This window comes from Talpa occidentalis, unplaced genomic scaffold (assembly GCF_014898055.3).
Source record: "Talpa occidentalis isolate TD23 unplaced genomic scaffold, MPIMG_talOcc4v2.1 talOcc4.13, whole genome shotgun sequence".
Lineage (NCBI taxonomy): Eukaryota > Metazoa > Chordata > Mammalia > Eulipotyphla > Talpidae > Talpa > Talpa occidentalis.
In genome coordinates this window covers 86155879-86227967 of record NW_023601322.1, presented here as the reverse complement: position 1 = coordinate 86227967, position 72089 = coordinate 86155879, and the positions used below count along the sequence as shown (strand labels likewise).

The 72089-nt window shown below is 37.9% G+C and overlaps 1 long non-coding RNA gene across 1 annotated transcript; it reads right to left on the bottom strand.

The window, feature by feature from the left end:
* Positions 1–26370: 26370 nt before the first annotated feature.
* LOC119242752 (uncharacterized) lies at positions 26371–46833 on the bottom strand. The gene is made up of 4 exons (XR_005124559.1): positions 46801–46833; positions 37294–37442; positions 27554–27648; positions 26371–26464 (listed from the first exon to the last, which is right to left on the bottom strand). It is a non-coding gene; the product is annotated as an uncharacterized LOC119242752 (long non-coding RNA).
* Positions 46834–72089: the final 25256 nt, after the last annotated feature.

Here is a 72089-nt window from a genome sequence, read left to right as displayed (position 1 = left end):
GCAGAACAGGCAGATTGACTGAAATACACTGCTGAGGGGAGCAGCGGGTGAGACAGGAGAGGTCTGCTGTGCCATGTTGGTTGCTCCCTGGCCGGAGATCGAACTCGTGCCGCAGTGGCTGTGGATAGCTTCATAGATTGCGTCTTAACCCCTTGCACCACCAGGGAGGCCTGCTGAGGGTTGTTTTAAATGTTTGCCCAGCTTGGTTTCTGAAGTGGAAAGAATATGAATGTGTCTGTTTATATTAATGACAACTGAGTAGCAAGGAAAAAATAAGTCTGCAGTCAACACCAAGAGGCAACAGTGGAGATAAAGCCCAGACAGGTCTCATTTATGCTTCTTAATCTATTTCTCCTAAACATTAGAAGATTATGCATGTGTGTCCAAGAGCATAAAGTTCGTAGGTATCTGGTCCTATTATGAACTCAGTTTGCTTGCTTTTAATTTGTTTCACCACATATGTGTATAAGGCTGAACATTTGTAAGAAAAATCTAGTCCTCATTTTTCTTTCGAGTGGTATTTGAATAGCAGGTTCATGTTTTCTGAACTTTAATCAATACAGAATGCAAGATGTTTTGTCTACCCTCCTTATTTGGGGGGCATCTTAAAGTCATAACTATAAATTGTGTACTTCAAATCTTTTATTGGTAAAGATGTCCTCCTTTGTTTCTGAGAATGTCAATGATCAAAGAAACACCACAGCCTGATCCCAAAAAGAGCCTGTGGACCAGGGCATAGAATTTGTTTCATGTCTCCAGAAGTCACAGCGCTCATAATTGAAAGCTGAGTAGATGGATTTCTCCACTGTTCTTGGTCATAGACCCTCAGAGAACAGTTTTGAATATATTCTCAAATTCCTGAACAACTTCAGTGATAATTCCTTAGCCCCATTGTAGAAGATAAAAATTAATTAAACCCCCTAATAATTTATCTATTTTTTTATTTTTGTGTTTTTTAAATTTTATTTTTTACATCATTGTTCATTTTTTTTTAATCATTTTGTGAGTATCCTTTATTTTTATTTTTTTTTAATTAATAAATTTTATTTTTATATTCCCCATACAATTGCAATCCCTCCATTCTGACCCCAATCCCTCCCCTCCCGCCCCCCACCCCCCAAAAGTGTCTCTGGTTCATAGTTTTTGTTGATTTTGATTTTCACTTTCTTATAGTTATTCATTTTCCTGGTCCCTTATTTAAGTTTTCTAGATCCCTGCTATGAGTGAGACCATCCGGTATTTTTCTTTTTCTTTTTGGCTTATTTCACTGATCATGATCCCTTCCAGCGTCATCCATGTTGCTGCAAATTGCATGTGTTTATCTTTTTTGAATGCTGAGTAATATTCCATGGTATATATGTACCACATCTTCTTGATCCAGTCATCTATTTTTGGGCATTTGGGCTGTTTCCAAAGCTTAGCTATTGTAAACAGTGCTGCTATAAACATAGGGGTGCAGGTGTTCTTTGGAATTGATGTTTCTGTGTTCTTTGGGTAAATACCTAGGAGTGGAATTGCTGGATCCTGTGGAAGCTCTATGTTTAGTAGGTCCAGAAATCTCCACACAGCTCTCCATAGTGGTTGGACCAGTTTGCACTCCCACCAACAGTGCAGAAGAGTTCCTTTTTCTCCACACCCTCGCCAACATTTGTTGTTGCTAGTTTTTTTAATATGTGCCATTCTCACTGGTGTAAGATGGTATCTCATGGTAGTTTTGATTTGCATTTCCCTGATTGCAAGTGATGTTGAACATTTTTTCATATGCCTGTTGGCCATTCGCATTTCCTCTTCAGAGAAGTTTCTTTTTAGTTCCTCTGTCCATTTTTTGACTGGATTATTTTCCTTGTTGTTGTTGAGTCTCATCAGCTCTTTGCAGATTTTTGTGATCAGTCCTTTATCATTAGTGTTGGGTGCAAAAATTTTCTCCCAGTTGGTGGGGTTTCTCTTTGTTTTTGTTATTGTCTCTTTTGCTGTGCAGAAGCTCTTTAGCCAACATTACACTAATACCAAAACCAAACAAGGACAACACAAAAAAAGAAAACTATAGGCCAATCTCCCTAATGAACACTGATGCAAAAATCCTCAATAAAATTTTAGCTATCAGAATCCAACAGTGTATCCATAAGGTAATTCACCACGACCAAGTAGGATTCATTCCAGGACACAAGGATGGTTTAACATCCGAAAATCAATCAACGTTATCCAACACATCAACAAAAAGAAATATAAAAACCATATGATAATATCAATAGATGCTGAGAAAGCTTTCGACAAAGTGCAACACCCATTCATGATAAAAGCCCTTGAAATTCTTGGGATACAAGGAACGTACCTCAACATCATAAAGGCCGTATATGACAAGCCAACAGCCAGTATCATTCTCAATGGTGAAAAGCTGAAAGCAATTCCATTAAGATCTGGAACAAGACAAGGATGTCCACTCTCACCACTGCTTTTCAATATAATACTGGAAGTCCTAGCCAGAGCAATAAGACAAGAGAAAGACATCCAAGGAATCCAAATAGGAAAAGAAGAAGTCAAACTATCACTCTTTGCAGATGATATGATAATATACATAGAGAACCCCAAAAACTCCACAGAAAAACTAATTCAACTCATCAATCAGTTCAGTAAAGTGGCAGGATACAAAATCAACACGCAAAAGTCAGTAGCCTCCCTATATACAAACAATAAATCTGAAGAAGAAGAAATCAAAAAAACCATCCCTTTTATTATTGAAACAAAAAAAATCAAATATTTGGGAATAAATCTAACAAAAGAGGTAAAGGACCTATACAAAGAAAACTATAAAACACTGTTAAAAGAAATAGAAGAAGACACAAAGAAATGGAAAGACATCCCCTGCTCATGGATTGGGAGAATAAACATTATTAAAATGGCCATCCTACCAAAAGCAATATACAGATTCAATGCTATTCCAATCAAAATTTCAATGTCATTCTTCAAAGAAATAGAACAATTATTGATGAAATTCATTGTTCATTTTTAAACAATATTTCCCCCCCACCCCTCAGGTGTAGTCCCCATAGAGTTTCCTTCCCCAAGGCACCCGTGCACCATCACCTCAGTCCCCTGTGCGCCTCCCTCCCTTCCTCTGATCCTGCTCCCTCCTCCTCCCCCGCATGATGTCTCTGGTTTATAATTGTCTGTTTTTGCTTTGTTGTATTTTGTATTGTTGTTATTTTTTTACACTGATGTCTTATATAGTTCCCCTATATTCCTGCTATAAATGAAACCATCCGATATTTTACTTTTTCCTTCTGGCTTGTTTCACTGAACATGATCCCTTCTAGCTCTATCCGTGTTGCTGCGAATGGCATGAGTTTATCTTTTTTGATTGCTGGGTAATATTCCATTGTGTATATGTATCACATCTTCTTGATCCAGTTATCTATTTTTGAGTATTTGGGTTGTTTCCAGGTTGTACCTATTGTAAATAGTGCTGCAGTAAATATAGGAGTACAGGTGGTCTTTTGAATCACTGTTTTTGTGTCCTTTGGGTAGATCTCTGGGAGTGGAATTGCTGGAGCATATGGTAGCTCCATTTTTAGTAGACTGAGGAACCTTCAGATGGCTTTCCATAGTGGTTGGACTAGTTTGCACTCCCACCAGCAATGTAGGAGAGTTCTTTAAAAACTCCCAAAATTTTAAAGTCAGCCCCCAAATGTTTTCCTCATGGTGTTTGTTGCAACAACAGCAAAATAGTTTGATAATTTCCCCAGAACCTTTACCAATTAAATCAATATATGTATAATTTGGGTCAAAAACAAAACAAAATACCCACATAACTGAATTCCATTTGCATACATCATGGTTATTTAAGATCTGATTTTTATTTTTCTTTTTTTAAAGATTTATTTATGCATACAAGAGCTGGGGTGTAGGCCAGAGATGTGGTGGGCAAGAGGATTCACCAGAGATAGAGTGGGGAGCAGAACAGACAGATCCACTGAAATATACTGCTCAGGGGAGCAGTAGGTGAGACAGGAGAGGTCTGCTGTCCCATGTGGGTCAAACTCATGCTAAGGAGGCTGCAGGCAGCTCATAGTGCTATGTTTTAACCCCATGCACTACCAGGGAGTTCCCCTTATTTTTCTTTAAATAGCACATTGAACCCAATTCTCCCCTTTTGCAGAGATTTAAATATACATTTTGTAAGCATATGGATAGTTATACTTCAATTTCCCTGCCTTTATTGGAAATATAATTTAGAATTAGAAGAAAGTAAAAGAAAAGTTGTACTATGTAGGCTTGTAAAATGATATTCTGTCTATTAAACTAAGAAGTAAAATAAAATTGAAAAAACAATAAATAGCACTGCACCTTGATTAGCATCTATTTATATAGTAACTGTTCGGCTACACACTCCATGAACAGGACAATCCCAATGTTCACTTTCAACAAATTGCCCCATAGTTACCTAGAGGTAGAGTAGAGGTGTCATTATCCCCCTCAAGTGAATTGTCAAACTGCATATTGGAACAAAAACAGACATACAAAGCAATGGAACTGAATAGAGAGCCCAGAAATAAAGCCACACTTACACGGACAGCTGATCTTTGATAAAGGAACAAAGAATACGCAATGGAACACGAACAGTTTGTTAAATAAGTCGTGCTGGGAAAACTGGACCACCACATGCGGAAAAACAACAACAAAAAAAAACCATGATGAGGTTTGTTCCTTGTATCCCGAGAATTTCAAGGGCCTTTATCATAAATGGGTGTTGTACTTTGTCGAATGCTTTCTCAGCATCTATGGATATTATCATATGGTTTTTATATTTCTTGTTGTTGATGTGTTGGATTACATCGATTGATTTTCGGATGTTGAACCATCCTTGTGTCCCTGGAATAAATTCTACTTGGTCGTGGTGAATTATCTTATGGATGCATTGTTGGATTCTGTTGGCAAGAATTTTGTTGAGGATTTTTGAATCAGTGTTCATTAGGGAGGTTGGCCTGTAATTTTTTTTTTTTTTGTGCCGTCTTTGTTGGGTTTTGGTATTAATGTAATGTTGGCTTCGTAGAACGTATTCGGTAGTATTCCTTCTTTTTCAATTTTTTGAAAGAGTTTGTGTAGGATAGGCACTAATTCACTGCTGAACATTTGGTAGAATTCATTTGTGAAGCCGTCTGGGCCTGGGCTTTTGTTTTTGGGGAATGCTTTGATTACTGCTTCAATTTTACTGCTTGTAATTGGTCTGTTTAGTTGTTCTATTTCTTCTTTGTCCAGCTTTGGATGATTATATCGTTCTAGGAATTTGTCTGCCTCTTCTAAGTTGTTGAATTTGTGTATAAGTTTTCATGTAATCTCTGATTATTCTTTTGATTTCTACTGAGTTTGTTGTGATTTCTCCTCTTTCATTTATAATCCTATTTATATGTGTTTTCTCACATTTTTTCTTTGTGAGCCTTGCTAGTGGTTTGCCTATTTATTTTTTCAAAGAACCAAATTTTGGTTTCATTGATCTTTTGGATTGTTTTTTTAATTTCTAATATATTATTTCTGCTTTGATTTTTATTATTTCCTTTCTTCTACTGGCTTTAGGGTTTTTTATTGTTCTTTTTCTAGTTCTTTGAGATGTGAGATTAGGTTGTTTCTTTGAGTTCTTTCTGGTTTGTTGAAGTGAGCCTGTATTGCTATATATTTTCCTCTTATTATTGCTTTTGCTGCATCCCATACATTCTGGAAAGTGGTGTCCTCCTTGTCATTTAACTCAAATTTTTTTTTAATTTCTTCTTTGATCTCCTCATTAGTCCAGTGGTCTTCCAGTAGTGTGGAATTCAATCTCCATGAAGTGGGAAGGTTCCTTGTTTTCTTTTCATGATTTATTTCTAGGTTGATACCTTTATGATCTGAGAAGGTAGTTGGAATGATTTTGATTTTCATGTATCTGTTGATGTTTGTCTTGTAGCCTAGTATATGATCAGTTCTGGAGAATGATCCATGCACACTTGAGAAAAATGTGTACTCGGATATACACAATGGGATAGTACTCAGCATTCAAAAAAAGATAAACACATGCAATTTGCAGCAACATGGATGGAGCTGGAAGGGATCATGCTCAGCGAAATAAGCCAGAAAGAAAAAAAAAAATACCTGATGGTCTCACTCACAGCAGGAATCTAGAAAACCTAAATAAGGGACCAGGAAAAAGAATAAATATAAGAAAGAAAAAAATCAAAGTCAACAAACAACTATGAACCAGAGACACACTATGGGGGATGGAAAGGAGGAGATTGGGGTCAAAATAAGGGGGTTGCAATTGTATGGGGAATATAATAATAAAATTTAAAAAAAAAAAAACAACATGAAACTAGACCACTGCCTCTCACTGTGGACAAAAATCAACTCAAAATGGATAGAAGAACTGGACATAGACCTGAAACCATAAAATATATAGAAGAAAAAATAGGTAAAACACTACAATACATACAAAAACAAGACTACAAAAACATATTTAAAGACTCATCACCCAAAGCAAAGAAAGTCAAGGAAAAGAGAAACACCTGGGATTACATCAAATGAAAAGCTTCTGTACAGCAAAAGAGACATTAACAAAAACAGAGAGACACCCCACTGATTAGGAAAAAATCTGCTCAACTGATGAGGGACTGATCACAAAGATGTACCAAGAACTCACACGACTCAACAAAAACAAAGTCAACAATCCAGTCAAGAAATGGGCAGAAGAAAGGGCCTTCCCAGTGGCGCAGGGCTTGAGTGCTGGGCTGTGAAGCTGCCCGCAGCCTCTGCAGTGCCGGTTCGATCCCCGGTGCCGGGCGAGGGTCCCACATGGTGCGCAGACCTCTCCTGCCATGCCCACTGCTCCCCTCAGCAGTGTACTTTGTCGGCCTGCCTGATCTGCTCCCCGCTCTGGCTCTGGTGAATTCTCTCACCCTCCCGCGCTTCTGACTGTACCCGGTGCTTGTATAAATAAATAAATAAATCTTTAAAAAAAATGTTTCCCGACAAGCCCCCCCCAAAAAAAAGGGGGGGCAGAAGAACTTAAAAGACACTTCTCCGAAGAGGAAATGCAAATGGCCAACAGGCATATGAAAAAATGTTCAACATCCTTCTAAACATAAACACGTCCTTCCGCCGCTCACACTATCCTTGCCTGTCTCTCTCCTGTTCTGTGACATGGGTTTGTGTGCACCGTGGACTATGTTTGCTCATGTTTACATAAAGGACCCCTTGAGTATCTGATGAAAGTGATGGTCACACACCTAAAGTGTTACATACTAATTCCAGTTTCCTAGATCCCCTTCGTTGGTTCGGAGAACACATGATGCCTCCTTGGTGATGCTGGGTGAGCCCAAGGCATCTCCCTGGCATACCTTCTTCGATAAAGGAACAACTCTCAGGTCAAGCAGGTGACCTGGTCAATGTGCTGGTAACTTCTGCAGGAAGTTAGTGGAGGAAGAGGCAGAAGCAAACTATTTTGCTGTTCAAACTCATTTTAGGAAGTCTTTTTTTTTTTTTTTTTTTTTTGGTCATGGATGTTGCTGTTTCTGCAAAACCAAGATGACTTTTATAAATAGAGTGGATTATCAGGGCATGGCCTCCCTCAGGAAAGCAGAATCACCAGGGGTCACAAAGCACACAAGTGAGGCAGCAGGCACTGTGCAAACCAAACAGCGTTTACCTTCTTACTGAACCCCTGGGGATCTGTGGCGCACCTGCTCGCAACCAGGGACTAGTTCTGAGTGAGGACACCCAGGGCTGGAATCCCCGAGAAAGTTTGCTTTTTTCTCTTACAAACTGTTTCATTGGTGTAGGTCTCACTTACTCTGAATCTAAAGTTCAGATGTGCTTCATGAACTTACTTGACTCATGCCTTTTTTAAATCACTCAGTGCTAGTGCTTATAAGCACAGCAAAATTATTAAAAGGCTATTTAAAAAAAAAACATAATTCCACTCTCCAGGTTATATAAATTGGCCATGATTTTTATGGATCCACTATGGGCCAACACAATGCCTAGCTTATTTCTAACATCATTGAAACATGCCTGTCTGTTCCTTGAAAGACAATCTTTTTTTGTCCCAAACCTAGTCAGCTTCAATGAAATTTTTATGCAGAATCCCCTGGATTTGTTTCTGATATCTGTTTCATTGCTGCTAGCTGATAAGGTCAAAATCTGGATTCTATGTGTATTTCTGTGAAATAATTTTATGAGTGGTACTCAGACCCTGTTCTGGGCATCTGCATTAGTTCATTGAATACTCAGAACAGGCTGGGGCGAAGTTAGTGTCATCTGAAATGAGGGTATGAGGAGGACCTGACCCTCCCCACAAGATTGTCTCCCCTCTTTCAACCTTGAGGGACTTTGCATGTAGAAGCTTCTCTCCAACCCCTACCTCTGTCCTTACACAATATTTGCCTGTGTATCTGTCTGTGTCTTTGTTGACTCCCCTTTACGGACATGATCCCTCGATTAACAGCCACACAAATTCAGTATAACCTCCTCATTTAACTGAACACATCTGCAAAGTCTCTGTTTCTCTAGGTCACTGTCTGAGGAGTTGGGTGAAAATGAATTTCCGGGGGAAACACTTTTAAACCCAGTAGAAACTCTTGCAATTTGATCTCATTTCAACCTTCCACCAGCTTGGGAATTGTTTTTGCATAAGGCAATGTTTGGAAGCCTTATTACCTGCATCATACTCACCTGAATGATTTGTTAAAATGCAGAGTTTTGCCCCACGCACAGAGCTTCAGGTTCTGAATTGAAATTTGAGATTGCTGCTGGTTTGGGCCCCCACTTCGGGAGCCTGCTATGAGCTGAATTGTGTCCTTTTATACGTCCTATATCGAATCCCTATCCTGTGAGTACTTCACATTGTGACTGTCTTTGAAGAGCCTTTAAATGGGTGAAATGAATTAAGGTAAAATGAAGTAATAAGGCTGAGCTCTAATCCCATGTGACTAGTGTTCTTATAAGAAAAAGACGTTAGTTATATTTTATCATTTTGATGATAGCCATCCTTTCAGTTATGGCAATTGATTGTGGTTTTGATTTGGATTTCTCTGACAATGAATGACATTCAGCGACCTTCCATGTAACTCTGTGTCCTCTTTGGAAAATGGTCCATTCTGTTCTTCTGTGTATTTTTCAGTTGAATTGCTCTTTTGCTCTTCGGTTTAAAGAATTCTTTATATATTTACAATAGTAATCCCTTCACACATACATAGTTTGCAAATATTTTCTTCCATTCTCTATATTTTTGTTTTACCATATTGATTGTTTTCCTTGCTATGCAGAAGTTCTTCACTTTGATGTAGTCCCACTTGTATATTTAGCTAGAATATAGATGAGAAATTCTGGCCATGATGTGGAGTGAGGGGAACCCTTACATGCTGTTGGTGAGCCTGTAAATTGGTGTAGTCGTTACGGAAAACTGCATGGCGGTGACTCCAAAAAATTAAAAAAATAGAACATCCATAAGTTTCCGCAACCCTAGTTGGGGGTATATTTCCGAAGGAAATGAAATCAGTATCTCAAAGATTTATCTGCATACACATATTCATTGCAGCATTATTCATACTAGCCAAGATATGGAAACGACTTCAGTGTCGGAACGGTGAGAAAATAAATTACTGTTGTTTAAACCACCCAGTCTCTGATATTTATTATGGCAGGCCTAGAAAACTAATACAGAACTGCTAGTTTAAGAAATGAAAAAAAGATTCCATTTACACAGTTCCTTATGACAGCCTGTTATCCAGATAGCATGAGTGAATTATTCCTTCAATTCCGACCCTCAGCCCCCGATTTCAATCCCATCCCTAGAATTAATCAAAATCCTTTATTTATTAGAATTTACTTTGGCCCCTTGTTTTATCCATTCAATTCTTCTTATTTCTAGAACTCCAAAGTACTTCATTATATTGACCTAGTGTAGATTTAACATGTGAATACAACAAGTTTTAATGTCTGTAGGTATTTTAATATCTAGCATGGTCATGCCTTTTTCGTCAGTCTGCTTAGAATTGTTTTAGATATTTTCCTTTTTTTTTTTTTCCCCTAAATGTGAACTGGATAACAATTTGCCTTCTGTTTTGGAAATAATCACATTTCATATATATATATTTAATTTGGGGTGAATTAACACTCTTAGTGTCTTCCTAACCAATAACGTAATACATCATTCTCTATAGTTAAAAATAATTTTATGTCATTTGGTACCTTTTATAGTGTCTTCATACATGTCTTATGCATTGTTATCTTCATGTCAATGTATTGCAGTTTTCCCTTGTGACTGCCTTTGTAAATGGGATATTCTATTATAGCATTTATGTGTCTTTTTCTATTATAGCATTCATATATATTTTTATATATGAATATGATTAAATCTTAATGATTTACATTCTTTGTAATGAGTTCAGGTGGCTCTTGAGATTGCTAGGTAGTCAGTTGCCTCATCTTAAAAGTTCTTGTCCTCTAGTTTAATATTTAACACTTGAGTATTTTCTCTTGTCAATTTGTGCTGGCTGGTTGTGTTAGTCAGGGCTCTTAAGTAAAGTGATAGCAACTGATTCTCGTTCCTTTCATCAGAAAAGGAATTTAGACAATAAATTACATGGGAGGCTAGCTGAGGACAGTGAGCAAAAACAAGGCAAAATTGTGTTCCAGTTTCTGGTAACAATCCTGGAACCAGTGCCACAAACACATTAGTGTCAAGATTGACACTGCCTATATGTATATATATACACACACACACATGCACACATATATGTATGTGTGTGTATATATATATATGTGTGTGTGTGTGTGTGTGTATGTGTGTCTATAAAATATTTATTTATACATAGAAAAACTGGGGTGTAGGCCAGAGTGCAGGAGGTGAGAGGATTCACCAGAAATGGAGTGGGGAACAGAACAGGCAGATCTACTGAAATACACTGCTGAGGGGAGCAGCAGGCAAGACAGGTATGGTCTGCTGTGCCATATGTGGGTTAGCTCCCTGGCTGGGTATCAAAATCAAACCTTCGTGGTGATAGTGCTGAGACTTAACCCCTAGGCCACCAGGGAGGCCCTTATACTGCCAGTATTGCTGAAACTTGACCCAGAACCTCTGATGCTAGAGCTGCTACCTTGCTTCTGAATTTTCTACTCCCCTTGCTTCTTTGCATTACAAACTTCTGCCGAAACCATGGCCTCTTTTCTATTGGCTCTAAGGAGGAGGGAAGCAAGAAACTGGTTTGCAGCATTAGATGCTAAGTAGCTGAAAAAACTGTCCAGTGTGTGAGCTATTAGTTATTTCAAATCAATGGTAGTTGTGGTGATAAAGAACCCTGTGATCTCCTTTCCCCTTTGTTTTATATTTTGGTTTGGACTGCATTAGAATAGCTTATTTTTCACCATGAAAAATGACACATTTTTTATTAAAATACACATTTTTATCATGAGAAGAACTTAGTCCTCAATTTCTAGCCTACATATATTTCTTTTGTTAAGAATGAATTTCAGGGCCTCCCCCGGTGGCGCAGTGGTTGAGCACTGGGCTGCGAAGCTGCCCACAGCCTCTGCAGCGCCAGTTCAATCCCCGGCCACCAGCGAGGGTCTCACATGGCGCGCAGACCTCTCCTACCGTGCTCACTGCTTCCCTCAGCAGTGTACTTCGTCAGTCAGCCTGTTCTGCTCCCCGCTCTGCCTCTGGTGAATTCTCTCATCCTCCCGCGCTTCTGGTTGTACCCAGTGCTTGTATAAATAAATAAATAAATCTTAAAAAAAAAAGAATGAATTTCAAATTTTGACAAACATGTGACTGCCATTTATTGAGAAAATTGTATGTTTGCTTGCATTTGACTTAATATTTGGCATTATGTTAATTAACTTCCTATTATTAAGTCTTCCTTCTATTTCTTAATAGACTTCCTATAATGTTGATGAGGTTACCCTCTTCATGTACTACTGGCTTCCATGTTTCCATTTGAAAATATTCCTTTTAAAATTAATATTGGGCCTCCCCTGGTGGCACAGTGGTTCAGCGCTGGGCTGTGAAGCTGCCCGCAGTCTCTACAGCACCAGTTTCATCCCCGGCCACCTGTGAGGGTCCCACATGGTGCGTAGACCTCTCCTGCCACCCTCTGCTCCCCTCAGCAGTGTGTTTCGTTAGTCTGCCTGTTCTGCTCCCCACTCTGGCTCTGGTGAATTCTCTCACCCTCCCATGCTTCTGACTGTACCCAGTGCTTGTATAAATAAATAAATAAATATTTAAAAAAATAAATAAAATAAAATTAATAATAATTTTTGAGACCAGTCAAAACTCACATATGCTTTGTCTGTCACACATATCAGCAGACCACATGTATTGCTTACATGATGTCCAAAAAATCTATGACTTTTTCCCTCTTCTCTGTGATACAATATAGTGTAACAATTATTTGAAAACTAGGAGAAATTTTTGTGTTGAAGCACTCATTTTAGAGTTTTGTTCATATGATTCAGGAATCAATTATGACTTATTTTTGTTTTCACAGAAAATATTTACTCAACTTTTAAAAAACTATCCAGAACTTCTAAATGGTCCCATTATTTCAATTTCTTCAAACTGTTTGGTTCGAGTTCTGTTTCTTAGTTATAATTTAGTAATTTTTTGTTTATCCCTTAGTCTTAATTATTCCTTTCTGTTATCCATTATATTTTTTCTATCCAAAGACTTTCCTCCTTATTAGTGCTCTTTCCTGTTTCTTTACGCATTTTAATTATTCACTTGTTAGGTTCTTTTTTCTTTCTACAGGATGTATTTTTGTTCTTTGGGTATTTTTAAGGCTGTCTGTATGTTTCCAGTTAGTTACAATTTTCTTCTGTTAACTATATCATATATGATATGACATATCATTAATTTCTAGTAATTATACAGTTTGGAGATAGATTTCTTCTTTAAGGATTTTTTGAAATGTGTTTTGCCAGATTATTTTTGCTTTACACCTTTACTAATTTAAGGTTTTTTCTATCAAAGCAAAATCACAGAGCTTATTCTATCTACACTTTGGAAAATACATGACTCTTCCCATTATATGAAAAAAAAAATCTGTTCAATTTGAAATCTAGTCAGTATTTTACAGACACTGGGGAAAAATGGATATCTTATATTTGGTTGGTATAAAGTTAATCTGGGCATTAATATACATGCATACAAATAAAATCTATCTGGAATTGAATAGTATGTAACAATTACAAAGATATATGAATACATACATATATTTGGAAATACTGTATGCTTTTACTAGACTTTTCTTGCCTTTTTTGATGCCCATTAATATCTGCTTTCTCTTGATTTTTTTGTGTATTTCCTACATTATTTTGGTATTGTGCTTTACTATTCGTTGTATAAAGATTTATTAGAATTATAATCTCATTGCTTCATTAGCAATTTCTGTCTTGAAACTTGCCTTGAAAGTAATATTATTTTTATTTTCTTATATTTGTTTGGTCTAACTCTCTCTAGCATTTTACTTTTAATCTTTTTAATCAATTTTTTTCCTTACATGTTTTTTATAAAATAAGGGGTATATTTTAAGGTTTTGAACCAGTTTGAATCTTTTTACTTTGTGTGATTATTTTTAGCATCAAGTTTCAACATTTATCTATTAAAATTTTATTTTCTGTATACATTTCTGCGTGTACACATTACACACACACACAAGCATGCATTTCCTTTCAACCAAATTGTCTCCTTCTTAATTTACTCTTGTCTTTTCAATTTATGCTTTGTTTGAGTCAGTTTTGTTAGCTGCATTGTTTTCAAACAAGGAATCATAATTTCCCCTGGTAATGCTCATTTTGGATAGTTTTCCTTAAGTTTGTGGTTACCACCCTTTTGTCCCCCAGAATGTTGTTGACACCATTGTTAAGAAGTTGGAGCTATTATGTTATACCAGTCCCAGAACATTCTTTTCAAATTTCTGGCTATTTTTCTGCCTGAAAACCTCAAAACAAAATTATTTTCCCTTAATAACAGACACAAGTTTGTTCTCATTGTGCATTTTGTATCACTTGTTTTACCTGCCACATCAAATTTTGGTTACTTCTTTTTCACTTAGCAATTTAGATTATTTATTTCAAGCAAATTTTATTCTAATCTGCCTTTGCATATTCTATTGTAATTTTTGCTTTTTGTTTATTGAGTTGTCTTCTGCTTAAATACTAATCACATCTAAGTTTGATTGACTTTGCCCTCCTCTAGGGATTTGATTCCAGAGAAATCCATCTTCTCTCTGCTCATATTTTTAGAGAAGGGATGAAAGAAGCAAAGAGGAAAGGAGATAGTGAAGGTTAAATACTTACTAATTATCAGATGTGGAAAGAAATTTGGATCCCAAGTCTGAGGCCTTCAATTTTCAAAGCAGAAATCTGAAATTAAAAATTTAACTTTGGGGCCTCCCCGGTGGCGCAGCGGTTGACCCCTGGGTTGCGATGCTGCCCACACCCTCTACGGTGCCGGTTCCATCCCCGGCAGCTGGTGAGGGTCCCACATGGCGCACAGCCCTTCCTGCCGCACCTGCTGCTCCCCTCAGCAGTGTACCTTGGTCCTTCTGCCTGTTCTGCTCCCCGCTCTGGCTCTGGTGAATTCTCTCACCCTCCCGTGCTTCTGACTGTACCCAGTGCTTGTATAAATAAATAAATAAATATTTTAAAAAATTATTTAACTTTGGAAAACCTTTTAGAAAATTTAGTTTCCTCACCCCCAGCCTCTGTTATCTACTTTATAGTTTATAATTCTTTCTAACCCAGTTAAAGGACAAAGAAGCCTGTTCCTTAGAGTTGATGTAATCCCTATATGGGGTATGTATATATTATTACTTGGCATAACCTAGAATTGTTACAGGGCAACCCCAATATAAAATGGGTTGCCTGACTATGGGTCCTCACCCACCCTTAAAGGGAATTTACCTGCAGGCACACAAAAAGGTTAACAAAAGGTTTATTTACAAGGGTGAGGGAGATGAGGAAATGAACAATTCAGGGAGAAAAAGAGGGAGATAAATTCTTAAATGCATCCTACCTGTTCTGTTGACCTGGAATCCCAAAAGACCCACCGAGACCAAGCGCTGCCGGGCCAAGAGCACGAGTCAAGAGAGGGAGCCAATAGTGTGAGACCCCACTCATATGGCTGGTTATAAGCACAAGCAGAGAAAATGGCTACTTAACTCTGCCCTCAGGTCCTCACAGCCTTCCTTGGGGGATCATGGGATTTGTAGTTCCTAGTGTCTTGATGGAGTGGGGGTGGATTTCACAAAACCTGTATGGAGTTTGCTCAGGGCATCCTTTTCCCCTAATAGAATCAGTGCTCTATAAAATCTACCATGTTGTGAAGGTGTGGGGGGAGGGAGCTGCAACCGATAAATTGACATACTGATTTCCTGAGACTAATGTGCATTCCATCCAACTGAGACAAAACCAGAAGCTGTGCTCAATTTGTGTGGTCACTTCGGCATCTCAGTCTATCACTATTACTTAATCTTCTGGCTTGTCCCGTGCAGTGTTTTCTTGCTGACCAGCTCACCTAGTATTTTTTCCATTAATGTACCCGAATCATTTCCATCAAAACTAAAGCAGCCAGACATCTGGGTACATCTTTGTAATGCAGTTTAGCTGGTAGAATTTGAGCTTGTTTCCATTCTCTAAATGTCCATGTTCATGTTGGTTCTATCTTTCTGAGCCTTATTTTAAGTTTACTTAGTGTTGAAACTCACTGTTCCCTTTCTGGGTCCCTTTCAGGGACTTGTACATCGCAGTTCCTATTGTCAGTTCTGTCAAATCCTCCAATAGAAGGGAAATGTGGTTCATTTTTTTTCTCTATCATACAGATTTTGCCCTCTCAGTTACTACATAGTGATAGGCACTGGGCACACTGTCAGTTTCATACAGCTCTATCACTGTTAATTATAGAAAATTCTATGTGTAAATGTAGCACTTATAGTATTCAGAATCTTCCCTTCATGAAATTTCCCACTCTGCTATGACAGCTAAGGACAATCAACCGTGAGTTGTTTTCACCCCTTTGAAGCCACCTACATTTTGTTGATGTCTTATCTGTATAAGGTGATTGTTGATTTTTCACATCCTGAATTCATGTAGGGTTCAGAGTAAGAAAACACCACCCGAGGAGTTGAGATATAACCATGTAACTAAGTTAGAGTGTTTTGTCATCTTAGGCCCTAATTTATGCTTTTGTATACCATATATTATTTATCTCCCAATGAAACTTCAAAAATCCAAGGACTCATTATATTTATCTGACATCCCAAATTTTATCTCGGTGAGTTAAAAAAAAAAATCCAAGATTGGTTCAGAAAAGTTGGCATTTAAACAGTATCATACTGGCTTCCATGGGATTAATAATTCATTTATTTTATCACATTTGGGGCATTGCAGTAAGTCCATTATACCTATATTTTCTGTGCAGTCAGTAAATTTTGTGGCTCTTAAAAATCCAAGAAATGAAATATAGGTTTGAAAAGCCGTAACACTATCAATACGTTAATATTTATGTAGCTCTTTTCATGACAAACATTCTAAAATGCTCTTCAGTTAAATAAAATGAAGTAAAGCATGAAGGGAATGTGGATAAATACAAGTCAAAAGGTCACTGTAAAAGACAAATCCAGTGAATCTCTTTGGCAAAGTGACTGACCAGCTTACACAGAAGATAGCACCTTTGCATAGGTGACCTCTCAGACTTGGAAAGTAGAGAATTAGAAGCAAGAGGACTCAACAATCAGGAGATTGTTACAATGGACAAGTGGAATTCAGAAAGCTTTTCTACTAGCAGTAACATTCCTATCATTCTGTAAACTCCGAGGTAGCTGTGAATTGGCTGCTTCCCTAACTCTATTAATGTGACTTCGCAGTTCTAAATATAAATAAGGGTAAATAAACTGATACAATGCAGCTCATTAAGGCATCTTTAACTTATTGTGGGGTATTATTTTCTTCACACACTGCAGAAACAAATTATTGATATAAATTATGCTAATTTCTTTCCGTGATGAGGTCATTCATGAGTGAAAGATAAATCTGGGCGACAAATGTCCCTTAATGCATACCTACTGCTTCTCTAATTGTGGGTTGTCTCCATCTAATTTGCTTTAAAAATGTATGGTTCTACAGAAAGAGATTCTTCAATTTAAGATGTTTTCAGTTCTTCTAATTTGAATAGAAATGATGAAAAAGGGAGAAGAATGAGTGGGATAATAACACAGGAGTAGTTAACGGGGACAGTCACAGAGAAAGGGGAATGAAAGAGACCAGTTCATAACATCCTAAATATTGTTACTAGAATGTTTCAGGGTACTGAAATCCTTCCAATCACTATGGAAACTTAATTCTTTCCTATCTTTAACCCCATCATCATGAAAAAAATAATTAATGATTGATTGTTGATTATTTTTCTCTGATTTGGGAAACTCTAGGAAAAAAAGTAACTTTTTTTTTAAGGAAGTATACACAGGATTTGTTTTTTTAAAGATTTTTTAATTTAGTTTTGCATAGAAGAACTGGGGTGCAGGCCAGAGGTGCGGAGGGGTGAGAGTATTTGCCAGAGACAGAATGGGGAGAAGAGCAGGGATCTACTGAAATATACTGCTGAGGGGAACAGCAGATGAGACAAGAGAGGTCTGCTGTGCCATGTGGGTAGCTCCCTGGCTGGGGATAGAACACAAACCTTAGCCATGGTAGCACTGAGACTAAATACCCAGGCCACCAGGAAGGCCTGAAGAAAGGTAACCTAAGTGTTTGCTTTGGCTACATGTTTGTTTAACTGAAGAGGAAGGAATGGTAATAAGAAACAGCCAGAGTTATTATCATACTTTATGATTGTGTCATATTTCATGAAGTATCAGTGTTCTTCTGATATCATGGCACATTATATTAAAAAGACCTTATTGGCCTAATTATCTCTCTCTTGGGGGTCAGCATTCCCAAATGAAAAGAGTATTGTTGTTAAGTCATACTTCCATAATTAAAATAGGCTTGGTTCCCAACATATTGAACTTGAAATGATTCCCATTTCATTGAGAATTCCAGTGTCTGGCCCTAATGCTTCAAAGTCTTTGCATGGCTAAGGGGATAAAACATACCAGGATCTGGCTCCTTCGTGACTTTCCAACCGCCTGCCTTTATTATTCTTCAGCTCTCATGTTATGGGCCAATAACATAATTCTGGTGTCATTCCATGAATCTACCATGCAGTTCCTCCTCATTCTCAAATGTTCCCTGTCTCGAAGGTTGCCTCCCTCTGTCCTACCTATCTAACTCTGATCCTCGATTTAAGATTTAATTGAGGCATCACCTCTTTCAGTAATATTTTATGACATTATCTTTCTTTTCTTTGAGGCTGAGATAGTGCTTTTCATTGATAGATATTCTCACAATGCCTTAATATGTTCATGTATCACTTTTCTATTAAAACCGAGTTACACAATTTGGGCTTTTGAAAGCAGAGACCTGCATTCATTCACCTTTGCATTCCGCGCCCCTGTTAGAATTTGTGGTATTTAGCAGAAGCAGAAGAATAATTTCAGTGAATGAATGATGTCACCAAGACAAGAGTTTAAACTGCATATAGTTTCTGCACAGGAAAACTCATTGTATCAGAGTTGCCTCTCCAGAAACACTCACTCCCTTCTTAGAAATAGCCACCAAGAGCTAATAGCATTGCTAGTTCTTTGTATCTCCACCCTAAAATTAAAAGTGTCTCAGTTTCTGCCCTCACGGTGTTTACATTAGAGACATTAGATAACCCCAGAGGCTTTTTGAGAATTAAATTAAGGAGCAAAACTAAACAAAATAAAATCTTGGGAACAATAAATCTATGTGAGGCATTTGAATTCAGCTGTAAGGTCTGCTAATGCTTTCAAATTTGTGGTTCCCAGGCAGCCTTTTTTTTTTTTTGCAGGGTTTTCATAATACTTGCTTATAAATCCAGAATATGGTTAAGCTTTCTTTGAGAAAGATATACTTTTTATTTTCCCCAAATTATGGACCTACTAGTTTAACATTTATCCCTTCTAAAAGGCCTTGCTTAATAAATTATAAGCCTGACTTTCTCTAGCAAGTTATTACAAAAGAAATATGTATTTCTGATATAGGTATTCCATTACTGACCCCTATTTTGTGCATTACCTACTTGAGGAATAATTATTAATATTAATGTGTTCATTTATACATTTATAACCTTGGTTTCCCACCTGCCCTGACCCCCTCCTCCTTTGATCATAAATAGGAACTGGATGTGAGTAAGACCTTGGTTCATACAGAACCTACATTAGCCTGCAGTGCTTTTCGACCTTCCCAGATATTTTGCATTCAGGTTACCTGGGATGAGTGTTAAGAGGCAGCTATTGAAACCCCACCACAAAGTGAACCCAATATATTTTTTAAGTGTGAGCCAAGGAATACACATTTGCACCAAAGAACTTTTTAAATTGTACCACTAATCTAGAAAGATTTTGTTGTATAATAATGATTTTTGTGGCATGAACTAGGAATGCCTTATTTGGACATACCTTTATCATTCATATTTGTTGGCAATTGACTATGTGCTAAACTGTTTCAACAGTAGAGGTCTGTAAAGGCAACACAGGGAATTTAGAAGCTTAGGGTTTTGTGAGTTGCCAGACTATATCCACAACTGAATCTTATAGAAAGGCTCTTGCCCTCCACCATCCCTACCCCTACACACTTATCTTCTAAAATATCAGAGGCTAGGGGCCTCCCTGGTGGCACAAGTGGTTAAGATGCAGCCTATGAAGCAGCTATCCACAGCCACTACAGCACGAGTTTGATCCCCAGCCAGGGAGCTACCCACATGGCGCTGCAGACCTCTCCTTTCTCACCCACTGCTCCCCTCAGCAGTGTGTTTCAGTCAGTCTGCCTGTTCTGCTCCCCACTTTGTCTCTGGTGAATCTTCTCATCCCCCACACCTCTGACCTGTACCCCAGTTCTTGTGTGTATAAATAAATAAATCTTTTAAAAACAAATAAAATCTCAGAGGCTGAGCATGTTCTTGTGTGCAAATGGCAAGGATGTATTACCAGACTGGAAGCATTCTTCATTGCAGAAGGGACCACATACCAGCTCTTCAAAACTAAGGCATCATGTTTGTTTCTACAGAACTCCATTTTCAAACCAGTGTTTAAATAATATGTTTCGATGATACCATAGCTCATGCAGTTGATGCCTAGCAGTCCAACTTGCGACAATTTTCTCTTTCTAGGGCTTATCGGGAAGTTAAAATTGCTCAGCACTCAACTTAAAATGGATGCTTTTCAGAGATTTGATTTATTATTTACTGGGCAAGGTCTTGGTTGGGTTTTAGTCACTTTAAAATTTTTTGCAGAATCAAGTTACAGTTCTGTCCTATGGTTTAGAATTGGGGGTTCTCACCAGCCCTTTTGTCGGCATACTGTAACAGCTCTTCCAGCGATGTTGGCCTGCCATCAGTGTCTCCCTTGGGTGCCCTAACAGCATGTATGGCTTGGCCCTCCATGTATGTACTTTTCCTGTTAGGCAACTCAATTCTACTCCTGGCAAGTTGATAAAACATTCGACTGCTCATTTAACTATCCCCCCTTGCTTCAGGAGTACGCTGGAGCCAATCATCTTGATGGTACAGCCACACAGACATTAGTAGATTCTGTTGAGAGATAGGACATTCTTGATAATGTAAAATTTATCATTGGATTAAACCAGATCACCGCATTTCATTAACACCACAGCTCTATTGATTTTATTATATTGCCCCTTTGACTTGTCATCAACTTACACTGAAGGATGTCACCAGAACACAATATGGAGCTCTGTGACATAGTCATTGTAAGGACTAAGTTGTGGTTTCACCCTAAGACAGAGGAACTTTCTCATCATGCAAGAAATATGTCTCTGCCCATCTCCAGAGTCATTGGTGTATCTTTATCTTAAGAAAACAGTAAATTACATAGCCAGTCATGTTTTCCTCTTGCTGACTGATAGAGAGTGGAAAACAAATCTGAGATCTCTTTTTACTATGTGCATTAGATTTCCTGGCATAAATGTTGCGAACTTATCTCCTGGCACCTTCATACTTATTACCCTTAGTTTTGCATGTCTCAACTTTGTTTCTGTCCCTGCAATTGAGTATCAGTTCCAGGCATATGAGAATTAAGCAGTTGGCTCCAATGAGTTAGCCCAGTGTGGTATGAACTGCTTTAGTTCTACTAGTGTGATGACATCAGTAATTGATCTACTTGCTGATATGAAATTTGACTAGTTAAACCATAATCCTAACAGGTCATATTCTTTGAAAAACCATTTCAGATTGCACTTTGAATTATCACTGAATATCAGAGATAGAAAATATCAGACCATTATGTCTCTTGCTCAAGGTCACCAGCAATTAGTGGAAGAAACAGAATTAGAAGAGAAATGGACTGGCAGTACTGCAAATATCTCAGTTATTGTAGGTCTCCCCAGGGTAGACTTATACTATTTTAACTGTTCAGAGACCAACTACTATATCTACTATATGCAAAAATCAGAGAAATAAGTTATTAGCATTACTGGCTACTTGAAAATGTCATCCTATGCTGTTTCAGTGAAGTGGACTGAAGGTGAAATTTAAGAAAAGGGCAGTAGGGGTGGTTTTAATGAAAAAATTATTACAGCCTGGCTCTAGTAATTCAATATAGGTAATATAGATAAATATAGGGAGATCTCTCCATGCTTGTTAAATGCATATTGAGGTACTTATCTTCATAACCTAGGTAAAAGACCATATATTTGCTAAAAATTAAGATGAATGAATCTAATGGGGTTTAATAATTTTATCATCTAAACAGTCTCGTTTTTTGCATCTGGGTTTGCTAGCATAGACAAAGTAATAGTTCCTACATTTTTGCAGGTATAGATTAAGATATTTTGTACACAGCAAATAGTAGTTGAGAATTTAGAATTAGGGAATTTGTTTATTGTGAGCAACCTGGAGCACTCAGTTGGGAATGACATTGCTCATTCAATACAGAAGTATTTTTGTTTCATTATCGGTTGTTGTAGTTCCTGGAAGTTTTGCTCACCTACGTAATGGCCTCAACTGCACTTTATTTCAGTAGGCAGATTATAGTTATATGCAGCTGAGGGTATGGACCTAAGGATTCTCCCTGGTGTTTGATTCTCAATCTTTGTAAATCTAGACAAAGTTACAGGTAAACTTACTGTCCTCCTTGTACAGTACAGGAACCCTGATCCCCTGACTCCTGGCCCAGTGTCAATCCCAGTGTCACAGCCATGGTCCTGCTCAATAGTCCTCTCAGCTGAAGCAATGCAAAAGGCTATATACATTCCTACTTCTAGTGCTTTCTGCCAATTGCATCTCCAATTTACTTGCTCATCAACAACGTGTCCTAACATTGATTTTAGCATTGACGATATCCGCTATACTCTTAGCTTTGGGCTTCACTGTGGACACTACAGTGGGAGCCTGTTGGGTATCCATACTCACATCCAACCTGGAAGTGTGGGAGAGTAAAGTCACATGAAAAGGACTTTTGAGCAATGGGAGTTGGAAGCTATTAAAATCTTTCTACTTCCCCCACCTTCTCTCCACTTGTTGGGTCTTTGTGGCTGTGTTCTGAGGCATGGAACAGTTGGTTGTACTTAGCAGCACCACAAAATATACCCTTATATTGACTCTTCCCCTTTCCCTGTCTGCCTCCCTTACTTGCCTCACTAGGACATACTGTCCCAATAAAATTGTGCTTATAAAATCTCAGCTCTGGTTTCTGGGGAAGCCAGGCAAAGACACTGCCTCATTCTTTGATTTATAAAGTCTTCTACACACTTGAACTTGAATTAGCTAACTGCTCCTTGAGTTTATCTGAATTTTACCCTTCTTTCAAGAGAGAGCTAGTATGCTATTTGTTCCAAGATTGTTTTCCATCATGTCCCTGGTTCCATGTGACTGATTACCCTTCAAAACCTCCATCTTGACTCAAGAAAACCGCATTCTGCTTATCTTTCCTATGACAAATACAGAGAGCTAAGTTTTGCTAATCCAGAAAAAATGTTTAGTCCTTGGATTGTCTTTGAGTCCTCAGCTCCTGATATGAATTGTTCAGTGATTATTTCCCAAGTACACATAGGGGCTTGTGAATTGCTCATTGTGATCACTCCATCATCCTTCTAAGTGAGGCAAGGCCACTTTGGATATAGCACGTTGGCAGGGGTGTGGTTGTCTGGTTACGTGTTCTGTGGTGACGAGTGAATAGTTGAGACTCATAAACCACGTCATTCTTTATGTTATGTTTTCTATTTATGCAGTCTTTGACTAGACCAACGTATTTGGAAATCAAAGATAAGGAGAACATTTAAAGGTTAAGTATTTTTATTCTAAACATACATTCTTACCAAAAGAAAAATTAGGCTCAGAAGTACTGTCAGAGCCTGTAAAACACTGTGCATGGTTGCAAAGAGAACATTCTAGGAACAAGGTAAAGTCTATATACGCAAAACCAGATTTGTCACACTGCATCAGTGGTGGGATATTTGGGAAGTTGTTTTTAAAAATATTAATATAATACATGTACAATGGACTGAGAAACCTAATTTTGTGTGTGTGTGTGTGTGAGAGAGAGAGAGAGAGAGAGAGAGAGAAATTGTCTGTTATGAGAGAGAGAAAATATTTGTTATGCACTCACAAGAACACATGCCATTTTGGCTGAGAATAAAATAATATCAAGGGTATAAAAACTGTAAAATCTATACCAGTTTTCCAAGCTCCATGAGATAAGGCTATTATCAAAGGATCTATGGTAGTAGAAATATTGATTAATATTTGAAAAGAATGAGCTGAATTTTCTCCAGTATTGGAGCAACTCCTCCATATTAAATTAAGAGCTTACCAAGGCAAACTAATTATTTCAGACTGCTGAGTTTCCATTGGATCACTTCTTGGGAGCATATTTGGCCAACAAAGGAGCCCATGTCGAGGTGAAGGAGTTCTCTTTTCCTTGGCTTATTGCTTCCCTGTTCCTCTCCCTTAGGGAGAGGACACAACTGGCCCTTTGAGACTCTGACTCAGTTTGCAGAAGAAATGATTTACCTGACTGGAGACATGGGGTGGAGCAGGGGCCAGCTTCCTTTCGCCTCTCTTCTTCATCTCTCTTGGGGAGCCAGCTGCCCTCCGGATGCACACCCTTCTCTCTGAGCTTTTGTGCCTTTGTTTCTAACTGTGAGACATCCACTTCTCCACCTGGACCCCTGCTTGTTTCCAGTAGCTAGGGAGTAGGCGGGTGAGTTTAAATGGGTGACTTGAATGTGAATCCCACTTGCCTTATTTACTGATGCCACTTGAACCAGTATTAAGAATCACATCACTCTGACCTTTCTGACTCTCCTCATGGGTTCTGAATATGGGCAGATAGGAGAGGAATCATTTATAGATGGCGTTGAACCCCAGCAGAGCTATCTGTACTTTGTCAGCAGTAGCAATAAAAGTCTAGGGGTCCCTTTGGCTCAAACCACTGGAAATACAGGGGGACTGTAACATCCCACAGATTATGAAGGAATGGCATGTTCTGAGCAAGAAATTGTAAATCATGAATAATTGTACACGTACATAGCCAAGTCATGAATCCTAATGTTAGTTCTTTTTCTGTGTGGGCAGAGGGATATTTGTTAAAAAATGCTGATGATCTTCTCAAGACAAACAAAAATGTGTTCTTTTCGTGGTTAGACATTTTCAACAGAGTTAAAACAACAAGATGAGTTGCATTGGAAGGCATAATATCCAGTGCTATCAGTGAACCCTGCAACCTTATTCTGTAGGGCGATTCAAATTCATTTTTTAGATGAAACATTCAGCATTGCCCTCCAGCTAACAGCTGGGGAGATGAAAGGGATCATTTATAAACTGGCCCCATTTGCCTCTGAAGGCACAAATTCCCTCATCCATCCCAAGCCCCACTCTCATTGACATCCACATGAAACAAACAAAAAAAAATTCCACTTAAAACAGGAGAAAATAAACATTATTTTCCTCATTTTCTTCATGGTTTTGCCATGTCTTGTAGGGCTTTCTAAAGAACTGTTTCTACTCTAGACTTTTTTTGATTTTTTTTTTTTTTTTTTTTTTTTTTGGGAAAACCACAATATTTATCAGTGCAAGGTTTTGGATGAACAGTTTGCATCAGTCCTTGGAAAAGTCTTTAAACCATATTCCAGAAGGATATGTACAATTTTAACCAAAACATCAGCAATGTCATGTTATTTATTAGGTGCTTCAACTGAGCAAGTCCTGGACTGTTGACAAACACAAACCTTGAGTGTGACTGTGTTGCTCTCTGGTCAGGAAGAAATGGCACATCTGTTGTTTTTATGTACCTTTGGACCACACGCTCACATACATGCATACACACTAAGAATTAAACTCTCCTGAGAAGCCATCATCTTAACCCTCTGGCCAGATAAACTAGTGCCCACATTCTGAGTGTTTCAACTTCAACAAATCGTCTGTGTTTGTTTCCTGGTGAAACATGTGGTCTGCTTGTATATTACTGACTGCTCCTGTCACATTGTACATTTTTCTTGGAAAGTTTGGTGTGACTTTTCTCTTTCAAGGATTTGGTTTCTTCTTGTTCCCTGCTGCCTCAAATCCCATACTTCAGCTAGGTGCTCTACTTTGCAGAGTGGAACCAAAGAGCCAAAACAATGTTAGATGAACCCCAGTTCCTCTCCCACCAGAAAACATTCTTTCAAAAAACAAACAAGGAAAGAATGAGCATTTGATCTTTCACACTTAATAGAGAAGAAAGGAAATGGTCTAGCTTCTAGCCATGTCACTGATGTGATTTTGTAACAGATCAATGGGTTGGAAATGGCTGCTGCGCCCCATATTTTGAGACTAGTTTGCTCCTGGGCTACACCCACAACTTGGGAGGGAGGGAGGAAGAAGAAAATTCGGCTTAAGAGTAAGTAGGATAGTTGAAAATGAACAGATACCAGATACAAGCTGCTTTTGGCTGAGTTAATCATTCTCTCTCTAATGGAAGAGTTTGAACCATGAAGAAAGGCCCCTTCCCTCACGAAGATGTTATGTGGTTGCGATGGCCAGCTGGGGCCCTCGGAGGCTTAGTCATGGGTCTGGCAAATGTGCAATTGTTTTGGTACGTCAATCTGAACTGCCTCGGGCGATTACACTGAATGTATCAAATGGAGGTCGGAAATAAGGCCATAGGGTCTGTCACCTTTCGAAAAGACAAGATTTGAGGCGATCATGGTTTCTAGGTGCGATGATTCTGCAGAATTGGGAATGAGGAGGGTCTCGACCGGAGCATAGATGCTGTCCATCAAGATGGAAGAGAGCAGGTGGGGGGAGGCAGTGCAGGCTGCTGCAGGCAGTGCTCCTCATTACTCATGCTTTCATCACTATTAAAATGCATTCCAGGGTCTTTCGCTGTGCAAAAATAAAAAAAATATTTTACTTAACATGCCTTGAAAATAGAATGGAATAAATAGAAGGAATGCTGATTTTCTGCCTGTAGCTCTACTAGATTTAAGATTTATTACTTTCTAAGTTAGTGTATAAAATTCTCTCAGGGTTCCCTGCATTTCAAGTCACCTTTTTCTTATGCAGAGTCTTTTGAAGTTGAGTTTAACTATAGTGGAAACACAACAGAAGAAAGAATACAGTAGCCATTAGAGTGGTTATTTCTCTGCGTCACTGTGTGTTCCTATAGCAACGCCTCCAATTTACCTGCCCCTTATTGACCAGATATATTTTTAGTGACTGCTAACAGCAGAGTAAAAAATGAAGAAAAAAGATAGATGGGGGAGGGGAATGAAAGCCACCCTTTGTTTCTTTCTTTATTTTTTTAATTGCATACTCTCTGGCTATCTGTGACCCCAGCGCTTATAATATTATAGTAAGTGTCATGGACTTTTTTTTCTTTTGCACCAGAGACCTTGGGCCCAAGATCCCAACAGCCAAGGAAGGGAATTGGGATAATCAGAGCCATATTTTTATCCAAGTATTCAGATGTTTAGCCAGAAGCATGCCTGTGACTACGTATATTTGCCAAACACAGGCTATATTTACCTGCCCTATGCTTTCAGCTATTGCACTGTCAAGAGATACGTAAATATTAATGAAGGATGCGTCTCAGGATGTTCAGTGAGTTCTCTTTATCTGTCAGAATGGTCTCAATCTGTACACACTTTCTGGACAGATAGAATGTTTATACAGTCATAGATTGACATTTATCTGACAATATTTGTATTCCTACCAAAGGACTGTCTTTATTAGGCCCAAGCATTTCAATATACCCTTTGGAATTGTGTGGAGAAATTAAATACCATTTTTCAAATGAAGATAAGGATGAAATTGGGTATGTAGCTATTGGTACTTTCAGGGTTGTTTGGATATGAAATGTAAATAGTGACTCAAATTAAATCCTAGTATAGAATTTCACCCTTGTCTTCGAAGATATGAAAGAACCCTATGAGGCCTATTACAAAAGGCCTCATTATTAAATTTTGATATTACCTGATGTATACGCATGTCAGTGCTGTCATCGCCAGTAGGTAACAAGTAATGAGATTGCTTTTCACTCTGTGCGTTGTTGCCTCCAGACAAAGCAACTTTATAAAAAAGAAATATATACCAAAATTATACTTTTTCCAAAAAATAATAACTATTTTAGAACACTAAACCTGAAATAATTAAATGAATACTCAAACACACCCCCATATACATACATCCATATACTCTGAGTTAACTAATTTCCAGTAGTGGGAGGGTCTAGCTTTCAGTGCCTGATAATCCTGTGTCTGCTAAATGCAAATAAAATTATAGCTACCCATATCATGTATAGCTATGTATAGTACAAGTTATTGTCTTCTAACTCCAGGCTTATTAAGCAATTTTGGTGTACTTGATAACATAGAGGATAATTAAAATCCTCAAATGCATCACAGCATTATTCAATAAATTTTAAATATCAGTTTAAAAGTTGAATTTGGAGAGCAGAGAGCCAAAAGCAATAGAGAAACAGGAGGCTTTGGGACTACATACTGGCGACCTATCTCCTTATCTCTTTTCCAGAAACATCTATAAGCCAAGGCGAGCACAGCCAGTAAAAACACCTGCCTATGAGAATTACAATCACATTAACAGAAACCTTGTGCCCTGACCTCATTCGCATTTCCTCCATCCTTGTTTTGATTTGACAGGAGAATTCCAGTAATAGCAATCAGGGCCTGTCTTAGGTGCAGATAGCCTGCTAGCAATAACCTAGGTGGTCCCCAATAACAAAATCCCTTTCACTCTTCTTTCTCTCCTTCCATCTTGTCGATGTCCACAGGTAATTAATGCCCATCGCATTGCCGATGGAGACAGTATCCTCTTGAACTTTGAATCTTCTCAAATTGCATTTAACCCAGAAAATCTGTACTTTAAATTTGTATTTATAATGTAAATCTGAAAGCAAGCTTAAATCAAGGAATTAGGGGAAAATCTGAAGGTGATGGCAAGTCTTTCTGTGTCATCTGTGTTCTTGACCATCACACTTATCATGCTTTTTTTTTTTTTTTAAGATTTATTTATTTATTTATACAAGCACTGGGTATAGTCAGAAGCACAGGAGGGTGAGAGGATTCACCAGAGCCAGAGCGAGGAGCAGAACAGGCAGACTGATGAAACACACTGCTGAGGGGAGCAGCGGGCATGGCAGGAGAGGTCTGTTCGCCATGTGGGACCTTCGCCAGTGGCTGGGGATCAAACCAGCACTGCAGAGACTTCGGGCAGCTTTGCAGCCTAGCGCTCAACTGCTGCGCCACCAGGGAGGCCCACATGTGGTGTTTTAATTTATATCTGCTACTAATACTCCCCCAACTCAGTAATGGACCTGGAGGCAGAAGTTATTAGGTACTCAGAAATGTGTTGTGTTTGTTTGTTTTAAAAGATTGAAATGTTGAGGGTTATAGAAAAGTGAGGGACGCAGTCAGGCATTGTCTCGGTCACAAAAACTGAAGCGAAGAATGTGATAGCTCTATTGCCTTCTTGGTCTGCTTAGATCTTTTCCATTTAGAGATGTCCTGACACAATGGGATAGACCATCACGTGGCTTCCCTTCCGGCACTAAAGCATTTGGCAGTGATGCCAGGCTGGCCAGAGTACCCTTGCGCTCTGGAATCATTGATTGAGTCCTCAGTAGCAAATGACTCAAAATAAGTCAGCCAGAATTCTTCCTGCAGCATTGACATGGATGTCAGAATTTACAGTGCTTTCTCTGGAAGTCAAAACTTCTAGAGTTTTTTAGTAAGGATTATCATTGCTGAATATTAGTAAGGATTTTCATTATTGTCACTTTGCAGAGTACAGCTGAGGATGAGGTCTATAAGGGGAAAGAAATGCTAAGTGGGGAGAGAAAATTAGATAGATCTTCTCATGACATGACAAAATTCCTAGGTCAAGCCATACCTGAAGATAGACGTTCTATATCTATCCCAGGTGTAGTAACCAATGTGTTATTTTCTTTGTTTGAGGATATTTAAGTAGACTCTGTCACTTACAATCTTAAATGCCTCTTGTTTTAAATCAAGGTAATGTGGGTTTATAACATTGTATATGATTTAGAGGTAAAATATTACATGTTTCAGGTGGGTTACCTAGCACACCTACCACCAAGGCAATGAATGTCCTCCAGCACGGTCTCTGATGCCTTCCTACTTTGCTCTCCTCTTCTACCCACCTCCCCTCATACCCTAATTCTGCAGTCAAATATATACGGTTAGTTTTATCTGACCCTGTTTCTCTGTATTCCACACAAAAGTGACACTACCCAGTCTTTGTCTTTCTCCTTCTGACGTGTCTCTCCTAGCATAATTGTCTCCAGAAACTCCCAAAATACAAGAGTTAATCTTTTATCTTTGTAGCTGAGTAGTTTTCCATTATGTATACATAGCACATGATTCTAGTCCACTCCTTTGTCTTGGAGCACTTAAGTTATTCCCATAGCTTGACTTTGTAAATAGTGCTGCAGTGCACACAGGAGTTCATCTGTCCCTTTTTATTAGTGCTTTTACATTCTTCAAGTAGATACCTGGGATTGCAATGGTTGGGTTGTGTGGTAGACCAGAAGGCAACACTTAGGAAGCGCATGCTGGCACAGACCAAGCATAGAAAGTGAATCTGGAATGCAAAGCAGAATTTTCTGACAGAACTCAGGAAAAGGAAAGCCTTTGCCTAAGGTGACACAGCTAATACAATTTTTGTTTTACCCTTTTCATTGAGAATGCTGTCTTGTGTGAGTCTTGCTGGCAAGGGTTTAATTTATATCATGGAAGCAATCTGTCTGATCTGGTTTGATGGACTCTTTCACTTCCAGAGTGTGTGTGTTAGCAGCCAGCTCCCTGCCTGGGTCATCAGGTCTGCAGCTGCAACCTTACAGTACATCTAGAGGAAAACATCATTATCCTATCATTATGTTTCTGGGTCAGAAGGGCAAGAATCCCTCTCACTGCATTATTTCTCCACTAACAAATTTTGCATTTTTGCATCATCTTCTAAAACTTTAGTCAGCAGCTCTTAAGAAGCTCCAAATAAAAAAAAAAATCCAAAGGAAATGTAGCTATTAAATTTGTAATTACTGCCCAGATAAAGTAGACTTAAAGATAAAGACTAGAAAATGCAGCTTGATGAATAACTATAGTTTTATGTAATATCCTTTTCATGTGTAGGCTTGCTGGAACTTCATTTCCCCATTTTCCTTTTGGAAAGAGGACATTAACAAGTACTCAGCCAACTCTTTCACCTTTTAAGAGAATTAATTCTTTGCCTTGGGCCATACCACCCACTCCCTTCTCTCTTATCCTCTCTCACAGATTTTGCCCACAGTTAAATTAATTCTACCTCAGGTATTTTTTTTTCCAAGTCTTCAGTCCTCTTCCACTTCAAGTAATCTTATTTCCACATTTTAGTTAAATCTCCTATTTCTCTAAAAGAAATCCTTAAAGGGTCTTTATGCCTGGAGCACACATTAGTGAGAGAGGGCCCCACAGCCCTTCAGAAAACAGCTTTGAAACAGTTGCACTGCTTGTGTCCTTGCAGTTAAATGGCAAACCAGTAGTTCCCCTGAGGGACTAGGCTGAGGTGATTTTACCTTTGGGAAGTTTTGCACTTTTCTGTACTTATGCTCAGCTATACCTGCTTTATTAACAAGCTACTTCAGTTCCTAGAAACAGAAGATTATTAATGAAGAGCATGTATAATATAATCCCTTCACCTTCCAGATTAAGAAACCAATAGTCAATCAAGTAAGGTGACTGCTTAAAGATCACAAGCTCCAGATTGTTCCATGACTTTTCCTTTTTTCAGACTTTTTGAAAACAGAAGAAAATGTGTAACAAATTGAAGTAGCCCAATGTCCTGTTGTTCCAGAAGCATAAGTCATGTTGTGCTCAATGACTAACATTGGGGTGTCACCACAGGATCCCTCAGAGTTCCCTCAGCCAACATTTTCAGAAATACCTATGCCCAAACTAGATTTTGTTTCCATATACGTTCTTCAGCAGAAGCCCATCCTAATGGAGTTCCTTCAGGGGCTACGCTTAAGTGTATTTCTTCTTGTCCATACACAATACTGAATAGATTACCATGGGAAAGAATTTGTTGCCTGCTAGTGATGTTTTTGTGGATCCATCTGTCAAAGGCAGTGATGTCAGTGTCAATTGATTGTGGTCCCATGTTTTTCAAACACAGCAACATCTCCAGAGAGACTGTGCATGAGGACACATACTTTTCCTACAATGCAATCTGTGGTTCTACCTTCTCATCCTTCTGATATAGCCCTAAGAGTTTGTATAGCCTCAGGCATTCACATAACAACAAAGTGGCCCAATGGCATCTCTTTAAGCAGCACATGAAAGTAAAATATTGCAAATGTGGACTGAAGTTTCCTAGATATCTTTTACCAATTCCATTTCACTCCTTCCATTTAGAGATAAATACTATCCTTGTTTAGTGATTATCGTTTCCTTAGATAGCATGACCGAAATTGTGTCTATTCTTCTAAATATAGTTATATTATAAAATTATAATGAAGCTAAATGCTGCACATATACTTTCTGTCTTTGCCTTTTATTAAATATTGAATGTTTAATATATATCTATGTGGATATATGTAGATTGAATTTAATTATTTACAATGTTATATAGTATTCCAGTACATGAATATGCCACCTCAAATATATGTGCATATCTATACATTTATGTATGTGTCTGCTCTTGTCTATAAATGACTTAAATATCAAAGGCATAGAGAAACACATGAATAAATTTGATATTGCATTAAATCTAAAGTCTTCTGTGCAAAAAGCACTGAAACAAGATTAAAGCCTAGTCACTCACTGGAAGATGATTATTTTCAAATTGAGTAAATACCAAAGAAATAAAATCTACAATACATAAAGAACTTTTTAAAATTTTTAGGAAAGAAAATAATTTAACAGAAAAAAATGACAACAGGTAAATATGATTATTCCACAGAATAAGAACCTGACCTGATAAAAACCAGTATATTTATTAAAAAGTTAGAATTAGTTATGAAAGTAATACCAGTTCCCGTCTTTGTACCTGCAGATTGTGAAATGCTTTAAAAACCTAACAATAGAAAATACTTATAAAAGAATTGAAACTTAGATATATGTTAGCGGAGTACAAATTACTGTAGCAAATTTCAAGTGTTTCTTGTCAAAACAGTGAAAAGTAGAAGATGATTTAGCAACTTCTTCCTACGTACATTTTCTAGATAATACTCACAAAAGACTTGCACAAAAATGTGTATGGCAAACATGTTTGTAATAGAAAAAATAAAGAAGTAGAAAGAGGAAGTAAAACAAATCAGATAACCCAGATAATGCACACACACACACACACACATACATGATAGCATAATCATAATTTGGAATGCTATATAGCACTGGAAATTAATACATTCAATCTATGCACATCCACATAAATATATTTAAATACTCAATTGACAGTTTTGTGTCTTTCTTTTCAGACCTTACACCATAAAGTGGGCATAGTAGTCCTGTACAACATGCCTTTGGTCTTGTATGTAAGGTGGAAACAAACTTCTGGTTTCTTTCATTCATCGTCCTTATAGTGGCTGGACACAATTCCTAACATGTACACAGAGATTGGTTTTGAGATGACGATGCGAGAATATGCCACAGACAGGGTTTTGACTTATCATATTCAATTGTCAAACCATCTGGGGGAAAAAAGTTATTTTCTTGCTTAAATTGTTGGGCTAAGTGATTATAGATTAGAGATAAAGTAGCCTATTGCTGCCTCTGACCTTAACTGTCTGCCTGTAAAAGCAGCTAACATTGAGGAGTATAAATCCCATAGGAGAGAGGGAAACAGATTTCTATCAACCTCCTGGGCCAGCAGTCTTGGCCTGCACTTTTTAGTTATGCAAACCAGTAAGTTACCTGTCTTGATTAAGTCAATTCAAGTGGTCATTTAGTACAGAAGGAACTCAGAATTCTCTCTTGTGTCTAACTCATCTTTTTCAGCTATATCTGGTTCTTTTCTTTATTTAAATATTTTATTTTATATAATTCTTACATCTTTTTTCATCTTTGCAAAATGTATGCATTTTCATTTTGGTTATATTCCCCATACAATTGCACCCCCCCCTTATTTTGACCCTAATCCTTCCTCTCTCTGCACCCCTCCACCATAGTGTGTCTCTAGTTTATAGTTGCTTGTTGATTTTTATTTTTTCTTTGTTATAGTTAGTCTTTTTCCTGGTCCCTTATTTAGGTTTTCTATATTCCTGCTATGAGTGAGACCATCTGGTATTTTTCTTTTTCTTTCTGACTTATTTCGCTGAGCATGATCCCTTCTAGCGCCATCCAGTTTGCTGCAAACTGCATGTGTTTGTCTTTTTTGATTGCTGAGTAATATTCCATTGTGTATATGTACCATATCTTCTTGATCCAGTCATCCATTTTTGGGCATTTGGGTTGCTTCCATAACTTTGCTATTGTATATAGTGCTGCTATAAACATAGGGGTGCAGGTGCCCTTTGGAATTACTGTTTCTGTGTCATTTGGGTAAATACCTAGGAGTAGAATTGCTGGATATCTGGTTCTTATGTCTTATCTCTTCCTTTCTCTGAGAATCCTGAGAAGTTGGTTGTCAAGTACTGATTGGGCTGTCTCCCCTATCTAGGCTTCTCCACCAGCCCAATCTAAGCACCAAAGTCAACCACCTGTCTCTGTTCTCGGAAACCACCATTAGACCCACTTGGCTGAGGACTCAGTGACTTTTCTGCCTCAGATTATCAACAGCAATGCTGTGTCCGTGTTTATTTTCCAGATACATTTTTAAAAGTCCTATTCACAATCACCCTCACAACATATGCGCTTTAATTCTGTGTTCTCTTTCACTTCATCTCACCTTCTAAACCAAGGACTCCTTGAGATTGTCCATTTCATCCATATAGTCTAAAGACGTAGGTCAATTCTGGCCTCTCAGGAGATAGGCAATGTTGATTGAGTTGAAATCTGTGAAAATTGTTCAGCCCTCTTCAAAGATAACCCATTTTCATATAAAAGATTCCTTTTAAATTCTTAATCAAATTCTACTTTGTAGAGAGCAGGAAAAAAAATCATATTCAAAAGTCAGCTTTATAGTACCGAGAACTGAACTCTCCCCAAAGTTTTGTGTAAACCTCATGGAGAATGCACCAACAATTACTGTTTCCAAGGGAACATTTTTTTGTCACAGCAAAATTGGAATACATCTTTCTTCTGTGCTTTTCTGTATGTTCCTTTTCTCAGTGAGTGGAATAATTGAGATTTAAAATCTGACTTGAAAATTGGAATTATTTCTTGTGAACATGTTGTGAATACAAAAGCAAGAATAGAATATGACTTACAAGGAATTTGGTCTACTCCTAGGTTTTCCTCCTGCAGCTTTTAGAGAAATAGGAAATTGACTGCCCTCCCTGTTTCTTTGCTTTTATGTGTAAGAAAGATTGGGTGATCAAGGAAGAATGAAAAATTGCCTTTTGTTTTCAACTGCCTTTTAAAGAAGGCAATCCAAATTGGCTTAACTAGCCTGTCTTGGCTTTGATCAAAACAACCCTAATGCCTTTACCATTATATCCTTTCCTATGCATGTATTTTATAACTAGTTACAGTTTGCTTTGGGCTGTTTCTAGTAGTAGTTCTGTGGTGACCAGATTTGGCAACTATTAGCACTCACTATCCTGTGGGACTTTCCACTGATAATAGAGGAAGAAGAGAGAAAGCAAACAAAGAATGATAACAGCATAAGCACCAACACAAGTATCCAGCAATTGTCGACTGTGTTCTTGGATGTAACACTAAGTGAGCTACATCTTTCAATGTCAAAGCTTAGTTGGTTGGTTGACAAATTTTGCTTCTTTGAGAATGTGCCAACTCTATCATTTCTACTCATTTTGCTGAGAGGTCATTGGTTTGAATGTTTATAAATCTTTTCAAAACAATGTAGACAGTAGAGATGAGTTAGGCATTAGTGGAAATTTCTAATGGACACAAATATTTATATTTGAATTAAATAGAAAAAGCTTGGATTAAAATGGTATCAACCAATTGGATTTTTTTGTCATAGCTTGCTGTTTACCACTCTTCTTGGTGAAAGTTAAAAGAACATAAGTGAACTAAAGCAAAATGAATCCTCTAACTGAGGAAAACATTGAATAACGTTAAGAATTCTGGATTTTTTTTTTTTTTTAATCTCACATTGTTTTGTTTTCCTTAGAAGGCCCCACAGTTGAACTACTCTCCTCCCTATATTCTCCAGTGTTAATCTGCTTTGTGTTTAATTAATGTCTGCCTCTCTTTTAATCTCTAAGTTTTGTAAGGATAGGAACTAATTCTGGGGGCTGTATCATATAATCTGGCACCAATAGGGCATCCATTGAATATTCCTTGTATGAATAAATCAAATCAAAGAATGGATCATTGACTGGGATTGGCAACAGTATTTTGGGAAATTGTAAAAATGTTTAGAATTTAAGCATGGTTCAATATAGGTAGGTAGTATAATTTATTTTTATTCAGCAGACTTCACTGTAATAATGGAGTCCCTTTTTTTAAATATTTTTTTTTTTCCATAGAAGAACTGGGGTATAAGCCAGAGAAGTAGAGGGTGAGAGGATTCACAAGAGACAGAGCAGAGAGCAGAACAGGCAAATCTACTGAAATATACTGCTGAGGGGAGCAGCAGATGAGACAGGAGAAGTCTGCTGTGACATGTGGGTCACCTTGCTGGCTGGAGATCGAACTCAGGCCCTGGCAGTGATTGCACTGAGACTTAATCCCTAGGCCACCAGGATGGCCCCAATAATGGAGTCTTTATAACATGTTTCCAGGTATCTGTATCTCTAGAGGAGGAGACTGAAGCTCAGAGAGGTTATTCAACTTGTTTCATCTCTGACTAGACAATTTTGATCTGTACCAAATATTTTGTCTTTTTCAGAAATTTGTTTTCACTTTGGGAAGCTCTGGATGGGAATGTTAAGAAAAGTAAATGGTATGGGAAAAGGGCATTAATCTCACACTCTACTTTCAACTTACACCTTAGAACGTTCTAGAACCTGGAGCTTCAGCCAGAGCAATTTCACTAGGGGGCAATAGTTTTTCAAGTGCCAGATTTCAAACACCAAGTTTTATTGTTTGTTATTGCTGTTAGAGGAAAAACCTCCTTCAGGGGAAGCAGTTTTTTACACATTATTTAAAAACACCAATTAACCTTGATACAAGTTTCTTTCTTATTGAACAATAATGTCTTTTTCCATTTACCATTTTTAGCAATAGAAAAGAAATTTTTCACCAGAATACGTTCCCATTCATTCCAAGACTTAAATAGACAAGTAAGAGAAAAAGGAAGAAATGCAGAATGAAATATTAAATTGTAGCCCAGGGATCAATTTTTACAGTGGTTGCTAGAGAGAGATATTTACAATGGAAAACTGACATATTTTGACCCTATAGAATCACAGCAAATAGTACCTTCATTCTATTTATTTTCCCCAAAGCTAATTATTAGAATCAAACCCCAAAGAATGATGACTCAGGAAAGGAGATCAAGAAAAGAGCTACTAATTTCTCCATCACTACAGATTAACAATATATAATAATGACTAGAAAAGAGCCATTTCACCTCAGTGAAAGAGCCTGTTCAAGCTGACAAGGTCCCAAAGCAAAAACGAAAGCACTTACTAAGACAAGAGCTGCTTATTCAAAACGCTGTTGCTTTATTCATCTTATTCTGTAAATGTGTGTGCTTTCGATGGATGATAATGGTTCCTGCTAAATAAATGTAAGGTGGAACAAACAGCGAATATTCCATTTTGTTCAGAGCAGATCCCCTACAAAGAAAATGATGGCTGTTAAAAGTGCCTCCTGCCACTTTTGGAGGTTTGATGATTACTAATGCATCAATTAGATGTCTTGTCTCCTGCTCCCTTTGTGCTAAATAATATCAAACAATTAGCACTCATCAAACTGTATCTGAAGTATCTGTGGGTAATAAATGGCACTTATAGAAGCCAACATTATTTCTGAAAATACATTCTTCTATTCCTGATAAAACTTCTCCAGAGCAGATATTTCTGGTGAAATAGTTAATGCATGTCTAACTAAACAGAAACAACTGTCTATTTCAGAGAATTATTTTCTTGATGCACTAGTTGGCATTTAAAACTAGTGGCAATGTCTTCAATCTGTGAAACTTTATTTGTTGCAAATTATAGCAGTTACTTATCCATCTCTAAGAAAGCACTTTCAAATATGCATTTGACTTTAGGATTGAATGAAACACAAAATATAAAATATAGAAATTTTAAGATCCCAAAAAAGTCCTGAAGGTAGAACTTTTGTTTGTTTGTTGTTTGTTTTTTTTTAAAGATTTATTTATTTATGCATACAAGAACTGGGGTACAGGGCAGTGGTTTGGGGGGTGAGAGTATTTACCAGAGACAGAGTGGGGAACAGAACAGGCAGACTGACTGAAGTACACTGCTGAGGGGAGCAGCGGGCGAGTCAGGAGAGGTCTGCTGCACCATGTGGGTAACTCCCTGGCAGGGAATCGAACTTGAGCTGCAGTGGCTGTGGATAGCTTCCTAATGCTGAGACTTAACCTCTTGTGCCTCTAAGGAGGTCTGGAGGTAGAAATTTTGAATGTAAGCTGATCCTTTTTTGAGAGACTTTATAATATTGCCCTGTTAGACACCAATAACTATAAAGATTCAAGGGATTTCCTTCTTGTGAGTCTCATGAAACCACTTTTTGGCATCAGCAGCCACTGAGAGGCTACTATGTACATGCTATTTAGTAAAAGAAACTGAGATGATTCAGTGAGGAGGATCCCTCTGTACAGAATGCTTTTAGTCTGCATGACAGAAAAAATAATAAGTTGATTTGTCAATTAAAACACCACAATGGTTATTCAGTGGGAGGAGAGTTTATTTCAGTTTGGGAGACAGAGGCCTGGATAAAGAGGAAATTATAATTGTACATTTAGGAGAGCTATTTCGAGATTGTTCTGCTTGGATTGTTTCCTTCTATATATGTAACAGGGTGGTGCCCAGGAAAAGGGGAGATTCCAGGTTGCCTGCCCCAACCCAGAAAGGGTGGAGCTGAGCGGGGAGGAGAAGCCTGTGAGGAGACTAGAGGTGTGAAGGAAGCAGGATGGAGAGCAAGAAGGAGACCTGGAGGAGACACAATGAGCAGAGAGACATGTGAAGAAGCTCCACTGGCTTCTTGGTCTTGGACTGGGTGACACCAATGTGTGTGAGAGACCTGTGTGGAGGTTTACAAAGGCAGCGTTTATCTTGATCTTGGTTTTGCTCCTTCTGTCCCAGACGTGCTGGGGTCCTTCTGGCCCTTCTCTGTGGGTCCCCACCAGGTGGTGCCTTAGACTCATGGCAGGCCTTCAGGCCTCACTAGTCCTGCTTTGTGCCAACCCTTTTTGGCTGGACATTTATTCACTGGGGGACAGGGTAACTTCAGGTGCTGAATTTGGAAACATTATTCTTCCCCTTTTCTGTATTACACACTAATTGTATGTATTAAAGTTCCTTTCCATTAAAGCTCTTATGCACTGGAGTATGTTTTGTCTTGATGCAGTAGATGACAGAACCTATTTAGAGCGGGCACGGTGTTCTGGGGTACCCCATCCCTGCCCTGTAACAAATATATGTGACTGAAGGGAGGGCTCATTCATGTTTCCTTCTTATTGATCATGAAATAGCCTCTGAACAACCACAGTGTTTTATGTGGTCTTGCAACTTGAAATTTCAAACGGTCTGGTCTTCAGTAGCATGAAAGTATTTTTTTTTTTTTAATGTTTTAATGAAAAAAAAAAAAAAAACTTCCTTTAGTTCAGATAACTTGAATAGGGCATTTTGTTTGTTTACATTCACCAATGTAAGCACTTGGGTGGTTCTGCTGGAAGGACCCCAGCTTGGCCATCATTACCATTGACAGATAATAGCTTTTGTGCCACCAGAGACAGCAACAGATTAACTATGTATTCTCAAGACCTTTTGTGAACTCTCAAGAGCTCAGTCCAACCTTCCTTTCCTTATTTCTTTTCTTCCTTTCCCTCCTTCCCCTTTTCTCTTAAAACGAAACTCTGCACTATTTTTCTGCTGTTAAATACTGGAAACTGCAACATCAAATTTCATTAAGGATGTCAAATGCTGCTTCATTTGAATTCATTTCCAATTCAGAGATACTGCCAAATGCAATCTCTAGCTCAGTGCAAAGTACTTCCAAGTGTGACTGTCTAATCCATTTTGGGGGAGGGCATAATCAGATATAGTGTTAGTTGTAAGTGGATAATTTCTTTGTCCACAGATAATTCACCAGAACAGATACTCACCACCTGGGTATCTCTACTGACAGAGTTTCATTACGACAACTAATTACTCAGGATTTTCTGTACATTTGGCTCATTATGGGCCAAACATTGGAGATCAGGCAAAATCAAGTATATACAGGATGCATGTTTTAAGCAAACTGTTGTAAGGATAGTGGTCATATCCAGATTTAATGATTCTGAGTGGGTTCAATGATGCCAACATAAGAAGATATGGAAATGATCATTTACATGATGTGTTTGTGCTGTATTTATACAGCTCCCATAATAAACAACTGAAAGATATGGCTAATTGGATTATTATGCTAATATCTACACAGTTTCACTAGGAAAAAATAACCTCCATAAGTTTCATTTTTGCCATGTTCCTGTTAAGAAATTTACAGTAGGCTTTATTTGTCTTCCTCATTAATCCTATCATGTGTTGAAAAGCATCCACAGTTACAGTGATTTACCTGGTTTTTGTTACAATACAGGGGAAGGAGTTTTGCTTTGAGAAAAGTCACTGGTTAAATTACTTGTGGTTTTAGAATATCTCCATTCCATATTAATTTTTCATCCAGAACAATTTCTCCTTTTCTCCTCTGAGTTATGTCTGGATTTTATGAGGTTTGATTAAATATTACCTTGTCCCCAAACACGTGCACGTTAACAATCTCACACTTTACCCTTTATCCCAGAATTCCTTCTGCACATAAGGACAGGCATCTGTGTTGATGATTTTCTTGGTGGTGTTTTTCATTCAAATTTAAATTCCAAGATAACCTCTTCTGCTTATATTTTCCAAAGACACATGTTACACAGAAATAATGGAGATGGCAGATTAGGTGGCTAGATGGATTGATTTAATGATGACTTCAACGTCTCCTTTTGCTTTTAAGATTCCCATATGTATAGTGTTTTTCTGGACAACTGGTCAAGGCGCCACAGAAGCTGTTTTGAATGCGATGATTATTTGGGATAGACGTCTCTCCTTAATAATTCATTTTGTAGTCATGGTCTCTTACATGTGTACTCCCTTCCTCCTGGGTGGCAAGGGGTCAGAGGGCTCAGATTTTCACAGAGTGAGAGTATTCTCTTTGTAAGGTTCCCATTGCTGACTGGAATAATGAGTGAAACTCAAACACAGGAAGTGTGATGTCTAATTGATGTGAAATGGAGGCTAAAGTTTAGTTGTGTCTGGATGTATGTGCCTGGGTCCAGAGTTGGGTATAGCGTGAGGGAACAATTGAATTTTTATCCAGATGGTTACTGTTAGTCTCTGACGATTACCTAAAACTCCTTGTCCATGTTCCAACAGAGAATAGTTGCTCCCAGCAGGCCAAGAGTTCCTTTCAGGTCCTGAAATTCAATTGACTTCCCAGTTAAAGCCCCAGTGGGAGCTGCCCAAGACTATCTGAGGGCAGGCTTCGGACACTTGTGAGTTACAGCCTGTCAGTTTCAGACCTTGCATTTGTTGCTCTTAGCTCCCAAGTGGCAGGTACAGCCTCTGTCCTGCTGACCGCACTGTCTCTTGGACATAAGACATATGGTTCCAGTTCTCTGTTAGTCAAGCAAAAGCATTTGAAATTTAAATTCTCTCTGCCAATCTTGAGTAGCACAGAACTGCATTGACAGATTCCACAAATTCACAATCAACATGTCTTCACGGTAAGTCAAGAAAGTACACTGGCACCTGTTGATTTTTATTCAGCACCCCCTCCCACACCTGACAAGCACCATCCGTGGCTACGCAAGTGCTTACCTCCATTGAAACTTTTTTGATTAGCTGCACAGGAATTTTTGTCGTAACTCAAAATATGTAATGATAAAGTTTTATAAAACTATACTTTTAACTTCCAAGCAGGAATTAAGCACAGAAATGATATAACGCCCTTGATGGCAAACTGAGAGAAAATCTACTCCCGTGTGTCAATCTTCACAGTGAAGAACTGAGCATGAATTATTCTGTGAAAATGTTGAATACAAATTTTTATTTGATTGATTAAAGTTTGTTTAACTTTAAGAAAAGAAGTATTTTTTTAATTTTAAGATGAATATGTTAATATGCTGGAATAGGGACTTTAGATAGCATTTGGGGATCCAGCCCAAGTGGTGATAAATTAAAAAATTTATCACTTGTGACCTTGTTAAGCTTGCCACACATATGTGGTTAGATGACAGATCCAGGCAAAAACATGACATTGGGATATGTCTTTCAGGAGTGTAATTTTTTAAGCTCATAATTAAGCATGTAATTCCTGTCTACTTTGCATCTTATTTCAGTTTTGTTCCAAGAGACTTTAAAAGTCAATTGAAATTTTTTAAATGTTGAGTCAAGCACAAGAAGAATCAATTTCCTATGACCCACTCACCCAACTAAAAGTGATAGGAAATCAATAAGGACAAGATATTTTGTAATGAATAGAATTTCCCTAAAGCAATGTGACCAAATGAGTAGAAACACACACACACACACACGCACACACATAACAAAGTGGTCTAAATATTAGCAAGACTATGGGAAAGTGTAAGAAGGACTGAGTCTGCCAATGAAAAATAACTTCCGCTGATAAATAAAGATCCAGGATCAACAGGGGACATTGTAGCTTTATTTATTGCTTTTTTTAGAGGAGGAAATTTTGTCTGTATTTTTATGAAATTCTTGAATTTAAATGTATTCTCTCAGCTACTACCTTTGCCTGAATAGCTCAAATCTCTATATTCATTCTTTAAAGATTTATCTCCCATCGTTATTTTAAGATTTATCTCCCATCACTTTAAAAATAATTTACAGATCTTTAAAAATCGTAAGAATGTGTGTGGGGGGGATACAGCCAATTGGTAGTTACATTGTGTCTTCCAGTTTTGGAAGGTTTTTAACACTTAAAGGATAAGCTAAAGAAGATAAAAAATGTTACTCATTTTTACATATATATATATAAGACATTTTTATTCTGAATTGCTTAGTGAGCTTTAGTTGATTGATATTGTAAAGAGCTGAAGGGGAACTTCAGTTTTTTATTAAGTGATCCTTATTACTTATTTTGCTGTATCCTTAAAGTTGCTGCAAATATTAATTTTCTACCCTTTCCTCTGCTGTGTGCTGACGTATATGGATTCTCATCCTTCCCTCAGAAAATTTGGTTGTATTGAGGGAACTGGCTATTGGGAAGTTATAGATGTTTTCCTTGTGAAAATCTTCAATATTTTGGGGGGGACACTGACCTTAATTCATTTTGGGGGAAGAGTTTGAGGAGGATAGTGATGAGTTTGTCTTTAAATGTTCAGTAGAGAGCTAGAAGGGATCATGCTCAGCGAAATAAGTCAGAAAGAAAAAGAAAAATACCGGATGGTCTCACTCATAGCAGGAATTTAGAAAACTTAAATAAGAGACCAGGAAAAAGACTAGTCAATACAAAGTAAAAATCAAAATCAACAAGCAACTATAAACTAGAGACACACTACAGGGTATGGGGGGAAGAGGGGACGGGGAGAGGAAGGACTAGAGTCAAAATAAGGGGGGGTGCAATTGTATGGGGAATATAACCAAAATGAAAATGCATACATTGTGCAAAGATGAAAAATTATGTAAGAATTATAGAAAATAAAATATTAAAAAAATAAAGAAAAATGTTCAGTAGAACTCACTGGTGAAACCATCTGATCCTGGGTATCTGTTTTGGAGGAGATTTTGAGTACTCTTTCAATTTCCGTTCTTGTAATTGCTTTTTTCCAAATTTTCTATTTCTTCCTGACTCAGTTTTGGGAGTGTGTATGATTCCAGTTTTGGGAGTGTGTATTAGTCTATTTCTTCTAGATTATCCAATGTATTGACATAAAGATGTTCATAGTAGTCTTTTAGCTGTATGTTTGCTATAACCTCCCTTTCATTTATGATTCTCTTCATTATCTTTTTCTCTCTCTGCTTTTATTTTTTTATTTTTTTATAGATTTATTTTTTATTTATACAATACCTTGGGTACAGGCCGGAGGTGTGGGAGGGTGGGAGGATCCACCAGAGACAGAGTGGGGAACAGAACAGGCAGACTGACGAAATACACTGCTGAGGGGAGCAGCAGGCGAGACAGGAGAGGTCTGCCGCGCCATGTGGGCATCTCCCTGGCCAACCGGGAATTGAACCCGCGCTGCAGAGGCTAAGGACAGCTTCACACCACTGTGTTCAACCCGCTGTGCCACCAGGGAAGCCCTCTCTCTCTGCTTTTAATGAACACACATATAGGTTTTCTGTTTACCTTTTCAAAGAACCAGCTGTGGGTTTCATTGATCTTTTGTATTATATTCTTTATTTCTACCTTATTTCCACTCTAAAAGGGAAACTTTATATAGGTTCCTTACTTTTACTGTCTTCTGGTTTCATTTGCTCTTCTTTTTCCAGTTCCTTAATGTATAAAGTTAGCTGTTTGAACTTTCTATTATTTCTTGATTTAGGCCTGTGTTACTGTATATTTCCTGCTTAGTACTGCTTTGGTTGTGTCCCATAGATTCTGACAGCTCTTATCTTCATTTCTGTTTGTCTTCAGCTATTTATTTCTACCTTGATTTTCTCATTAACCAATAATTATTCAGTAGCATGTTGCTTAGTCTCCACTTACCAGAGATTTTTCCACTTTCTTTTCGTGGTTGATTTCTAGTTTGATACCATTGTGCTCATGTTTGACGTGATTTCAATCTTCCTAAATTTATTAACACTCATTTTGTGACCCAGCATGAGTCTATCCTGGAGAATGTTTCATGTGCACTTGAGAAGAATGTGTACCCAGCCTTGGTGCTGTAGGTCCCTATAAATGTCTATTAAGCTCATGTGGTCTAATTCTTCATTTAAACCTCTTATGTTTCTGTCTCTTTGTTCCATCCATTGTTGCAAGGGAGATGTTGAAGTCCCCTGCTTTTTTTTTTTTTTCAGGTCTGATACTATTTGCTTTACATATTTTGATGCCCCTTTATTTGAAGTGTTTATATGTAACATTCTACTCTATGGCTGTATCAGTGAATCTGACTGACAACTGTGTGCATACCAACTATGATAGATGTCTTTTCCTACCACAAATCGCTCCAGACTAGCCTCATTTTACAGCTAAAGAAAATGATCTTTCCAAATTTAAGCAATTTGTCAGTTCAAGTTGCATTGTGCGGTCAGAATTGAATGCTAGGCAGTCTGACAACAGAGCACAGTTTCAACATCTAAGGGGAAAATAAACAGCAAATCCTGGGAGAGGTTAGCCACATTTTGAGGAAGGGATAGAGTGGACCCCCATACTAAGTTTGACTGACATATGTAATCATCACCTTCTGTGTCTTGTGCTAGTGTAGGCTGTGGAACATTGTTGAAAGTATCCCCACCCTGGGAGTTTTAAATATGTTATGACATAAAAAGGAGGGGATATCTATCCTGAGAGGATATATGAGTGAATTAAACACATAATCAAGATTGAGGTGTCTAAGGTGTGCAGCCCAGATTTTCTGTAACCAAAACTCATGTGACAGTTGTGGCAATGCAATCTGCAGACCTTCAACTAGCAGGGACATCATTGCCCAAGGGCTGCATTATTTGCAAGACCTTTTTAAAAATATGATGTGGGGTTGTTTGTTCAAAGACAGGAAAAACATGTGTCAAGAAAAGTACTAAAAGCTACACTTTTTTCTTTCTTTTGTAATCTCTTTAATGTTTTTTGTTTTATTAAATTTGACATTTAATGTTCTGGGGTAAAATAAAGTTAATGTTTTTAATCACTGACTTGAAATTCACCATTTTTGCACTGTGTTGTATCAGTTGTGAATGTACATGTAAGGTCCCTTAACTAATGTTCAGGATTCACTGAATTATGCAGTTCATATTCTGTAGCTTGAACATGCAAATGTTTTACCAGAAAAATGAATGCTGCACAAAAAGTAGCTGACACGTTTTTATTTCACTTCTGGATACTCGTACATCCTGACAGTGGCATTCTCTAGCTGACCTTTGTCATGAATATAGACTGACACAAAAAAAGGAGTTCTAGGTTGCCCTACCTTTTCCTTTCTGTGTCATCGCTTTCAGCACAAGTGATTGCTTAGTGTAGTAATGCAAGTTGTGATGTGGATTCTTGGTCAGTCATGTCTCTTGGAAGGCCCTGTCTTCATTCTCATTTAAAACTGGTTTTGATTCATGACCTCTTGGCCTCTTCTAACTCAGTCATAGACCTAACAGGCTTACCAAGGACTGATTTTGATTTTTGCTTGAATGCCTGTACATCATGGGTCTACCAGAATTCTTTGTGTGTGTGTGTGGGGTGGGGGGCACCATGAACCCTCCATGTGAAGAGGACAGCAAGTGATGGCAGATACACACAATGTATGTACTTCTGTATGTGTGTGTTCCATTGTCCCTTACGCAACACAAGTTCAAAGATACACTTTTTAAACATTTCAAGATGATAGCAGAGTCCTTAAACAAGCACACTGACCACCCTGGTGATTGTGGAGCCTGGTGTGACATGAAGTTGGCCCTGAGCCTAGGTGGTGAACTGAAATCCAGCTCCCAGTTCTGGTCATGGGTCTTTGCCCATGAGATTCTCCCAAACATGGATTCAGCGTGACAAGGCTGCAAAAGCAGGCCCTTTCATAACCTACACGTGAGACTGTTGGCAGTGGACTTTGCTTCTGCACGGCCTTACCAGGCTTTCCTTGGATTTCTCAGAGGTCGAAGTCACTTTCCCCTGAATTTTCCCACTCTCTCCTTTACTTAGTCACCCAATTTGGTACAAAGTCTCTCTTTAAGTTCCTGGCCTTTTTGATTCACCTAGGTAAAGGTAGATGGTACCAAATGGTCCAAGGAAAGGTAATAAGAAGGGGCTGTGGCTCACCTCCCAGCTTGCAGGTTAAGAGTGTCATCCTGGCTGGGAGACAGAGTATGGATAGATGCCACAGCTCAATTAATAATGACCACCCTAGTGTGTCACAGTGGAGGGGTCTATTATGACAGATGTGATGATGCATTTGAAAAAAGGAAAATTTGAAAAAAATCAAACTTCTGAATTCCCCTAAAGTGTTTGGTATTCCCTCAGGAACAGCCTCCACAGTCTCTCTCCATTCTGAGGCTGGTAATTTGGGTTAAAATTTAGCATAACCTGACTGGGGGTTCACTGAACTTTTTATGGGGGAAAAATGTTGCAAGGACTCATTTGCATATACCCGCAGGAACTAAGTACGGCAAGTATTAGCTCTTGAGGATGCTTAATCAAGATACAAGAATGCAAGTCTGGGTGAACAAGAATTATTAATTTGCAACTACTCTCTTGGGATTCAGTATATAACATCCTAGCAATAATCTCAGGGAACAGGGCAAAGCTATTGCTTAGTTAGCTGTCAGTGGCCTAAGATAAATGGTGGTTCATTGTCAGTGAAGTAGAAATGACTGGGTTGCCCTGGAAAATAGTAGATGAATGAATAAAGACGAAGAGTAAAGTGAATATGCTGGTATGGGCATTTGTGTAATTCCAGAAGATTGATCACAGGTATGTTCCACAAGTGGGTCCAGAGAATACTCTTCACCAAGGCCATTGCTAACATGTGGATGCAAAGGGCATAGCATCAGCAAGGAGATTGACAGTGGATCTTATCTGTACCCCAAGGCTGAAGACATTGTCACAGAATTGGACTATTTGCTATTCATGGGGTTGATATAAGAAGGGCCATGGAGCAGAACTTAACTTCTTGCAGTTAAGAGGCCACAGTCATCATAATGACTAAGATAGAAGGAGTAATCCAGGGGGCTCAACCAGTCAGGAGTTGTAAAAAAACTTGAAAGACAACAATATTCCAAGGAGCATAATTTGAATTGCTGCCCAACAAGTATGATTTTCAAAGAAGGGAGCTATCTAGGAATACAAGATGGAAGCAGCCACCTCAATAACATCCATGAGCCTTTGAGAACTGGGGATTTTGTCCGATCATGGCAAGTGTTTTCTCTCACCGTCTTCCCAGTTTTTCTCAGAGATTCGCTCTGTGACTATATCATGGCACTGTGGGGACTGAACCTTGACATTTCTAGGGTGGTTGGACACAAGTTCTGAGTTGGTACCTCTTGACCCTACCATCATCCTTCTGTCCCTAGTCTGCCATCCCTGGATAAGATGATAAATAGAAAACAAGTCATAAACCTAGTCACAGCTGCTGGATCAAATGTGCTATTTCTTGCTCAGATTAATATTGGGTTGTCAGGAAAGTCATGACATACTTTTCCTGTTTTTCTTTTCCAATTTGAAGAGAACCAAAAAGACTCTGAATTCATATGAAACAAACAACAGTAGGCACCGACAATTTGGCCTCAGTGTTTTTTAACCCTCTGTCATAACATCTGAAGAGATGTGGACTTCATGAATATCCCATTGAAAATTACATGGACCCTTCATACCAATGACGTCATTCTGATTGGACAGGGTGAGCAAGAGATGACAGGAAGTGAGAAATTTCAGGAAGACACTTGTACTCCAAAAGGTGGAAGGTAAATCCTGTGAAGGTTCAGGAAGTGGCCCCATCAGTGAAATTGACAATAGTCCAGTAATGAATAGCATCCCTGGATGTTCTCTAATATATGAAATCAGACGCATCAATAATGCTCTGTGCCCCCCAAAAGGAAGGACACATGGACCCAGCATGATGATGACAGGTTACCCCTAAAGAGGATACATCTCTCTCTATTGCCATGTCAGCCATCTGGTGGAGCTGCTTCTCCTATTCCTAGGCAAAGGCTGCAGAAAGCCTGCCCAGGGAAGTTATGTGGGGCATAGAATTAATTCCAAATTCCAAGTTGAAAACGACCAATGCTATCACAAATAAACACGCCCTTTTTTTCCCACCTGTCATGATAACCCTTTGGCTACAGATCACGCAGGCTTTGTAAAGAAGCAGCTGCTCAGATAATAACCTTTGGCCATGATGCAACCAATTAATTACTGTGCCATCCCAGCAAAGGCTCCATGGAGCCATGTTGTCTTTTGCATATTAGCTGTTTCAAAATTATGGTAATATTCCAATATGTCAACCTCAAATACAAATTCACAAATCACTACTTTCTCCTGCCTTTCCCCCAAAGCCCAATTATCAGAAAGGCATTTGATCAAACTCCACATGAAAGAGGCTGTGGAATTGTCGAGCATGTTTGTGGTTGCATGGCTCTTTAGAAGCAGTGCTCTACTCTACCCTGGTGGTTCCCACCCACAGAAGCATGAGAGCTGATTAAGTTTCGTTGTGTGTGTATGCACACGCACGCGTACACACACACACACACACACACAGAGTTTTCATGAAAACAGTAGGTATTGGGCATGAGGATCACCATCCTAAATTAACATTAAAAAATGAAACTCCCAGACTCTACTTGAATGGACTATCTTCTGAAGAGAAGAATTTTTATAGAACCCAGTTTTGATCATTGTGATTTAAATTTTTGTTACAGTGATTGGATAAGGTTACACAGTCTTGGGCTTTCTATAGCAGGCAATATCGGGAAGACTTTTGCAAACTTGAATGTCAACATAAGTTAGGTTGCTAAGCCTAGATTATTTTTATTCAGTAGTTCCAGCGTGGGGCCTGGGATTCTGCATTTTCAGTGAGTCCTCAGGTACTGTTGTGTGAGCCACCTAGAGTACTAAGAAAGTAGGGCCTACCATGTATCTTACTGAAATTCACAACTCTATTTTAATTGTTTCTCCATCTCCATGTTGGACTCATGGATAAGTCCTGATTGGAATTCAGTTATGATAGTTCTACCCCCCTTGCCAATGATTGGTTAGTGGCAATCCTGTGATGGCATTCTGGCTAACGAGATGCAAGGGAAAATCTACTAAAGGTCTTCTGCCAAGGATCTTCTCTCCCATTTAACAAGGAGGCACCATGGGAGAAGACCTTTTCTCAGTTTTTGAATATTCTCTTTTTGGATCCGGTGATAGGAATATTGCAATATCTTGTAACTCACTTACACATGAAGCCAGAATAGGGAGACCAGAAGCAAGATAAAGGGAGAAAACTCAAGCAGCATGCCCATAGTCATCTGCTTTGAGCTTCTTACTTGAGATACTTACTGTTTTGCAGCAATTGGAGCCATTGAAAATTACCCTGACTACAGGAGGAGGTTTAGAAATCAATGTAGCTCACCTCTGTGTCATCTATGCTAAGTTTATGTCCTTGGGTATGTTTTGATTACTATAGTGACTCTATAGCATTGCTGAGATTTTAAGAAAGGATTTTGCTAAGTGTTACTCATATGACCTGGCTTACTTTACATGTTCCAGAAAATAAGTGATCGTCCAAATTTTACTTGTGTGCTATCGGTATTTGGGGGACTCACTAACTCACATGACAGCCTGTTCTGTTCCTGTGTACTCACCCTTGTTGGAAAATGATCTCTTTGATTGAGCAAAGACCCACTCCTTTCTGACAGCCTTTAATCCTAGCACTGACCTCTGACGGCACAGCAAATAAGTACTATAACCCTCTTGTTCATCACAGTCCTATAAGGATTCAAATAGTTTTCATGCCACATTGTTAAATCTTCTCTTTTCTGGCTGAAAATCCTCAGACCTTTGAAATTTTTCTCAATGTCATGGTTCTGAGATCTTTTTCTCACCCACCTTCTTTTTCTGGATGGTCTTCATTTCAGTGTGAAGACTACAGGCTTAATGGTATTTTCCCTTCAAACTAGAACTGTTTCTAAAAACAAAATACCTCGTTGCTTATATACAATTTTATATTTAAGTGATTTAAATTGTCCACATTCTATTTGCACGTCCACTAGTGTTGCCAATATGTGAGTGTTCTGGCTGAAATTAGGTATGCACTGTGGACAGAGATCACCGGCAATTCAGGTGTACCCTCAGATTCCCCCTGTGTTATTCCTGCTATCTCAGTGTCCATATTAATCCTGCCTTTTACTTTTAAAAGTGTCTGTGTTTGCTTTTTATATTTATTTATTTTTATAGAACTGGGGTGTAAGCCAGAGGTGTGGGGGGATGAGAAGTTTCACTAGAGACAGAGTGGGCAGCAGAACAGGCAGATCTACTGAAATACACTGCTGTGGGGAGCAGCGGGTGAGACAGGAGAGGTCTGCTGCACCAGGTGGGTCAGCTCCCTGGCTGGGGATCGAACTCATGCTGCAGTGACTGGTGATAGCTTCACAGTGCTGAGACTTAACCCCTTGTGCCACCAGGGAGGCCCAAAAGTGTCTGTTTAAATGACACATTCTATGATCATCCTAGTTATAAACTGTCCACACATTCTAATACTTCTTGAGTGATCCATCAAAAGACTGTTTACTTTTAATCACTGACCTAAAGTTCTGATCTTTTAGAGGATGTATTCTTTATGGAGGAAATAAGGTAGATTAGTGTTCTAATACCTTCTAATAATCTTTGTATCTTGTGAAGTAGAGATTCTAAACCCCACTACAATTACTTCATTTTTTAATACATTCCGTTACATGTGTTTTTCCCTATTTTGTTCGGTAGCTAGGAAAGGGAGGCCTATAGAACCTTCTAGCTACTTACATAACACACCATCCTAAACCACTTGAGGCAAGTGAAGATGAGCGTGGGAACCTTCATGACTCATTCCATTCACCAGCAAATGGTCACAGCAGAGAGAAGAAAAAGAAAAAAAATTCTAACTGATGACTCATAAAGGACATTTATCTGAAACGAAAGTTTCTATTAGTGTTAATTGCTAAATAAACCATAAACCGCAAAGAAAGCCCATCTATTTTGGCGAAGGATTCCACTTAATGTGATTGGGAAATTGTCCAGGTGGCATTGATGTCCATATTAGAACTCCAAGTTCCAGAAATCTTTCCAACAGACTGGAACTGTCAACTTTATGGAAGTAAAATGTGCCAAGTTGACTGCATGTGAATGCTGTGAGTTACAGGGCCCTCCACAGCCACCTGATCTGGCTTCTAGTGAACAGATCACAGCTACATTAGGACAATTCTTCTATGCTTGCAAAGATAGAAAGTTGTAGATTTAAGTGGTTACTAGCCTAACCGATAAGTATCGAGCAGTTTGGAAATGAGAGATCATTAAGTATGTCTCAGTAAAAGATAGCACTTTTTTTTATCCTATTTTTATGCAGTAGTCAAAATAGTACCACACAATTGGGTACTCTTCTTTGACGCATGCAGCAGAATGGAAATGGAGATTTTGAGAACCAAACCCTCATTAGTAAATAAAACACATATTCAATATTGTCCCATGTAATTAGAGCTGCAATGCAGATTTTGATCTTACACAGTTAACCAAACTTTGGTCAGGAAAATGACACCGATTAGTTACTTTATGATAATTAAAATTTGCTTTTAAAAATGACTGTACTAAGTTTTGTTTCAGTTTTGATAAGGGACTGAGTTCTAAAATTTGGGCTGTGAAGCAGATATATTTCACTTTTACAATTTGCAAAAATGTTCACATTACATAATAAAACTTGCAGAATCACCTTCAGTGACTGAATTTAGTTTTTATGTCGCAGCAGTGCTTACTGCTAGAAGAGTCTAGTGCAATCCTTTGTCTGATACTACGGAGAAGCAGGGTGGAAATTATGCCTCTCCCTGGATCTGGGTAGATTCTCCAGTCTCTGGAGTTTAGACAGACTCTGGTTCTGTGAAACCTGGTTCCAACAGCCACTGACATTCTAAGTGGGCAGATGAAATTCACAAATAAAATGACTGTGTGATTATCTCACCCTCAGGATCCAGTGGGTGCACAGACTCCAACGTCTGAAAAAGTATGGCAAATTTGTGGGAGTTTTAGGTAGTTTTAGTTTTACCTTATTTGTTCTAAACATTATTTAGTGAAAGATGCTTGCTATTAGTTTTTTGGGGTCTGGGAAAGGCCTGCTGCTCCATTTTCAGTAGGAGGCAGACCTTCAGTAGGAGATCAGCTTACAGAGTTGGTCCCATGTCTCCCAGGCAGGAGTGACTTATCCAGGCAGCAGTAGTTCCCAAGATAGGAAATAAAACGCCTTAGAGACAAGATTTGGTTTAGCAAAAAGGAGAGAGTTAGCTCTGTCCACTCTCAGCTCTGTCCCTCTATTTAACCTCTCTAAGCCATTGTCTGCATTTGACAAAATGCTAATGATGGACTCTGCTTTGTAAAATGGTTGTGTGGATTAATTGAATCATATATGTGACGCTTTAGGATCTGGCCTAGCTCAGTGCTTAATAAGTGGCAATTCTCTTCAGCCCTCAAGGAAGGATATTGGTAAGGACAACAGAGTCATGAGATGTGAGTGAATTAATCTAAAAACCCAAGTTTATAGAATCTGGAATCTCTTGCCAAGGATACTGCTAGGGTCAGCTATGTAATTTGCAAGGCTCTGTATAAAAGGAAATGGTGGACCTCTTATTCAACATTTATTTTGAATTTCAGGACAGCTACAACAGAATTAAACCAAGAGCAATGCCCCTCTGCCTGGGTTCTGGTGCAGCTGCCCAGTTCATGTGCCCTTGATGTGGCCTTGACTATTCAATTATTTCCTAACTGTTCTTCCTGTATCCATTTTGGTTGCTCTGTAATCCATTCGTCCCACAGCAGATTGAGTAAAATTTTCAATTCGTAAAGTTGATCCTGTTACACATGCTTTAGAAGTCAGCTGAGGGGCACTCTCACATGGGAGAGAATTCACATAGCACAGTGGATGTGTTCTGAAACTAGAGATTCCTATCTTTGTTTGCACTGTTGATTCTGTGAGCTTGGGCCAATCACAGTCAGTTGACTGTGCTATAAAATGGGAATGATAATAAATACCTATGCAGATGGTGTTGTCGTGAGAATTATATGAAATAGCACATGAAAAGCACTTGTGGACCTCCCTAATGGCACCAGGGATTAAGTCTCAGCACTATGAAACTATCTGCAGCCACCGTGGCATGAGTTTGATCCCTGGCCAGGGAGCTACCCACATGGTGCAGCAGACCTCTCCTGTCTTGCCTGCTGCTCCCCTCAGCAGTGTATTTCAGTAGATCTACCTGTTCCGCCCCCCACAGGCCTATACCCCAGTTCTTGTATGCATAAATAAATAATATAAATCTTTAAAAAGAAAGAAAGGAAAGCACTTGGACCACTCTTTACCACGGGATCGGCTCTCAGGTGGGTAGCTCTGTCCTCAGCCAGCTATGGGGATAGTACCAGACCTCTCTAAGCCATTATTTTCTCATTCCCTCCCCCCCCAAAAAATATTATCTAAGTTCTATTGTAGAAACTAGATGCTGTTGTAATCAAACCCATTCTTTCTAGAAATCCCTCAGTATCTATCTTGCTATTAGATTATATAGGATGACACAGGATCTAGCTTCACCCATTAGCCTTGTCTCTCACTTGTAGCTTGTCTGCTTGCAGTTTTGTCCTCTCACACCCATCAAGCACACTAGCTTTTTGGTTTGTTTTTCAGTTCCCATGTTCATCAGACTTTTAGGACCACAATGTCTATGCTGTTCTTTCTGTATAGAATGTTTTTTTTTTTTTTTCAAATTCTTTATCTCGTAGGTCTTAGCTCATGTTTCTTTCTTAGACACGTCTCCCACATTTTGCTCATCCAAGTTACCTCCCTCTGTTATTATTTACACCATACTCTAATTGGTAGCACTCTTCATAATTTGAACTTCCCGTGTTTATATTTAATTATATATTTGTTTAATGTCTGCTTCCCAGGAGGGTTGAGGGCCATATGTGTTCAGTACTTTATTTCCAGCACTAAGCAATGTGCCTGACTCCCAGGAAGTAATCAATCAGGTTTTGTTAAATGAACAGATGAATAAAGAATATCTGAAACCTAGAAAACAGGATCATTTGGATAGATTTGACAAGGAGGTAGTAGCTGGGACTACCATCAACTCTTGGGAAGCATAAGTAATAAGTCATATTAATGATGTAAACAATTGCTTAAATACTTACCTTGGTGATAATAAAGTGCTTACTGTTTTTTGGATTTTGAGTAATTGTTATGTACCAGGCACTCTACTAAGGGTGTTACACATATTTATCTCATTTAATTTTTACAAAATTCCTAAAAATTGGATACTATTATTGTCTTCTCTTTGCAGTGCTTAAATGTGGAGGAACTGGCATTTTAGGTTGCTCATTTTGACTCTGGCACAAACCCCAAAAGTTCTTGGGAACTGACATGCACATATTTTGCTTTTTACTCAATTCAATGCTGTTAACCCCTTGATAGCAATTTACTGACCTTCTAAAATGAGCTTTATAGAACTGTAGTTTATGTAATAAAACTGACCCAATTTGTGTGCAACTTCGTGAATTCTGATGAATATACAAAACTGTGCAACTAATGTATAAACATTTCTGTCACCCCTAAAAGTTGCTTCCTATGTCTTTGCAGTTTATTCTCTTGTAACCCTGGCCTTCTGACTATGATTGATCTGTTTTCTGTCTCACAAGGCTTCCTTTTCCTGAATGCAGGGTGGATTGGATGATAGTATGAACTTTTGTGTGAGATTTCACTCACTAAGCAAATGCTTCTGGATTCATCACTGTTGTAGTGACTCATAGTTCATCCTTGTTACTGTGCAGTGGTATCCATTGTATAATGTGCCATATTTTCTCTCTCCACTTACCGGTTGGATAGATAGTTGGATTGACTCTCCTTTGTGTTCATGTGAATAAAACTTCACAAACTTTGATATTCAAGTCTTCCAATACACTTATATTGAATTTCAAGCCATGATGAAATTGTTTTTGAAAATGGGCCCAAATGAGGTCATTAATGAAGTCATTTAAGGTGAACCTTTCAATGGAAACATTTAGCAGTTATTTTTTCACCCCTCTGTGATTTCTCTTTAAAATGGGAACTTTTCTTTGCTATTATTAAAATATATAACTTTACAGCCATGAAAGACAATATCAGAAATCAATGGCTTAAATACCTCGGAAGTTCCATTTTCCTTTTACACAATCTCCTTTACTCCTTTGTTCAACTAAATAAAGGTGATTCATAGTAATATTTTTTCATTTAGTCAATATTGGTTGAAAGCTTTGTTTTAAATCAGCTGGACAGGATTTACAGTTTTTGCATTGTGCCTGCCTATCTCTTTAAGCACAAAGAAATAAAATAGTTTACAAGCTGAAACTGTGTGTCTCCTGAGCAGCTGCAAATGGGAATGGCAGAAGTGAAATGACATTCTTATCCATAATGCATGTTCTCCACAGTGCTCTGGCTCCTCTGCCGTGGATATTTGTTGAATTATAAAATCAACTTAAAAAAAAATATCTAAGTACCCAATCAGAAAAAAAAATATGTATAAATATCCAGTTGGAAAATTGTACATTTCGAGTATGAATATATATGTACATACACCAGATATATTGCTTATCCATCTCATTTTATTCTGAGTCTCTTAATAATTAGAGAGCAATGGCAGTAATTCGACTCTGACTACAGCGTGTCATCCTATGTGACGTAGGAAAGTTAAAGGTGAGAAAAAGGAAGTGTGCTCTTATTGTTTCACATGTCTAGTTTCCAAAACATCTTACCCTGGGCCATTCCTCTGTGGTATAACTTAAAAGAGAGTACTTAGGGTTGTCTGGGAGTCACGACACTCTGAAACTGAGCAATTATCTTGGTGTATATTTTCCCATTCTGGAATGGGTCAGAGGGTGGGAGGGAGGGGCTGCTTTATTAGTTAATCATCCCAGGTCTCTTGGCCCTGTAGGATTTGAGACTGCAGGGCTGTTTATCAAAGACCAGCCCTTGGAGGAAGTTCACAGCCTTAAGTTTCAGGTATGAACATTGGTAGTAAGGCATTCCATAAATTGTAATGCATTTTTTAACCCTGTGGATGTGTTATATATTAGGATTAAATAAATTATTAATTAATTAATTAATAATTATAATTAATTATAATAATTATAATTATAAATTAATTACATTAGGAATAAATTAATACCCAGGGTACCTGCATGTTCTTTGGAAACTAAAGACTTTAAGATGATGGGGAGATATTAGTCAATGATAAAATATTTCAAAGTAAATATGAGTAAATGGTTGTGATTTTCTATGCATTAAAATATCAATATGATTCAAAGTTCACTTTTTTGAGAGACAGTGAATTTCTAAGTAAACCATATATTCCTCAATATTTATTGCTATAGACAATCTTTCCCTCAAATGAATCAGTATTATTTTCCATATAGATTGGTATTCCCTCTCTTTTTTGCAAGGGTTTCTCTTTTTTCCTCCAATGAATATATTTATTTTTTTTAATTTTGGTAAATTCGTTTACATTGTGACTTGTGTTTTGGAAGTATAGGACCTCACCCTTTGAATTTCTAATGCATTGAGAATATACATGCTTCCACCTCAACACATGCTGAAGAAAGGTCTCCAATGTTTGATTTTTCAGGACGCTCAGCTCTCTACTTTTGAATATCCTACAAAAGCCAGTTGTTGAAATGCCTGATATTAGCCCCAGAAAATTCTCTTACTATGTCCCGATGCATATTACTTTTTCTAGATTTCAAGTGCAATATTTTTTAAAGATTTCTTTATTTATGCATACAAGAACTGGGGTACAGGCCAGAGGTGTGGAGGGTGAGAGGATTCACCAGACACAGAATGGACACCAGTCACCAGACACAGAACAGGCAGATCTAGTGAAATCCACTGCTGAGGAGAGCAGTGGGTGAGGCAGGAGAGGTCTGCTGTGCCCTGTGGGTCAGCTCCTTGGCTGGGGATCGAACTCAAGCCGCAGTGGCTGCTGATAGCTTCATAGCACTGAGACTTTATACCCTGGGCAACCAGGGAGACTCCAAGTCCTGCATCTCTAAGTTGAGTCTCCTGGGTCCTGTACATAACGCCATCAACTGTCCTCTCCTGTGATTATGTGACAGGCTTTTGTGATTATATCGCAGGCTTTTGGTTTTGTGGTACATCACCATCCCACATTTATTTTCTCTGTGGTATTGGCACTGTAATCATCTGCAGCTTTTTTGCAGTGCATTTGATAAGGAAGAAGATGACTGTACCTCAGACCTTGGAAATTCTGTCATGCTTTTTGAAGTTTACATTTGGGGCATCCACAATCCTATTTTCCCCACTTTAAGTGTCAGTCTGGAGGAGCATCTAAACCGATTTATATGACTTAGCAGCTAGTGTCCTAACACAGTTCCATAACCTTTCTCCATTGTAGCAGATCTTTGTACTTACCAGTAACCTGTAGAAGAACTTAGGGTCCTTTGGGAGGGAAATTTTTGGTTTGTATGAACTTACATGGTTACCTGTTATTTGATGAAATATTCAACAATTGTTCTCAGCTAATATATGGTTCCATAGATATAATGTGATATGGGGAATCAATTTTGGTTTAAATTTGCTTTCAAGTTGCATTTAATAAAATGTGTAGGTGTTCACTGACGACCGGAAAGAGGGTGCTGGAATCACTTGAATAGGTTCAGAGAAAGTAATTTAAAATTGTGTTCTTTATAACAGAACTTCTGCTCAGCAGTGTGATATAATCAGATAATTATACACATTGAACCTTTTCTTTCTCTAAACATCACTAGTTGAAGCAATGGGGCTGATGACAAAGTGAGGTTTTATCTGTTTCTATGTGTCAACCGGCTGTAAATGCATCCTAAGGATTCTACCTTTTTTAGCTCTCCAGAAAGAAAACTTCAGGTTTTTTTCTTAATTTAAACTAAATGCACCCAATTATATTGTGGCATGTTTCTTCAACTACCTAACTTTCAAGTACTTTCCAATTAATAAAGAATCAGAAAATGTTTTCTGGAATTAATGTGGTTTCTCAAGACCTATGTCATTAAATCCATAACTCTTCATTTCTGTTGCTATTTGTACCACCTCTTAGAGATGTAAACATCAGTTATTTTGTCAGCTCTACATGAAGTCACTTGTATAAATGATTCTGTGTCTTTCGAATGATCAAATTTTATATATCTGGAATAAGCACAGTGTTTACTAAATTGAATAAATATTCCTCTGGCAGAATTAAGATGATTTTAAAAAGTGCTTTATAATGGTGAAATACAAGTCTGGAATTTTAAAAAAGATGAAGTAGGAATTGCACAGAAAGAACAACCGAGAGGAATTATTTTAGGAGTTAGATATTGCTCTACTGTCAGCAAACTACTTCAACATCTTACATTATCTGCTTCATTCAATCAATTGAATTCTTATTAATGAAATACTTATTGGAAAACTATTACTTGCTGTCCAAATTTGGGGAGATTTCCTTTTCTTTGTGGTTATATAGCTATTAATCATGGATTTATTGTCCTTGTTTCCAGTGTAAATTTCATTCTGTTTTGATTGCTTGTCTTCTTATTACCATGGTTTTCTCCTGAAGCACATCTTTGAATGAATTTTAAAGGAAGAATACATAGGAAATAATATTGCTGAGTCTTTTCGTGTCTCACAGAACCTTTATTTTCCTCCTTTGCCTTCTTCACACTTGCTCTTATAATAATATATGGTGTCATATTATGCAATTTTTCCTCACTGAGTTATTTATCAGAAACATAGCTTGATATTTAAGTGTTTTTAGTTTAAGGTAATCCTATGCCAATTTTGGTAGCCACATTAGAAAACTAATGAAGGTTTTGATATGCCTATAAATTAAGTCATAGGTGACTCATTTTTGATAAAGCTGTCAAATTTTCTTCTCTCAAGGTTATAAACCTGAGAAACTGCTAAGTCTATGAAAATCCAAGTTCCATTAAAGGCATGGCTTATCCCCATGAAGGGCCCCAGATAGAGCATCATCGGGGTATTTATTCCCAGAGAAAGGAGTGAGAAGGATCTGGTGAGCACTGTATTTGAGTGTGAGGTGTGTGTCGGGCAATTGTAAGCTTGGAACATGCAGCCTCCTTCCTGAAGCCCCAAGTATCTTCCTTTGGTAGGTGCTGCTCCCTCCTCCTTTGCACTCTCCTAAGCCAAGGCTTTGAGGCATTATGTAATGGCTCAGTATACCACTTCTAGTAAGCAGCATGAAAAGGGCAGATGCTAACTTTTTCTGACTCCATAGTCCTCTGCATTTACCATCTATTTCCTCTAATGTTTTTTTGAAATGGAAGATTTAAGAGGGAAGTAGCCAGTAAGCTGAGGCTAATTCTTTTCACCATGATTTACTTTATATTTTCATTTTTTGTATTTCAGTGTCTTTAAGATTAAGGAGATCACTACCAGTTTGTGGTCAAGAACCAAGTATCCATTGGGTTTTATAGTTAATTAAGAATTAAAGCTCTGGATTTATGCAAACCTAAATCCACTATCTTTGAACTTAATAGCTAGGTGACATCAGGCAAATTAATTAGCCTCTAAGCCCCATATACTACCTTCTAAGAAATGGAATTAATCATAGCAAACTCTTCAAGGGGCGGTATGAGATGTTAACTGAATATAAGCTTTTCAGGAGCAAGACATTTTTTTTTTGTTCATTATCACATCCTAAGCATGTAAAGGAGTGCCTAACTATTACATAGTAACTTCTCACTGATATCTGTTGGATAAATATAGAAAGTGCTTAAACAATGCAAATAACAATAGCACCCATTTATCCACTTCTCGAGTGAATAGAATGATTTTGAGATTCCTAGTTCAATAAAAAGTTCTTATTCTTTCTCTTGATCCAATAAGAACAGACATAGGTGAGAGAGTCTATGAGAACCAATTTCTTCACCCTCCACCCATCTTTCATGTTTCTGAGAGATGTCTCCCCTCTCCTAACTAAGAGGAGAAAGGACGATGAATTGGTTACAAGATTTATTTGAATTTTTAATGTTGAATGATACTATTTTGCTTCTTTAGGTGGTGTTTTTGAAATGCCATAACTGACTGAAGTGAGTTTTAATGTCACATAACTGAGTATATTTCAAAGTGGAGCCAGAGGAACAGAAACAGTTATCAAGAACTGAAAAGTGATCTCGAAATGTCCATTCCCATTTTAAAAGTTGGATTGGGACTCTAGCTGAATTAATTCCCAAAGAACTGGCAAAGTTACTGGTATGATCACCACCCTCCTAAACATCCCCACTGCCCACAAGGGAGGTTGTTGGGGGACAGAGAGTCAGTGTTTATGTCACAGCTCCCCATTCAAAGGAGCTTGTGGGTGAATTTAGCTGCTGTACTGTAGGTGCTACTGGGCTGAAGACAATCTGTCTTCTTAATTAGGATTTCTCCAGAATTTAGAAGTAAGTGTTCAGTAATATCTGTTAAGAGAAAGACAGAAGCAAGTGATAAAGTTTATACAGCTGTTTCTTTGTTTATTTTTTATTGAGTTAATGTTTATAACATGAATGTGACTTGGAGTAGAGTCATTCCTCTTCAGATGGATGTGACCACACCACACCCATCACCAAAGTCCCACAATCCTCCACCACAGGCCCCTAGGCCCCCTCCCTCCTGGCTCCCCATCCCTGCCCTCCCCATCTGAGGTTTATTTTCATTTAGCTTTGTCTGCTCTTTGTTTTGTTTCACTGCATTTCACATATAGCTGTTGCTTTTATACCAGTGTTTAGAAACTGTACATTTGTCTTGGTTCTCAAGAAGGAAATCTAAGGAGAGCATAGGTAGTCTGGTAAATTTTATCAGAAATAACATATCTGTTATCTTACAAATCAGGAGACATCAATGGAACTTAGGTTCTTAATATAGTTCATTTCTACCTGAAGTAAAAAAAAAAAAGAAAAAAGATCATTCTATAGGCATAGACACATACTAAATCATTAATGCATATTACAAATGAAAATTGTTAAATACCTCTAAAGACAAATGCCCTGTCATCTTCTATGAGCTACAGCCAGGCTGAAGCTCAGGGACTATTCTTTCAGGTCATTGTTTTTTTCTGAAATGTCAATCAAATTAGTTTCCTATAATTACAGAATATAGCAAAGTTGTGGTTTTTTGTGCTTCAATGATTTGGACTTTTGAATATGGACATTTCTTTCATGTTGTTTACTAATATGGGAAGAAAACTTTGCCTATCCCACGCCCTGGGAGAATGTCTCTGATTCAGGCATGCATCTGGGGCATGTATGTGTCACTCCCTCACGTGGGTGAAAGATGAGTTGCATTTGGGATTTAAATCTTTGTTTTGTAACCTGACAAGACGCTTTGACAGACTGTTAAGACTGAAGCTACTATGAAAACTGTTCTCTCATTTACTTTCCATTGCTCAATTATTTTGGGCCTTACCCAAAACTGGGATTCATCACCTCTAGAGAGATGTCAGAAGATGTCAAGATGTAGATTTGTCTTTTTTATCCTTTGCTTGCAAATGAGATTCAATTGTCAAAATGACAGAAGATTCAGACAGGAAAGAAGCCCCCAGTAAAATGTCAGAACTTCATCACAGTAGGAGTTGCAAGCAGCACATTAATAAATGCTCATCCATGTTGGCCGTGACCCCAAGCCAATAATTAGAGTTCTGGACAGAAATTGCTTAACAGCCAATCAAGCATATGAGATCCATAAATTATATAGGGATATAATTTAAAAGGTATGGCAGGTTTGTTACATCAGCTATTGATTTGTCCTCTTTTGCACTTCAAAGAACTTCTCGACTGTGTAACTTTGTGACATGGAAGCCAATAAAGACAAAAAGGAATTGTTGTTTACAGTGACCTCATTATGCTCAGTGTTCAGATAATGATCTGGGTTGTGGAGAAAAGACTTTGATCTGGAAAATGGTGCCAGAAATCTTTCCAAACCAGGTTTTCCTGTGGCATAAAAATAACTCTAGGCTGCTATCATTGCAGTAAAACAAGCTACATTTGGTTAAGGGGACCTTAATTCGACTTTGTTGTCTCTGCATGCGAGGGTTTTTGTTGCTTGTAGTTCAAGTAAAGTGTGGGTCCTGGACATGGTGGTTGGCCCCTCAGTATTCATGCCAGCTCAGATGATCAGGCTAAGACCGCTGTGGGGATGTCACTGCCATTGAGCAATAGGTGTACTTGAGGCATGGGGTCAGATTCTTGCTAATAAGAAATTAGAGTTTTAAGATAAACCAATCCATACTCCTAGAGAAAAGGTCTAGGTCCCTTTTGCACAACTCACATGGACACTGTGAAATGATAGCAGTGCCTGGTGCAGCTTCCTGGTGTATGAGAATAGCTGACAACTTCTAAGATAGAAAAATCCTGGGTTCTTATCAATTCAAGAGCATCCACTAATCTTAGAAGCCACTACTGAATGATGGAACATGAATTCTCCTCTTATGGGACATGAAACATTTTCTCACCCCTCAATACAGTTGCAGCTGATGTTTCTGTTCCTTAAAACCTATATCATCCTAATTGAGATCGATCAGCTGAATGAACCCATATTAGCAGCTTTGTATTATGATTAATATATGGATATTCTATTTCTAGATTTTAAGAGGAGGACAAAAACATTAAAAGGAGCACCCAAAATTAGTCTACATGCAAGTTATGTACATTTACATAACTTAGCCCATGAGGCTAAGGGAATTATTCTGGCTCAGACTCCATACTCTGCCATAGGTGCTTTTGAATTCAGGACATCTATTTTAAAAAAAGATGATTGTGATGATAATGGCAACCCAGAACTGATCAACTGGTTTCTCTCTAAAGCTTTGCTATGCTTCAGTCTGCCCCGCTCTAAACTGAATGACTCCTGTGATCCTGCAAAACTTTCATCTTTCCTTGTCGAGTACCTCCTTGCCTATGTTTTTGTCCTCTTTGGCTACTGCATTTTCTATAGGAGACCAGAAGGTTCACTGTGAGTATTGGGGCATTTCAAGGTGAATTTTAATCCTATTTTGGCAAGAAAACATCCTGCTTGGGGGAAAAAAAAAGTTAGAAGTAAATGTCCCAAAGAAATAAAAAATAAGGTCACACCACTGTCTCTCCTGCCTTTCCCCAGGGGCAAAGCGATGCACAAACACTTGCTTCCAGAGAGTGAAAATGAGGAGCGAAACATAGCATAATTGCTTCGCAAGCAGGTTGTTACCAACATGAGTGGCCAGGGCTTGATCTGTAGGACTTCTAGCCCATAGAATGTGCTGAGAATGATCTGCCTAAGGATTAGGAGGAGGCGTATTTATCTATTAGCTTCATATTCCACAGGTCGAGTCTCCCTGGTGTACAACCCTCACTCCTCCAGGTAGCACACATGCGGGTACCCTGGGATTCCCCACAGTCACTTCCAGAATTGCATTCACTCAAATGCCGAGAAGGAAGAGATCCAAGAAGCTGCAGAAGTGAGGGGCAGGCAGCTCCTAGTTCTGGACATGTGGCTCCAGCAGGCATGATGAGAATAAAAGGTGGTTTGACAAGACGTGAGATGCGGGTGGCAAGAGGCATGAAGCACACTTGACTTCCAATCCTTTGGACGATTCTTCTCTTCCTCGCACTCTCCCTCATAAAAAATAAGTAGTCAGAGACATTCCTGCTTCCTCGTCTCATGCTAGTATTTCATGGGCAGTGTTGGTTCTGGAAAGAAAACAGCTAAAGAGAAGACTAGGAGAAAAATTGGAGCAAGAATTGAATAGGATTTGCAGAGTAGGCATAAGAATACACCAACATAAAACACCAGGGGAAATAATCAGAAAGTTACAGTAGCTCTGGAAGGTAGTATGCAGAAGAAGCAGAAAGGATTTAAAAGTTAGGAAGCAAGGTGTTTTCACTGTGGAAGAATAATTGCCTGGCTGGTTCTGTGGAGACATAAGAATGCACTGTCTGTATGAGGCTGAGGTTGATGTTTGGCTCCAGTGATTAGTGGGATCGTTAGAAAAGAAAAAATAGTGAATCTGAACAAAGAAACTCACTACTTTTCATGGGTGGCTTCCACACAAAGGAATGAGAAAAGGCACACAGAAACATTTTGTTTGGAAGTGCCTGATGGGAACCAACAGGCTTAATTTGGTACCAATGTTTACTAGAATTCTAAGTGTGTGTGTGTAACACATAAGTTAGTGTGTGTCTGTATATATTTGTCTTTATCAGTGATATATAAACTTACATCCAGCTAACTGCAATTCATATTCTACTGGAGATTCCAAAGTGAAATTGATGCTGAAGCAATTATTTGGCAAAGTGTATTCCATGGGACATTAATCTTATAATAAATTTTTTAATTAAAAAATATTTGTTTTAATTTTGGGGGATACAGTTTTGCTGTTACATATGTGCACACATTCTACTCACCCTCCACCAAACCACTTGTGCCAATACCCCATCTGCCTCCATCCCCCAGCCCACTTACCTCCCCCATTTTTCTCTGATAACCACTATATTTTTTAACTGAATTCAAGATTTATTCCTACTGTATTTTTCCTGTGTACATTTTTTTTGTTGTTTATATCCCACAGACAAATATGTGTCATTCCATTTTCCTCATTTCACTTAACATCACTTGAGGGCCATATACTTTGTCTCAAATGCCACTATTTCATTTTTCACAGCTGTGTAGTACTCCACAGAGTATATATTCCACAATATTTTTTATCCATTCATCTACTGAAGGGCACTTAGGTTGGTTCTATGACCTGGCAATGACAGACAGTGCTGGTATGTACTTAGGTGTGGATAAATCTTCTTGTATTGTAGTTTTCATTTTTTTTGGATAAATAACTGATGGAAATGAAATTTCCATTTTTATTTTCTTAATATATCTCCATAACGTTTTCCACAGGGACTATACCAATGTACATTCTCAGCAACAACGGATGAGAATTCCTTTTTTACCACAACCTTGCCAACTTATCTTGATTCTGTCCTTTTTAATATGGGCCATTCTCACAAACCAGAAGTCTCTCTGGAAAGTAGTGCACTGTAGCCCATATATTATTCTTCAGAAACGAAGTGGTTGTTAATATTTTAAGGACTCTGAAATCTTAAAGGGCTGAAATCAACTACATATTTTAAAATGATGACTCCTTATCAGTTGTAACAGAATTTTGGGATTGCTGCAGGTAGAGGAATGTTTCAAATTTCAGCAAGTTTTTTGACACATTCTTTCATGGTCTTCTTGTAAATAGGATGATGATACATGGGTTGAGCTAGAGTGAAATTAGGTCAGCCGGTGGATTTGCCTTTTTCAGAATATTGACTCATGGGTTGTTGCCAGCCCAAAGAAGAGGTCCCTGGTGGAATGACACAGATCTCTCTCCTTGGCACCGAAATACTTCACTTGTTTATAAATGACTCTGATAATGATCTGAAAGACATACTTTTCAAATGTTTTAAATAAGGATGTTGGGAGGGAGAGTTACCACTCTACCACACTCTGAGACTACAGAGTGTATTTTTTTGCATCTGATATACTTGCATTCACTCTTTAGCCTTGCTGTCTATTGTCTGTCTGGCCATTCTCAAATTTCCTAGTCTTGTAGGATCTCTGTTTTTTAACAAATAAATAGGAAGGCTATTACATTAAAGATAGGGAATGAAATGTGAGGATTAAAATACTTAGCACATACATTGGATATGGGAAAAACTATGTTAGCAGCAAGAGTTAACTGGACAGAGGACAATAAAAAAAAGCAGGTTTTAAGTTCATACATGTAAATTAATTTTACAAATCAGTTATATAGGTGCATATATTTGAAATATCTGAATTTACCTGAATTATATTAATTCCGGTACAGTTAAGGTGTTAAATTGTTTTCTAGCTCAATGGGAGACAGAAATAAAAATGCAATTTCTCAACATTAATACAATGTGGGCAGCAATTGAAAAAATGTAATTTCCAGGCAAGACAAAATTTCACTCTGGTGTCCCTTGCTCTTGTTCCCACTGAATCTGGAGAATTCTGAGTCAAGTGCCACAATGACAATGTCTAGCCAGTCCATAAGAGGGTGACACTTTTATGGGAAACATTGAATTGTTTCGTGAGTAGCAACAGTGGTGACCAAGGAAGTATTGAGTGTGGTTGCTCCAGGACATATTTGAAGGACACTTCCTGCTTATGCTCTGCACATGCCAGAGGTGGGTAAGAAGGTGGGAAGACCTGGGAACCAAATCTAGCTGAATATTAATGTAGATATTCTCATTTTTAGAAATAATAAAGAAAGCACAGTCTTCCTTACACAGAAATAAGTTTCACCATTAAAGTAAATCCTGGGGAATCATCTAAAGTCCTCTCTTTGGAAGGAGAAGGGCAGAGATACCATCAAGGTATTTGCCAATACATTCTCAGACCTAAGAAAGGAGAAAGATAAAGACACATGTCTACAACTGTGCTCTGTGGAGGTATTTACCCATGGGGTCAGTTCTAGAAACTTCTATTCAGTCTCTTTCCTGGACACATAGACCCAGGAACCCGTCTGCTGTAAATGGAAAGGGAACTCTGTCCCTGACTACTCACTAAATAGGGAACAATTATTTGTTCTTTCTTTTTAATAGCCTGTCTGGTTAGTGATAATATTTACAGTGAAAATAGTATATGTGTGGCTATACATATATACAAATATGTATCTATATACAAACACAGAGACATATTTAAAATACATAAAGGACAAAGTAAAAATCAACAGTAAGCCATAATACTATTTCTATTTATTTTAGGTTAGGCCTTACTAACCAAGACATTTTAAACAAGTCCTTCAGAATAAATAAATGAAAATAATTATAAGGGACATTGATCTTTATTAAAGCCTGAGGTAGGAAATAGCATTATAACCATTCTAGAAAAGAGATAAAACAGAATCCCAGATTGTTACGTAATTTGTACGTGGTCACACAGGTGCTAAGTGACAGAGGCTTGTCCCCATAAAAGCTGACTCCAAACTATACATGGTGAACTGTCATGTTTCAGTAAAAAAAATTCACCCTTAAAAAGTTTGTAGATAGGGGGTAGAATTGAAAACAATTAAAGTTCATCCTGTATACTGTATGAAAATATTCATATCCAAAATAAATGAAGACCTTCAACAAAGTAAGGAGATATAGACAAGCCCTCATTAGAAAAAAGGGAATGCATATAATTAGGTTATTCAAGAATAAATACAAATATATTCAGGCATATCAATGTCCTTGTTAATCAGGAAAACATGAATTTTGAAAATGAAGTTTTACTTTGCTCATCAGAGTAGCACAATTTCAAAGAAGATTAATAAACTCCCATTGCCAAGTTTGTGGAAATAAACATTCTTAAACAGATGCAACGTTTTCAGAGGAGTTTTGGCATTATTCATCAAAATTTTGAAAGTATAAAATTCACATTCTTTAAAACTTCAAAGACAACATCTTCTAGAAACATCCACATACAAAAGATAGTAACAATGTCTTTGCAGCGGTTTTGTTTGTTTTCATTGAAGTCACATTATGAGATCATGTTAGTTTCAGGTGTACATCATTGAGAATCAACATGAACATTAAGTTTACCTCTAAACATTCAGTTCTATCATTCGCTTTATCATGGTTCCCAATCAGACTTCTAACATAGCATATTTTCAGATTGGAATAATAACAATAAATAATATATATAAAATACATATAATACCATTTTATATATAATACCATATATAAAGTATTTATGGCATCAGACAACTCTGCCACTATTTATATGGGTGTTACTTCATGTAATTATGAAATACACAGGCATCAATGTGCCCATTTGTATATGTGGACACCTATGAGTCACAGAAAGGTTGACTAGTTGGTGTGAGGTCACACAGCAAGTACATGAGAAGTTGGGATCTGGCCCCAGAGGCTATGTTTACAATAATACACCCTGTGGCATCCCTCAAAGTGATTTATAAGAATGAGGGGGCTCTTGGAGTGCAAAGAGTCTTAAGATGCATGTTTAGTGAAGAAGGGAGTTGTGGTATGTGGGTTTTACTTTATCACTCTTTGATTATTTATGCCTTTTCCTTAAGAACTAGAATATAACCAGTGTTTTTTTTTATGGTGGTTCTTAAGTCTTTGGTTTGTTACAAGGGCCTAAATATATTTTTTCCTGATTTTATTTATTTAGGTACTCATTTACTTTGATTGAAACAACATTGCATTATAGTACAGTGTTTTAGGTGTGTGTCACTATAAGTCAAAATCTGTGCCTACTACACCAAATGCACCCCTTAACATCCAGTTCTAATCTCATCATACCATTGTCCCCTTCATGATTTACTGGCCCCCTTCCACCTTCCCTCTGGCAACCACTAATTGTTCTTATAGTCCCCAGATTGATTTTTTGTTTTATTTAGTTCAGCTATTTGTTTTCTCTGTCTACCACATATGAATGAAATCATATGGTGTTTGTCTTCCCCTGTCTGGCTCACTTCCCTAAGTATAATACCCTCTAGATCCATCTGTGTTGATGCCAATGGCAGGATTTTATTTTTTAAATAGCTGAGTAGTATTCCATGCTTGGATATAGACAGTATCTTCTTTATTCATTCATCTGTCTCTGGATGCTTAGATTGTTTCCATCTCTTGGCTGTTGGAAATAATGCTGTACAAACATAGGAGTGCATATACCTCTCCAAATTAGTGGGCTTTATTTTATTTTTGGTAACTGAATTGTATAGAATTTGTTCTAATGTTTTTTGGCTTTGCAAATAATCTTTCTTTTTCTTTTTATTAACTTGTTTTATTTTAATTGTTGTAACATTAGGATTCTCTCCATCAAGTATCACCACCACAGCATAGCCAAAACCGAATCGCCTAAAGTAAAACACAACAGTTTATTGTACTTACTTCCCTCCTGGTTCCTACCCTCCCTTACCTCTGTCCCCTCTGGGAATTTCAGTTCTTTAGTCAGTTTTCAAGGACTAGCTTGTAAGGTTGTCTTTCTCTGGTTCTTGGTTTGATTTCTCTGGATTCCATTCATTAGTGCCATCATGTGCTATTTGTCTTTCTCCTTCCAACATATTTCACTTAGCATTACCTCTTTTAGCACCATCCATGTTGCTGGAAATGACATGAGCTTATCTTTTTGATGACTGAGTAGTATCCCATTATATATTTACATATATCTGTGTTTTATATATATATATATATATATATATATATAACATGGTATACGTGGTATGTGTGTGTGTATATATATATATATATACATATTATTCACAATCCATTAATCTCTTTGGGCATTTAGACTGGCTAATATATGACAAAGGAGCAAGGAATATACAATTTTTAAATTTTTGAGGAATCTCCATGCTGCTTTCCACTATGACTGCACTAATTTACATTCCCACCAACAGTGTACAGGGATTCTGTTCTCTCCAGTCATCTCCAACACTCTGTTTTTGAAAATAAATTGGGAGGTTTTACAACATATTTTAGGTGTTCTGGAAATTTTCTTTTTAATTTAAGAATAATAGGCTCTCTGTCATTTATAGATATTATTTTTATTTTTTTAAAGATTATTTATTTATTTATACAAGCACTGGGTATAGTCAGAAGCACGGGAGGGTGAGAGAATTCACCAGAGCCAGAGTGGGGAGCGGAACAGGCAGACTGACGAAATACACTGCTGAGGAAAGCAGCGGGCACAGCAGGAGAGGTCTGCCCACCATGTGGGACCCTCACCCGCGGCTGGGGATCAAACCCTCCCTGCAGAGGCTGCAGATAGCTTCGCAACCCAGCACTCAACTGCTGCGCCACTAGGGGAGGCCCTACTTGATAGATTTTAAATAGCACATCAGAAGAATTTGACTTGCATGTCAGAGGAATGAGAAGTTAGTAAGTGAAACTTCCTCATTGCTTCTCCTCTACTTTCTTTCGTATGCCCATTTTTATTAGTTTCAGTTTTTTAATGTTCCTGATAGTGCCACTTACTTCTTCAGATATTTACTTTTTCTTTCAGTGTCTTTCCAAATACTTTGTTAGGTTTTTATTTTTTTAATACTGAGTTGTAAAATATCTTTACTCTTTATCTAGTAAAGATAAAGATCTTTACTTTATCAAATATATATTTAACAGATCAACTTTTCTGAGCTTAACTTTTAATTTTCTTAGTCTTTGAGTAAGTTTAGATTTTGATTAAGTACTATATGTCTCCATATATGTTGTTATTTTTTTCATGGTTCTTTCTATGACCTGTGCAGAAAAATTGTGCCTACACCAAATGGTAAACACACTTTTCACAATTTCTTCTGGAAACTTTATGGTTCTTGGTTTTACTTTTATTTTTATAGTATAATAAGAATTGTATAATATATAAATAAAAACAATAAATTTTGTAATTATAATTTATATAATTAATTTTTATAATTTATAAATTTTATGTAATCAGGAATGACTATTGAGTTGCCTTCAAATGCCCTTCTAAAAGAACACATTTCTAAACTTATTTAAGTAATCAAAATGATAAACTGTTTTGAAAAGACAGCTCTTATTTCCAATTTGGATTGGTATATTTTATGTAAACTAAGAGTCTTTCAAAGCCCTCTTCCCATCTTTTGTTCTTTTTGTTTATTTAGATTGAATTATTCAAATAAATTCTTTACATGTGTATTTTAACATGAGTAGATTATTTTTTTATTCATGTCCACCTGTTTCCTACCAAAATAATCTTTGTCAAATATAAAGCCAGATAATTTAATGGTGTGTTAAATATGCCATTTGCTATGGTGAATATCCTTGAATAGCTTCCTATTTACTACACTCCACAGAGGAAACCAATCCCTATGTAAGCTAAAATATCCCATTATCTTTAGTCAATCTATTAAACGCATGAATTGAACAAATATGCATTGAATGTCTACTATGTTTTAGGCATAGTGCTAGGGTTGAAGACACAGCAATGGAAAACATACACAATCTCTGAGTTTGTGTGGCAAATATTTTAGTGTGAGATAAACGCTTAATTATTAATTATATAATCATTTACTCAGCTTTAATTGAGAGGGTTGCTCTGAGGACCATATGTAAGATGCTAAGGTGATGTTTTTGCAGTGGAGAAAAGGTCATGGAAGACTTTTTGAATTTTTGTGTATGTAGAAGAACTGGGGTGTAGGCCAGAGGTGCGGGGGTGGAGGGATGAGAGGAATCACAGGAGACAGAGTGGGGAACAGAACAGGCAGATCTACTGAAATACACTGCTGAGGGGAGCAGTGGGCGAGACAGGAGAGGTCTGTCTGCTGTGCCATGTGGGTAGCTCCCTGGCTGGGGATCGAATCAGACAGTAGTGGTGTTAGCCCTGAGACTTAATCCCTAGACCCATG